The 72089-nt window shown below is 44.2% G+C and overlaps 3 protein-coding genes and 1 long non-coding RNA gene across 4 annotated transcripts; 2 read left to right on the plus strand and 2 right to left on the minus strand.

The window, feature by feature from the left end:
• Positions 1-8141: 8141 nt before the first annotated feature.
• LOC127298116 (wall-associated receptor kinase 5-like) lies at positions 8142-9032 on the plus strand. The gene has a single exon (XM_051328068.2). The coding sequence runs from the start codon at positions 8142-8144 to the stop codon at positions 9030-9032; it is 891 nt and encodes a 296-aa protein (XP_051184028.2).
• A 2230-nt stretch (positions 9033-11262) lies between these two features.
• On the plus strand, positions 11263-12257 carry LOC139831341 (putative wall-associated receptor kinase-like 16). Its single transcript, XM_071820629.1, has one exon. The coding sequence runs from the start codon at positions 11263-11265 to the stop codon at positions 12157-12159; it is 897 nt and encodes a 298-aa protein (XP_071676730.1). The 3' UTR covers positions 12160-12257.
• A 4781-nt stretch (positions 12258-17038) lies between these two features.
• Positions 17039-20387, minus strand: LOC127301279 (uncharacterized). Its single transcript, XR_011745348.1, has 5 exons — positions 19788-20387; positions 19046-19189; positions 18879-18966; positions 18634-18714; positions 17039-18185 (listed from the first exon to the last, which is right to left on the minus strand). It is a non-coding gene; the product is annotated as an uncharacterized lncRNA (long non-coding RNA).
• A 15000-nt stretch (positions 20388-35387) lies between these two features.
• Positions 35388-37784, minus strand: LOC127301280 (probable xyloglucan endotransglucosylase/hydrolase protein 28). The gene is made up of 4 exons (XM_051331497.2): positions 37469-37784; positions 37193-37293; positions 36821-37029; positions 35388-36237 (listed from the first exon to the last, which is right to left on the minus strand). Exons 1-4 carry the CDS (start codon positions 37704-37706, stop codon positions 35766-35768), a joined length of 1020 nt encoding a protein of 339 aa, XP_051187457.1. The 5' UTR covers positions 37707-37784; the 3' UTR covers positions 35388-35765.
• Between the last annotated feature and the right edge of the window lie 34305 nt (positions 37785-72089).

Raw genomic sequence — 72089 nt, forward strand, 5'->3', positions numbered from 1 at the left:
ATATGTGAAGCAACCCCCGGGGTTCGAGGACCCCCATTTCCCGGACCATGTCTTCAAGCTCAAAAAGGCCCTATATGGACTCAAACAAGCTCCTAGAGCTTGCTATGAGCATCTAAAGGAGTTGCTTGTAGACCGTGGTTTCGAAGTGGGGAAAATTGATCCCACTCTTTTTACTAAGAAAGTCAATGGGGAGCTCTTCGTATGCCAACTTTATGTAGATGACATCATATTTGGCTCGACTAACACAAAGTTCAATGATGAGTTTGCAAAGTTGATGACTAATAGGTTTGAGATGTCGATGATGGGTGAACTCCAGTACTTCCTTGGGTTCGAGATCAAGCAAATGCGACAAGGCACCTTCATCAATCAAGCAAAGTACCTCCAAGACATGCTCAAGCGCTTCGATATGAAGGACGCCAAGGGCATTGGAACTCCGATGCATCTCAAATGTCAACTCTCCCTTGAAGAGACCGGCAAGGCGGTGGATCCCAAGCTCTACCGTTCGATGATAGGTTCGCTTCTTTACCTTTGTGCCTCTCGCCCGGATATAATGTTAAGCGTCGGTATGTGTGCACGGTTTCAAGCAAGCCCGAAGGAAAGCCACATTGTGGCGGTCAAAAGGATCTTTCGATATTTAGTTGATACCCCACACTTCGGACTATGGTACCCAAGGGACACGGACTTTGCTTTGGTTGGCTTCACCGACTCCGATTGGGCGGGCGACAAGGTTGATAGGAAGTCTACATCCAGAGATTGTCACTTTCTTGGTAGATCCTTGGTGTGCTGGTCCTCGAAGAAGCAAAATTGTGTCTCCGTCTCCACCGCGGAAGCCGAGTATATTGCCGCGGCAAGTAGTTGTGCTCCAATCTTGTGGATGAGGCAAACCTTGCGGGATTATGAACTTGAGTATAGCAAGGTGCCTCTTTTGTGTGACAATGAGAGCGCAATCAAGATCGCCTACAATCCGGTTCTTCATGGCAAGACGAAGCACATTGAGATAAGGAACCACTTCATCCGGGATCACATTGCTCGCGGAGATATTGTTCTATCCTTCATTGGTACCAAGGAGCAATTGGCGGACATATTCACGAAGCCCTTGGATGAGAAGCGTTTCATTGAGTTGAGGCATGAGCTAAATATCATTGATCCATCGAACTTCGCTTGACCATCGTGCGCACATACCACTCTCAAACTATATATCTAGATGAAAGGCACGCATGAACATAGGGGGAGTGCGGTTTAAACTTATTGAGCTACCCCTCCCCCCCATAATGCATAAAGAAATCCAAAACATATGCTATTTGTCAAACAAGTGACTAATGAGCTCCATGTTGAGTTGTAGTCGTGAGTCCTAGATACATCTACGCGACCTCACACTACTATACTCTTACACGGTGGCTTCGGCCACCAACCTCCTCCTTGAGGAGTTTTCGGTTCTTCGTGTTTCTTTGTGACTTTCTTTTGTCCTTCTACTTTTTTTATCTTTTTCTCCATGTTTTTGGGGAGTCTCATCCAAGCTTTGTTTTCTGTTTTGGTTTTTGCAAGCTTGGTTGTGTGTTTTCTCTTACCATCCTTGTAGTTTCCTTACCCTCCTTTTTGGTGTTCCGATGCCAAAGGGGGAGAAGTTCCCCTTCGGATGTGGTTTTTGCATGGGGACTTTCGTTGTTGTAGCCTTTTGGTCATCGGTGTTTATCTCTTCTTGTGGCTACATCAACTCTATGGAGGCACCTTATTGTGAGTTTGGGTATTCTCAAGGCAAAGGTATGATAACTTCACCTAAAACTCCTTGCATGATCTTGTGTTGCCTCCATATTGTGCATATGCTTTTTGAACATGTCAAGTATCCATGTTGCATATGTGCTTGGGTTTGTAAAATCTAGGGGGAGTTATGTCTCTAGGATGTGTGCATTTGTATTCAAATACATATTGAAAATATGCACATGTCTAGGGGGAGCTCCGTCGAGCTTTTGCAAATCTAAATATCTCATCATAATATCATATGCCATTGCAAATTTTTGTGTTGTCATCAAACACCAAAAAGGGGGAGATTGAAAGAGCAAAGTCTAAACCCCGGGTTTTGTGTATTTGATGACAACACTTGAAAAATCTCACTGTGTGCTATGAGTATCCTTGTTAGATTTGCAAGTGCACGATGACCTCGCTGGATACGTCAAGATCGGAGGACTGAAACGTAGTTTATAGGTTTTCTGGTTTTGTGTGTGTATCGCGAGGCAACATGGTTGGAGAGGAAAAGAGGAGAAATCAGTTTTTGTCAGGCCGGTACTACCGGTACCAGTAGCGGTAGTACCGCTACCCCTACTGGTACCGCCCCACGGTAACGCTCTGGTGTTCTGCGCTGGAATTGACCCACAGAACAAGTTACGGTACCTTTACGGTACCTTGAGCGGTAGTACCGCTTGAGAGTGGTAGTACCGCCCAAGGTACCACTTAAGTACCGTAACGGAAGTTACAGCCGTACCGCTCTGGTACCGCTTCGGTACCGCTTGGGATCCAGTAAGCTCTGGAGACCATTGTCGTACCTCGAGCGGTAGTACCGCTATGTGTCCACGTGGATAAGTTCTGTGGGATTTCGAATCCAGAGCGGTAGTACCGCTTACCGCTTAGGCAAAAACTGGAGATGATGGTTGGATTCGGGAGGGCCTATTTAAAGGGCCCTTCTTCCCCAACACAATTTTATCTCTTCTCTCTCTCCTTCATTGTTGCTGAGCTTAAACCTTGAGGATCTCCCCAACCATCCAACCAATCTTGCCCAAATTTTGAGGAGTGGTGGAGGAGGCCCCGATCTATAGTTCTACCAAGAGAGATTTCACCAATTCGTTCTAGTCCTTAGTGGATCATGGAGTTAGGGTTCCTATGGTGGGATCTTGGAAGAAGTGCACCTATGGAGGCTAGCTTGGTGTTGTGCTAGCCCCATAGGTTGTTGGGAGCCTCCTAGTGTTGTGGAGCTCGCCCCAACCTTGTGAAGGAACCACCTCCTCGACCGGTGCCATAGTGGAGAAGGGGGAGCCCCTTCGTGGAGCTCTCTCGAGGAAGAAGGTGTGGCCTTCCTTTGTGGTGTGGCCGCCTAGCCTCTTGTGTGAGTCTAGCACCTCCTCAACGCAGACGTACTCTCTTTTTGTGAGGGGAACTGCGGAAAACAAACCTCGCCTCATCTCCGCGCTATCCGGTTTTCCCGCTCCTTACTCTTACTATTAAGCTTGTTCCTTTACTTGTTGCACTTGCCTAGGATCATACTAGGATCATCTCCACCACTAAAGCAATCACCTTTACCTTCCGCTTTGCTAAAAACTGAAAAAGACATAAAAATTGTGTAGCGTCCATTCACCCCCGCCCCCTCTTGTTCGCTACGATCCATTCAATATGGGTGCTAGGGGAGTTTGGTGGCATGCAAAGAGTTCGTGGTGGTCTGTGTATTAAAATAGAGTCGGGGCATGTCCATGGTGATTTGGGAGGGCGTCAGCCAGTTAACTTTTGGGCGGAGACGGTGTCGAGATGCGGGCAACTACCACGAAGAGCCATAGGAAGTGAGACCATGTGCGCTATATATATAGGAAAGGGACGCGTTCGATGGTACCAAGAAGAGGAGAAACGGTGGTGGACATCGACGGCAACCGGCACTCTTCTATGGCGGTGCTGAAGACGAATGCGAGCAATGGAGAGAGAACTAGCATCTCTCCATTAGCGTGGACATATGGGTTATAGGAGATTTTGGTGGCGCATGCAAAGAGCGTTAGGTGGTTTCTGTATTCAAATAGATCCGGGGCATGTCCATGGTGCTTCGCGAGGGCGTCGTCCAGCTAGCTTTTGGGTGGCTATGGTGCCGAGATGCGAGCGACTACCACGAAGCACCACAAGAAGCGAGATTAGAAGCGTTAGATAGATAGGAAATGGCCGCGTTTGACGGTACCAAGAAGGGGAGAAATGGTGGTGGACATCAACGGCAACCTCCACTCTTTAGTGACGGTGTCAGAGGCGAATAAGAGAAATGGAGAGAGGGCTAGGAGTGGCTGGCGTGGCTGGCCGGACGGGTGCCAATGCATCGATCATGCCTGATAAAACTCATTTTGCACTACCAACCCGAGCCCTAAAATATCATGCAGTATGTTGGCATTTGATCATGTTGCTCACTTAGCATTTCTAAAACATTGCTCCAAAGAGAAAAAAGTGAGTTCGCATTTGATCTCACTTTATTCAAACCAGAGAATAGAAATAAAAAGTAGTAAAGATATGATAGAGTTATCGATTCACTAGATGCATGTGAGAGATATTTGAATCTAGTGAATTAGAAGCCACTATACACTCTAATGATTTTATATATTAATGAGTGGGTTTATCGTGTCACGCACAAGATTGTTACAAGTATAGAATGTAGAGGTTTAGTATCTATATATCAAAGGAATTCATGACAAGACCCCTAGGCCCATACATATACGTAGCCTGGAGTCTTTCATTGAAACCAACAAGGTATAAGGATATCTTTATGTATCATGTATAATCCAAAATTATAAAACTCTTGCACACTTTCAAATTACCTTTATCTTATATGCAATTCTGATCTTATATATTCCACACTCAACTCGATCCCTTCGAGCAAAATACAAATGGGCATATTTTCACACCATCCTATATTTTTGTTGAGTAATTATGTATTCGAAACCTTCTTAATTACACTTAGGACATGTTAATGTTGTTCTATAAAATCTTGATCTTATATATTCCACAATCAACTTGATCCCTTCGAGCAAAATAAAAATCACTAGTAGAAAACGAGCATATTGTCCCGGTTGGGAAGGGCCTTTAGTCCCGGTAACCGGGACTACGGAATCGGGACTTACAAACCTGGACTAAAGACCCTCCACGTGGGCTGCGGGCGCGCGCCGGGGCGGAGAATCTTTAATTCCGATTTCTAACACCAACCGGGACTAAAGGCCACTATGTCTATTTTCTATCCAATTTTTTTCTAATTTTTTTCACTCCCTCTTTTTTCTATTTTTCAGAATTTCTAGTATTTGAATTATTTGACAAGTTAGTCTCTAACTACACTTAATATCTAGTCCAATTACTTACTCTTGATCAAACTTCTCGCTCGGTCACCAATCCTCACACTGCTCCAGCTCTGGCACGCTGAACTTCCTAGTTCCTCCTGTCCTGTCCCACTTCCAAGTGCTTTGCACGCATGTTATTGATATTACTATTATATCAATCCTATTAACATTTTGGTCATGATGTCACACTTCTTTTTTGTTTGAATTCCAAATAATTTTTTTAACAAACAAAGGTAATAATGTAATAATAATCTTGAATAAATAAATAATTTTTTGCAAAACCTAAAACCTGAAAATTTTCATACTTCTGTTTGACATTTTTTTGAGTTTGTATGCAAAAGATATTCCTGTTTTATCGATACATGACGCAATTGTGCAAAAAAATTCGAAATTCATGTTTGTTAATATATCTTGCAACTAGATGACATAATACATGGACATCTCGAAGGATTTTATTTTTTGAATTTTTTTATCAATATCTTTTGTATTTTACAAAGCTAAAAAGGCGATCCACATGGGGGAGGGGTGGAGCCAAAAAAAACTCCACAAAACCCTTAGTCCAGGTTGGTGTCTCCAATTGGTACTAAAGGATAGACCTTTAATCCCGGTTTGGGATACCAACCGGGACAAAGGTTCCGTTACGAGATGGGACTAAAACTTATCGACGTCCTAGCCATTTGAACCGGGACTAATGTGCACATTAGTTCCGAATTCAAACACAGCCAGGACTAGTGCTCCGGGAAGCTCCGAACAAAAGACCTATTTTCTACTAGTTAATGGGCATATTTTTGCACCATCCAATATTTCTGTTGAGTAATTGTGCATTCAAAATGAAACAAATTACACTTGGGACATGTTAAAGTTGTCCTATGAAATCTTTCCATACTCCACTCGATCCCTTCGAGAAAAATACAAATGGACATTATCCGCACCATCCAAAATAATTATTGAGTAATTCTACATTCAAAATCAAATTATTTAGGAGGTGGCCACGATCAGACGAGAGAGGGAGAGGGGGTGTCCCACTGACCACGATCTGGCCTGTTATTCATTATAATTTCTTTCAGGTACCTCAACTTCGCTAGGGCATAGATAGGGGTGCATCCCGCCCGTTAGATAACAAAGAATCAATAGTGGCTGGCCAAGATCAACGTGACAAACGGTCTCGACCAATGAGGGTGCAGCAGCCAAGAGCAGAAGTTTGTGGTTTGTGAGAGTTTGGGACAAGAGATAGGGTAAAACTAAGCGCAAGTTTACATCCGGGGGGAAACTAAGTACAACTAAGGTACCAAGGGAACGAATATAAAAAAATACTAGAGAATTCAAATTTTTGGGACTTTAAAAATGAAAAATGTGTGTTCTGTACAAACATGTGCTTCAAATATACACGAGTGTGCCAAATATGGCCTTATTAAGAAAAACTATGTTTTGGGATGCCGATTTTGGGAAGAGGTTGAGTCAAACGCCATGTACCTTCATAGCTAGTAGTCCCTCCGTGCACCAATATAAGCTATTTTACATATTTTTAAAGTAGACTAGATACAAATTAAAAGGAATTAATGAATACACACACTAAAAGTAGACTAGATACAAACAAAAGTGAGTGAACGTATAAGATTGCTAAAACGTCATACATTTCTGGACGGAGGGAGTAGCACATTTTGATAAGTAATTTTAGGAAAAACTTCATTAGTCTATGCTTATTATTTTTCCTAGGTGGTAGGTCACATAACAAGATTCCAAGCGAAAGGTGCCCGTTTTTTTATTTTTTTATTAGAATTATTTATGGCTAAATTGACCCCACACTAACACTAAACAGAGGGAAATCGGCAGCATTTCTGTAAACACCTGGAATACCTAGGAATATTTTCATATTCGCTTTCATGAAAGTGTTTGCAACTAAAATATACACAAGTGTGTCAAATTTTGGCTCATTTTAACAAGGTTTGCTATGTTTTATAAGCCATAGGTCCCATGTTGACCATCCCTTGAGGTTAAAACTGAGTATAGATACTGTCCACTTTAAGCAATCTTATGTTATGTTCCAAGTTGAGACATATACAGATCGCCATTGCATCAAGCGATGCACACAACCTCATTTATTGCATAGTTTCATAAGTTCAGATTTTACATCTTATAGATACATAGTATGTACATGAAAATCAACCAGCACAAAAATAACAGACAAAGTCGCCTATGAATCATGTGAACGATTAGAACGCCGCCGGCCACCCATTTTGTAAATAGCCCATGCAACCGTGTCCGAATGGGTACACCCTGAATCTATGGGCGCCCTTGTTGCATCTCCGGTAGTAAGAAAGACAACTCGTGAATCTAGTGGGTAGCCATACGAATAACCTATCGAAAATGAGTAGTTCCATTTTTATTAAAAATGACACCTTTTTGGCAGTTCCATATATAACATACTATAGCACAAAATTCCACTCTAATGCGTGCTTTCGTTTGTTTATCTACTCCATTTAACCAATTGCCATAATATTTGTTAGGAGAGCAATAACAAAAGTAAAGGAAACCACTCTCCAAACAAGACGAGCAAAGGAACAGTCAAAAAGTAATTGATTAATAGACTGCTCGGAGTAAAAAAAAAATGTTAGTTCTGTTGCGTTTACGCTTTACCACATGATAATTTTAATCTTTAATGAAACCTTTAATTTCCATATGCACTTCCGCAAAAACACTGTGTGTCCATTCATGAAATCAGGATACATTAATTTGACTATAAAACTTTCTAAAGTAGTTAGTTTGCAGATAAATTTATCAATGATCCTTGTTGAATAACACTACATACATAGTATAAGCCGCTGGACCAAATTCAATATTTTGAGGATTGTGTGCTAGAACACATGTGTTAGTGCGCTGTTGCTTGATAAGTGATGCAAGTACGAAAGTCGTTATATTAAAATGAACGGAAGTGTTGTCCATTCCAGCTAAAAGATCGAGCCGCTAACTCTATATAAACAAGCTTGCGCCATTCAGCAAACATATATAGTCAGCTGAGTTAGCTCGAGCGTCCAATAAACAAGCAGGTCGGGCAGTTATTGTGTTAGTGCTACGATGGTCAGGCGTCCATCAATATGGACGGCACTCTTCCTGCCTGTGCTGGTTCTCGCCGATAGCTTCCAGCCGCGAGCGACAGGCTGCAACAGGAACTGCGGCGGCGTGGACATCCCCTTCCCGTTCGGCGTCGAGGACGGCTGCTTCCTGCCGGGCTTCGGGATCAACTGCACCGACGGTGGCACGCCGATCCTCGCGGACAACCCGCGCAACCTGAAGGTGCTGAACCTGACCGTGATGCCGCGACCGGAGGCCTTGGTGATGCTGCCCATCGCGTACCAGTGCTACAACACCACCGACGGGGCCATCAAGCCCGACGAGTCATTCGATGGTATCATCGAATTGAGCCCCCTGTACCGCATGTCCAACACCAGGAACGAGCTGGTCGCCCTCGGCTGCAGCACCTTCGCCTTCACAAACTCCAAACCTTCGATAGGTTGCTTGGCCTACTGCCGCGAGGACTACGGCTTGCCGGAGGACGGCGTCTGCACGGGAATCGGCTGCTGCAGCGTCGACATCTCAACGACGCTCAACGACAACAACATAATATTTGAATCCGAGCCGACGAATTTCTGGACGCACAAGGGTGTAAACATTAGCCCTTGCGACTACGCGTTCATAGTGGAAAAGAACACCTACCGCTTCAAGGTGTCCGACCTCAACATGGACGGGAGCTCGATCACCAAGCCGATGGTGCTCGACTGGGCAATCCGCGACGACAACGTAGAACACAACATCACCTGTCCCCAGGCGAAAAACACGCCGGAGTACGCCTGCATCAGCACCAACAGCGAGTGCCTCAACTCCGCCCATGGCCCCGGATACATCTGCAATTGCACCAAGGGATACTGGGGCAACCCATACCTTACCGACGGATGCCAAGGTAACTAACCGTCCCTTCGTTTCTGCAAGTATATTAATAGTGCAGACTCGCTCATTGTTGATTATTTTCGTCCATGACACAGATATCGATGAATGCCAGGATCCGTTGCTTTTCCCTTGCAACGGAGTGTGCACAAACCACCCTGGTTATTACGGTTGCGCCTGCCCTTCCGGAAAACAGGCTCATAATAAGGATGCATATCTGAATGCTTGCGACTTAATAGTCTCAAAGAAAGCAATTGCTGCAATCGGTACACACACATGCTCAGTTTTACATTTCCATATTCCCGCAATGATATCCTAGTGTTCTGTTTGGAATGTGATATGTAGAGGCTATAGGTCAATAGGTGTATAGGGTCATGAAAATATAAATCAGCTGGCGCAATGCTTTTTCCCTGGTTCTAGCTAGCTTCTACGTGCGGGGGTTTCCTACATCAAGAAAATCCAGCTTTGCGAGTCAATCAAGATGAGTTAGCTTTGTACGTGCAGCTTGGTAGAGAAATCAATTTGCCATCAAACAGTTCACTACAGAAATCGGTGAAGGTGCCGACGGCCACGGGACGTCGGCGTATCCTACGCCGAGGGCTACCGTCGGCGTAGACCCTCGGCAAAGGTCGGCCTCGGCGGAGACCAAGCGTTCCTCGATGTAGTGACGGCCCTCGACGTAGGCACCTTGTGCCGACAGCCGGCTCTACCCCTTGGCGTACGGGCCCTCGGCATAGCCTGGCTAGCGGCGCCATCCATTTGACGGACGTTGGCGTCTACGCCGATGGCCTGCCCCTCGGTGTATCCATCCACGTGGCGTGCACGGCTGGATGCGGGCGAGCCCTATGCTGAAGAGCATGAGCACGGTAGGGCAACATGCTATGCGTGCACCTTCGCCGACTGCACCTCGATGACCTACCTGTGGATAAGGATGGCAATGGGTAGGGTATGGGCATGGTAGAGCAATACCATACCCATACCTGTGTAGTAAAATGGGTACAAACTTCTTCCCATACCCGTACCCATAGGTACACAACTTTACCCATACCCTCTATCAAAAAAAAAAAACTTTACCCATACCCATACCCGGTGGGTATCCGTACCCACTGGGTACCTGGTGGGTAGGTAAAATTGTACAAAAGTCACACACAATTCTAAATTTATTGATAGCAAATTCGAAAAAAAATGAATTATCTCAACTCAATAACAGGTAGTTGAGTACATAACAATTAACAAGATATAATAATCACATTCTCATATTCTAACTCACAATTCAACAAAAGTAGACATGTCACGTAGAAAATTTACAATAAACGGGCAGGGTATGGGTATACCCGCGAGTACAAGGCTATACTCGTGCCCTACCCATGGTTTAACGGGTTACTACCCATGGGTATAAAAATGTACCCATACCCTGCCCATGCAGGGACTGTACCCACGGATACCCATACCCGTGGGTAAATTGTCATCCTTACCCGTGGACGTGCATCGACATGGATGCCACTGCCCGCGGGCACATGTAACTTTAGCATCTAGCTCGAGACGACCTTGGCGGCTTGGCCGGGACGAGCGCCGGCGTGGGCCGGTAGTGGTCGTGATGCTAGTCGCGGTTCGAACTAATGGTCATAGTTCTTGCGTGTTCCTGAACATAATTACTTTTACATTATTTATATGCACACATGATCAAAAATAAAAAAATCTAACATGGTCATTTACATGTCAATTGATGTGTAGATCGGTGTACGGCATAAACAGTCGCTCGATTCTTAGAGAAATAATACATATTTTTTGTTAAAATCTACATTTTCACATTAGTTTTAGCCAAATAACTTTCAACTTTCTTGCAGTGCTCACCTCACACAGTAGCTTTCTCACAACTCACAGCTCACAACAGCTTTTTTGGAATCCACATCTGAACCAAACAGAACCCTTAGTTAGCATGTATTTAATAAATTAAATGAACCAAAACAAGGTGCATTAGTTATTAGTAACTAACTTACCTAATTTGTTAATTGCAGGTGTGGCTGTAGGGGTATCCATACTTATTATCGCTCTTCTTATAGCATTCATTATGCTCCAAAAGAAAAAATTGGATAAACTTTTTGAAAAGAACGGAGGGGAGATGCTTAAAAATGTGAAAGGCCTAACAATATTCACAAAAGATGGACTAAAGAAAATCACAAGAGATAATGCAGAGTTTCTAGGAAATGGAAGCTTTGGTAATGTGTACAAGGGAACTCTTCCTGACCAAACCATGGTGGCAGTTAAGGCATCTATCAAGGTAGATGAAGCGACAAAGGAGGAATTTGTTGACGAAATTGAGATTCAGACACAAATGATCCACAAAAACATCCTCAAACTCGTTGGTTGCTGCCTGGAGGTGGAAGTTCCAGTATTAGTCTATGAGTTCGCTTCAAATGGGAGCCTCCAAGACGTCCTTCACGGTCAAAAAGATCAAGTCCTTCCCTTGGACTCACGTTTGGACATTGCAATTGGCTCTGCAGAAGGGTTAAAATATATGCATAGTTATGCAACGCATGCCATGAGACATGGTGATGTCAAGCCAGACAACATACTTCTGGATGACAAGTTGACACCAAAAATAGCAGATTTTGGGTTGTCGAAACTACTCAAACAAGAATATTTTGCAAAGGTTGTGGTTGGATGCATGGGTTACATAGACCCAATATTCATGAAAACTGGCCTTTTGACACAAAAGAGTGATGTGTACAGCTTTGGAGCAGTTTTATTGGAGCTCATTACAGGGAAGAGAAATGTATATGATGAGAAACTTAGTCTCATTATTGAGTACCGAAAAGTTTATGAAAATGAAAAGAGTGGGAGGGAAATGTTTGACAAAGACATTGCTACTGAAGAAGATATCGTCGTCCTTGAAGAAATGGGCAAGCTAGCAATGGACTGTCTAAAGGAAGATATAGAAAATCGACCAGATATGACAGAGGTAGCCGAACAACTTGTGATAATTAGGAGAAACAAGAAGCTTGGCAAATTAAGCAGTGGAAATCCTAACAACATTGGGGATATTACCATATATAATTCTCCTACAAACACAGAGGTCAGTGGATCTAGTAGCGCCGAAATTTCAACAAATTCAACTCCCAGCAACATGGACATCCTTCCTACTCCATAGGCCAGTAAATGCAAAAACCAGCATGCCAACACAAGTATTTGTATCTTATTATATTTCCATGATTTTCCCTAAGTTGGGAATATGCACAACATTATTGGGGTGTGTTTTTTTGAGTGATTGATGTAGTGTGTGGTTGATACCTCTTGTGAGTTGTTTTTTGAGTGATTGGTGTATTGGGTTGTTGATAGTACCTCTTGTGGGTAATCAACTGAAATATTTAATGTTCATTAATATTATAAGCCTATTTTTAATTCATTAAATTTGTGTTGATGGCGTTGTAACTAGAACATCAAAGCACGCTTGTACGCGCCCTCTACAACCGGTTGTAGAATAACTATTCTACAACCACTTCTGAACTTCCCGATTCCTTCCACAACCCATCGCACCATTTCCGGCATGCTCCCGCAGGCCACCCCCACGGGCCGCCCCTGCCCCAGCCAACCACGCCGGTCGCCGCCCTGCCGGCGAGCTCTCTGCTCTGGTAGATCACCCCGTGCGCTGCCCCTACCGGCGAGCTTCGTGCCCCTGCAGGCCACACCACGCACATCCCATGGAAGCGAGCCCCCTGGCCCGGCCGGTCATGGTGCGATACACCCTGCCGGCGGGATCCCATGACTTTCCCTCGTCGGCGCGGTTCTTGTGCATGCGTCAATCGAACTACCAGGTGCGTCGATGTAAACTTCCCGGCGAGCCACTCCGGAATCCGGCGCGCGGCCCACTCATCCTCGCGGCCCTGCCTCCAACCTCACGTGCCCGACCATAGGACCCCTGCCGCGCCTCTGTTCATCGGCAGCAGCGCCTCCTGCAGCGACGCACCACAGATGAGGTTGTGTTCATGCAGTGCGAACAGAATCTATTCTTACTGTTGCAATCTCACTAGTTGAAGATGAAGGGTTTCTCAAGGATCTCGTTGTAATTTCCGTTTTGCTTGAGCTGCTTTGTACCGTTCGGTGTTTCTTTTAATGCCAGTGTCCTATTCGCAAAAAAAAAAAAAATCTCACTAGGGCGCTGGTAGTACCTGGTGTACTATTAATTTTTGACTCCGCGATTTACCTGCAGGTTTTGGTGAACAACATTATTTAGCAAAATGAACTTTTGCTTGTTCGGTGCTGAGATGGTTGTGAACTGCTGCCCGTAGTGTACTAATCAATCCCTGCAGTGCCGCTTCTGAAACTTCATGTTTATGTCAAGGGACTGAAACTTCCATGCCCCTCATCTGAACTGCTCACCGGCGAGCCCATCCCCGCGCTTGTCCCTGCTTTCCGCCGTCTGTAGGTGCGCCGCTGCCCCGTCTATGGTTCAGACATCAGGAAGTGGTAGTAACTGCAAGGCGCCGCTGATCTGAACCTCACCAAGAGCACCTGTGCAACTCTCGGAGCAGTGCTCCTAACTTCCCCAACCGCCGCACACTTCTCTGAAACTCGCCCAGGCACGCTGTTCTAAACTACTCTGGGCCCATATGTGGACTCCCATGGGTGGATTTTTTTTATTACACACTTGCATCAAATCTTGGATGTTTGTTGAGTGTTTTTGATGATTTTTGCTGATTCCTGGAAGTGTGCACTTCGAATTGTTATGGTTCGGATATTTTGAAAATAGAAAGTACGGATTTATCGGGTACTTTCTTTGTAAAAAAAAAAGTGTTCACTTTGTATTTACGGAAAGATTCACTTCTTTTTGCCACGAAGTTGATGTTTTCTTCTGATGTTTACTTCCTACTTGTGTAGGATGTTGTTCATTTAGGGTACTTCACAACTTCAATTCTAGGCGGCCCACAATATTTTTTCTACTGAAACTGCAACTTAGTTCATTTTTGGCGTTAACTCTGTGACTCCACGTTGTGAACTTCTCGACAAAATATCACGAAACAACAATAAAATGGACTTCTTATTGTTTAACATTTTTTATAAGTAAATAAGTGTATTGAACTTCTGAATGAGAATAACAAGCGGTTCACGTGTGTTGCTGCTATGAAAGTGCGTGTCCCTCGATCAGGCAATGTTGGCATGCATTGCAGTCCAAGTAGAAATGCAAGTACGTATAAGCTAGCCAGTAGCCAGTTTGTAACACACCTCATATTGTCACACGCCTGATCGTTCAAGCCAGCCAGCTCAGCTCCTCTCCTTGACAGCAACATTCACATGCACTAGATGACCGGTTGCGCTATCGCGCAAATGGCGGAGGCTAACCATAAGGTTTGGCTTATTTTAGTACCGGAGGTTCTAGCGGAGCTCTTCCGCCGAGTAAAGGGGGTATTAGGGTTAAATGGGCATCCAGTTTGAGCTATAGTAGTATCCGACGGGGTGTGTTGGAGCTCTTCTCTGGTTACTGCGTTTACTCACCATAAGTCTTGGTTTATTTCAATACCGGAGGCTCGGGAGCGCGAAGTGTAGCTCTTTCGACCGCCATCATCATCGCAGTAGCAAAGGGGGAGTATTAGGTGAAATGGCCATCCATGGTGAGCTATAGTAATATTCGGCGTGTTTCGTTGGAGGAAATGCCCTCAACGGCCCTTTTACTCTTGTTTGGCTACTCCGTTTGCTTCGGTTGAGTTATAATCGATGGGGTAGGCTGGAGAAAATGCCCTCGATCTCCCTTCCACTCTCCTTTGGATACTCCACTTGCTACCACTCGAGCGGTAACTGGGGAATATTATGGTTAATTGGCTGCGATTTCTTCTTCGGTCACTTGTACATTTGCCTCTTCCTCTTTCAACATGTTAGACACACTCGGGAAGCAGAGCATTGGAGCTACTCGTAGTTGAATTTGGTGTATTGCATAACAACTTCATTTTTTGGTCAATTGATTGCATAACAACTGAAGACTTTTATCAACTGATGGCAATGGAATATTAGAATCTCGTAGCTCTGTCTAAGTTTACCTATGCAGGGCGTTTTAATAACTTTCAAATAAATTTTTGTTGGGAGTGGGCTTACCAGGACTAATACCTGAAGGGTCGCGCAAATAGCAGAATTAAATCGGAAATTAAAGCATAAGTTGTAGCTTATTATAGTATTAAAAATTAGCACGTAATTTAACTGCTTAAGTATCGGACGCTTGGAGCGGAGCTCTAACCCTCCCTCCGCCTAGTTGTGGATCCAGAACAAAAACATACCGGTGTCACTCCCTCAATCACTCATATTTTTTTGGAAAAATTTGCCACATGACACCATTATTTTTGGCGTTTTCTAAAACACACCGCTCGATTGTGTATTTGTCAGGTACCATTACAATTCGGTGGCATATTTGCGTAACACACCACCTAACTAAAAGGGAAAGCTTTGCACTTTGTCTTTAAAACCAGTCATCACAAGCTAAAGTGCAAAACTTTCCGTTTTCAGGCTGGTGGTGTGTTCTGGCAAATGTGACACAAAATTGTAATGATACCTGACAAAAACATAATCGGACGGTGTGTTTTAGCAAATGCCAGAAAATAACGTTGTTCTGTACCTATATTTAAAGGTGTCACACACTATAAATGGTTAAAATTTACCAAGGAATGGAAGTTCTACCCGGTGTCCTGTGGTAGCATAACGTAGGTCAAAGGGAGGGCAGCCGAGTTGGCTGGCTATCCAGGCTAAGCTCCATCGGCATCCAACAACGTGCATTGGAGAAAATGTCGGACAGCTCCTCCGCCCTCCTTTGGCTACTCCCTCTGCCTCCCATTCGACGTCTCCTTCCACCTCTTCTACGTCCTCCTCTTCTTCTTCCGACCCCTTAGACTCGCTTAGCATCATTGCCGCTACAGGGATCCTCAATCATATTTTGGTTAGTAGTTCAATTCGGATAACAATTGCAGTTAACCCGAGCCAGACAACAAACAAATGCAGAACAAATTGAAGCCCCCATGTTTCGGTAGGTCCCGTTGTGCCCCAGCACAAGGATAAAAGTGAGACAGTATATGATTGAGATTTATTGGCTTTAAACTGTGAGGCTCATCCAGGTCTCACTGAGGTCCGAATAGCATAGATTCCAATATCTATAGATAGAAACACGTATTTTTTCATCTAAGTCTAATATTATCACAAGTATAGTAGGAAACATAGCTGGCAGAATTCATGCGTACATTACACATAATATATATTCCAACATCGATAGATAGAAACAAGTATTGTTTCATCTAAGTCTAATATTGAAATAGTTATATTACAGAACATAGCCGGTGGAATTCATGTGTACATTCTACAAAAATTTAACTATGTCCAATAACACCTGAAGCCAACAACACTGCATAAGACAGCATGGAATGGTTGAAGATCTCAGATAATTTCACAAATTTGCTAATCATGTGCTTCCAGATCACCACCTGTGCTATAGCATTTCATCAATGTAATAGCACAATTTCTCCTTGCTCTGGATCCATTTTGGTTTCACAAAACAATGGTGCTGCATACACGATAATAACTGCTACATCAGCGGTGTGTTCCCGAACAGCGATATATGTGAGCTGACTCCTAATATGTCCGTTCTCTTCTTGTATTTGCATTAACCAGCGGTAGTTCAAATCCTTGACCACCAAATTAGCTGCATTCTCCATGTATCTGCTATAGCAACGGTGTGTCCCGCAACGGTGATATCCATAGACTTGACTCCAGAAATAGTCATAGGAACAAGGGAACCTTGGCCGGTTGTTTCACGCAGCAGATAGTACACACTTACAATGCAAACGGATGTAAAATTAGTAGCCTGTATAAGACACACTGCAAGCTCTGTTTGAATAAAATGTAACCACTATATAGTATTGATGGAAATGGTACACTTAGAAGTATGGTCTACCGATTCGAAACTTTTGCAATAATGAGTCAGTATTTTATTCATCAGTTTCAGCAGCGTACCCAGGTAGGCAGCTAAAAATCCGGAACTGAGTTACTTTCATGCGGGAACACATGCACGCGATAACACAATCTTGAAATACTATTTTTTAAACAATTTGTGAAAGCCTCCACTTCTCATAATCACTGTATTTTATTTTGGAAACGAAAGCAACAAACATTTTAGCTTCAAAATGAACTGTAAAAACCAAAGAAGGAACTGAAAACATAATAAGGTATCCACACTTTTGAAGGCAAAGCACATAAAAGAGAAACAATTCTGAATCTCAAACCAGCAGCCTGAACTGATAATAGCGAGTTCACAAGCCCTGCTATTTTTCCAAACCTGTAGATGCTTTCAAAATACCTACATTTGAAATGGGGTAAGCCATGCTCTGCTACATGGCCCATGAACTAACAGTAACACTGTTGTTTTGTAAAGCTTGCTCCCTTCATGAATGCTTTTTATTTGTATTCCGGAAAAAAGAGGAGTAATATTTGTCTGACCAAGATAAGCATAACCAAACTATCTGAATTTTTGAAGGAAAAATCCAAAGATGGGAAACAATTATGAATTTATTCACTAAAGTAAAATATAATAATGAGTTCACCATCTTCGCAATTTGTTGGAAACAGGTAACAGAGCGCAATAAGTGACTTAAAATATTTATCTTCAGAGCAGAATTAGGTATACTACATTTCAGGTCCCACCAACTACTGTTAATAATGTATTGGTTTACAAATCCTGGTCAATTTTATAAAGAACAAAGTTTTTAACTTGTTGTTGCAAAAGAAACGATTAAAATAGCTTCCTGCCAAAACAGAAGAAACAGAAAGCATAAACAAACATCTGAACTTTTGAAGATAGAGCATAGTTTTGAAATAATAGCTTTCGAGCATCAAGAGTGTGAGCCGATATGGCGAAGCAAAGCAATATTGAGGACATCTGAGAACTAAAATAGAAACCAAGGAAGAAAGTATGCCACTTAATAACTGGTCTACCACAGTCTATGAAAACATGTCACGGACTTCCAGGCTGACCATTAGCATATTAAAAAAAAATCCCAGGCCCCGACATCAAAGATGCGACTTCTAACAAGAGAATACTAACCATCAACCAGATCAAGAAAAGTGATACAACCTGCCTTATGCATTGATTCACGATGTCCGTGCTTCTGTCATAATTGCCCATTCTCTTTTCTCTTTCATTTTTTCCTGTTTAACATAACCAGAGACATATCATGTGAAACATGTTACTATACCTTGATTGGCTTTTCAAGATACTGCAGCATAAGAAGATCAGAAATTATAGTAATATTCAGTTTCCCTTGGCAATTGTACGAGGTTATTTTATACACACGCAAAGCTGGCCATGTGTGACAAACATCTATATCCCGCAAACCAAAAATGAACTGGACCTTGGCTCCTGAGAACCAGTTTCATGATAAAACAATTAGTAAATGCTATCATTCAAATGGAGGAGATTGTAATTAACCACATGTACCATCCTCATTTTCAATCAATAAGCGAAGAAATTTTTTAGAGGTCAAATGCGTCGCCACGCAAAGCTGGACATGTGTAAACAATTGAGTTTTTCATTTCTACCAGAATTAATTGTAGAGTGTTTGTGGTAAAAAAAAAGCTGAGTGTTCCAGAAACTAACCACTCGTCTTCTTCCAGTGTCTACATAAACCTTGTTCCCGGCTAAAATGAAGGGGAGTTGCTTGGGATCTGATGAGCCAGCCTGAAAACAAAAATTAAAATTAGAACCAACCCGACTTTCTTGCCTCTAAATATGAAATATTGTATATCGCTGAGCACCAAACATGCGAAATATCAAATGCATAATATTTAATAACTAAGAGGGTTTGTCGCCCACTATAGAACTAAATTAGTCCTGTGACCAACCAGGTATTGTAAAATTGGCTGAGTTGCTGTTAGAACAATGTTAAGCACTTCTTTTTCCTGGATTATTTTTCTCGCGCATGTTCTGCAGCTGGAAAACCAAATGTACCATCAGTCTAGTCACAAAGCTATATCTATGGTACTAATTTGTTCAGCCTTGCAATGCGTACATTGAACCTGGAAGGGTCAAACACGGTTGGATGTTGTAGATGGTCAGATCATAGTGTATTGAGCTCGCGTCGACATTCACGTTCCAATCCTTATTCACATGTGGAATCCTGTTGTTACTTGTGTCCCTGTTAAATAGTAGCTTCCTACAAGGAGGAAGAATGAATCAGTAAAGTTTAGCTACCTGCAACCTGGCAGTCCATGAGCGCCACTCCTGGAAACAAATAATAATTTCTGGGGTGTTACGCTTCCTCCATGTGTGATAAAATAAAAACAGAGCGACAATGCTCGGAATTGATTCATATAATTAAAGCTGGCTGATCTTATCATATTTATTTTCTTTCTAAATAAAAACAGCAACTCAAGCTCTATAGTCCCCTTTTGTTCGCAGAAAAGCTAGTCAGGCAAAAGAAAAGTTAGTGATATATTCCCAAAACAAGAACCCAAGTAGTGCACAAAGTATATAATTGGGTATATAAATTGGTATGGTTAAATCTGGAAATGAACAAAGAATATAGTTGAGTTTCAGAGGGGTGCACGTGCTCTCACTTCACATGCCACAATAGATAAACATTTTTTTCTAGAAGGTATTAGAAGCCAAATATTCTATGAATAAAAAAATAAAGGTTAATCCAAATTTATGAGTATCCCGAAGGAGACAAGATGAACATTGTTAATATTTGGCTTAATTACTTGCAAATGCTTCCAAAACGAAAGTTGGAGAAGGGACCATAGCACACGCACCAGCAACGAATGCATTCCCTGGCCGAGTCCTCCTCAACCCAGGGGTCCTTGAATTCTCAAGATAGAGCTCTTCTATTCAGCAGCCGAAACGACACAGGGGTCAAGGCAATCTCAAGATCAATCACAGTCTGCCTTCTGTCACCGCCGTTGCAGGCCTACACCGACGCCTTGCTGCTAGACATAACATGAGCAATGGATATTATCACTATGAAATTTAAGAAGGGGGAGAAGAAAGATGCAAAACCACAAGAAAATGGCACTGGCCTAAATGATTAAGCACAAAGCTACAGATGTAGTAACCACCTTTTCTATAACAGGAGGATCACATGTAGGCCTTCTACTTAACAGTAGTTATTAAGAGTAGCCGTATAGTCTAAGCATACTAAGTACTTAAGGTGATCTGGGATCTGTTAATATTTTCTTTTATGCATTTGTAAGCAATTCATCAAGCACATGACGAGAAAAAAATTCAAATTTCTCACTCTGTCAAGAAAGTGAACAAATAGGTTACTCTTAACCATAAAAAGGACAAAAATTGTTGTCACTGCGAAATTTTAAAATAACCATACCTATTCAATGGAGCTGAAGAAATACTGCCAAAATATCCTTTTTTTTTCTGTAACAATTGGATCTACCAAAATACCTATTCAAAGTGAGAGAGCTCATAACTCAGAATTGGAAATCATAAGCTTCCTGATGTTCTGAATAGCAGCTCTGTACTGTGTGAAAAAACTTACTACGCATGTCTCATATAGATAATCACAAGAGGTGAACCCACAAAAAGAATTGCCTCCAAAGTAGCAAAGACATCCATGGTATTCTGTTCGTCCACTAACATAATATACTTCACCAAGCTTAATGGAAAATCCAAGCTGCAAAATGACAAGATAAAGTTCAGTCATTAGTTGAGACAATCTTGACATGGCCAAAATTACATATTGCAGGGTCACTTACAACTCCTTTAGTTTAGACATACCCAACCGAACAAGCCACTTCCTATCCTCACTTCTTGTACCTGCAGAAACAAGAATACACAGTGAAAAATACACAAAAAATGATCTAATGTAAAGAAAGAAAATCCAAAAGTAAATAATTGATATATTCTATCGTGTTCAGAGTCAACCAGCTGGACTAAGCACTGAATATAAGTAACGTCCAATAATCCTGATGGCGAAAAGAGACTGAAAAAAAGCTTCTACCATGTACTATTTAAAAGCTTCTACCATGTACTATTTTAGCTCATGGCTGGAAGTTTGTACACAAAATAATCTACAAGATTGACAAGCACCCAATCGCTAACAATATCAACATCTCCCTAATGAGTCCAACATCATAATGCATTTACAGCTCGGACACTTGCACAAATCGACAGCCGAACCTACTGCTCCCTTCCCACCCTTCAGTAGGATCTTACCGTTAGATGTGAGAACTTGGATTAGAAAAGAAATACCATTTGTATGGCTAACTAATAATACATAGAAGACCATTGGATTTGTTTCCATGTGAAGAGCATGGTAATCCATACCTGAGGTCACCCTCCCCCTCACGCTGCTAGTTTTGAGTCAGAATGTTGTACGTATTCTTTGGAAAATTAAAAACCGAGAATTCAAAGGGAGATGTGATAAAACACATGCATACATAGCGGGTGCACAACAAAACACTAAAAACCCTACACCGTAGCCAATTAGATAACTGAAGCATCATGCAACTTTCATACATTAGAAAAAAAGGCTTTCAATTAGAAACATACATGAAAGCAGACAATCCTAATCAAGAAAGTGATTCCACCTATACCTACAATGTGAACTCAGCGACCAAACCAATTTGCGCTAATTCACCACTGTACAGCTGATCCAAACCACCGGTACCAAAATTTTAATCCCCTTAATAATGCAGGCCCAGAAAACTTTGTCCGTTGAAAGAAAAATTGATTCAACTATGCCACTTGTATTAATGAAGCACCATTATTATGACTAAAATGAGGAGGCAATTAGGAGACCTCTAGTCCAATTACACCAAAAGAACAAGGGCTACTGAGAACATATAATTTTCTGCGGTCCTACTTTAATGCAATTTCAAAATCAACAGGAACAAAAATAAGGTACACAAAGGCATATCAGCCATGGTACTACGGTAAAAGAAATGAGGGAATGAACCCAAAACAAAGATATGGTAGCTTGTATGCGCACGGGAACCTTTAGTGGCACGCATCGTCGATAAAGTACCTGTGCAAGAAGATCATGCAGGCCAAAAGTCCTACATGAGTCAGCACAGCGGAAGGAGGTTATCGGGGAATTTTTCCAGCCTAGTTGGACACCAAACATAATAAAAATGAAGACCAAATGAGTGTAAAAAAGGGATATGAGATTGTACCAATTACAAAAATTACAACGCGAAGGGATATCTACAAAGTTATAATTTTTCCTAGAATAAATGGAGCTAGTTTCCTAGGACATTTCTGCAGAGCATTCAACATAACTGTAATCATAAACTCATTCATGAAGGACCCAACTCGAGAAAATGAATCTCAATTTATTAATGAGATGGTAACACTAAAAATCCACGAGGTGGCTAACTACCTTAATTTCATCAGCAAGCTCCTTTGGAGCAACCTATTTGTTAAAGTAATCGGTCTGTTGTAGGGTCTTCTTTTGGTCCTGTGAGTGGCACATATAGGTAGTTCGTCAGAAAAAACATCTTGAAGGAGGAAAAGGTTGCCATTCATATCTCTAAAGCCCACTGAGAAGAGAAGAAGGAAATAAGCACCTCGGCATAAAAGAGCTTGTTTACCACCAGCTGGACAATGGCGAAGTATCCTAATTTTTGGCTTAACCAAATCTTAGTTTCAGGTGTAAATCTCAGAGATGCATAATTTAGCCGGTACCACAGTTTCTAAATCTTCTTAGGTAAACTATTGTTTGCTAGCCTACCATCAATGCATCAATTCAATAGATAACTGAACCAAAATACTTTAACCCCGACAAAATACACTGGTAGAACATAATCATGGTAGTCTGCTCAACGGAATGGAATATAAGTTGTCAACCTTTTTTTCAGCATGAGCAAAGCTGTCAATGTAGCAATAAGATGTATACAGTTATTTCAAAATGTACAGATGCGAAAAAAGCAAAACTGAGTAAAGTTTATACGGAGTACATTGCAATAACAAAATATTATTGTAAAAGCAATTGGAATGATGCATGAGTGCGGTCACATAAGGTATCTAAAAATAGCTTTCCTATATATGGATAGGAAGAAAGCCATAATATACTCTACATATTGGGATTGGGATTTGGGAGCAGCTCACCTCTACATGAGGAAGTGCCAAAAAAATCTACAGATCGAACGGTCAGGGTGAAAAGCGGGAGACAGATTTTACTGTACGTGGTGAAATGGACGAATCAGATTAAAGTGCCCCTTCAGACCATCTGGTTGGCCGGGTTGGCTTGCAGCCTTTATAAGAAGAAATATTTGGCTATAGACCAATTGGGTATTACATATCACCGGTAATCAAACTTGATAGCTAGAACAGATTGGACAACACACAAAGCAAACCGATCACCGCACATGTCAAGGAACAGAAGAAGAAATGAAGCAGCCACTATGTGGTCAACAGAGCACACACAATAAGCAGAAACAGAGGCCGATGCGGTTCCCACGGCAACCCCTCGGCGTAAAAGAGCAAAAGTTTAACATGGGCAATGCACAACAATGATAACAGTAACACATGAAGTATCTCACCAAACCTGTGAAGCAACACCAACACCGCAATTTGGCCCTGGAAATAGCGCCCCGTGATGAACTGTTCCCCTCAAGAATCCTACATGGACAAGACGATTAGAATCCAAAAGAAACAGGGGGAATGAAGAGGCCAGTGATTGATGCACCTAGTACTATCAAATGAGATAAAATTCATCACCAAACTTGTAGAATTTTTAAACAGATGACACTAAGTTGGGGATGTAGACAAAAGTTTCAGACTTAATTTGACGGTTATTTCTTGAAGCCTCATATCCTCACATTTATCCTGTCATAATCATATAGAGCTTTTCTTTTTAGTAGGGAACAACACCAAGCAGAAAAATTAACAGCTACTATATATCATTGTCGAATCCGCACCTTTCCACATCTTCATTTGTTTCTATATCCAACCAAGCAACAATCCTAAAAAGATAAAAATCACAATGCACACCGAATCAAGCATAAACCAAAGCGATGTCACTGAAAATCAAAGAGACAAGAAAGAGTTTGTATACCTGCACAGATGCTGTAGATCGCAAGTCATCGACAAGGAAGCCTAGCTCTGGCTGAGGACATCCGTAACCATGCATTGCTGGGATCTAGGTACCACCATGAGCATGCTCGTAGGCGTGGTTCCCTACCGCCGCTCTTCACCTTTTATTATATGGCCTGGGGATAAGAAATTTTACAATCAACACTATTATCTATGACTTTAAATATATTGCTCTGGCTAAAATTGCTGCAAAAATCTGTAGATATAAATAGAGGAGATGATGTGGAGGGAGGCATAGATGTGGTCGATACTTTGCAGGAGGGAGCAACCCTATTGTTGTGGTAATCAAGCAGAACAACAACGATCAGACCCTCCAAAAAAATCACCCTTTTGCTCCATTCCTGTTCCACCAAACAGAGAGATGCATTATTAGATCGATCTAAGATGGGAAAGCATTAAGGCAGTATAAAAATTGTAACAAACACCTCCACCGGAGAAAAAGTGACAAGCAACAAAGCGAGAAAGATTGAATGATGCCGTGGAAGAGAGAGAGAGAGAAATATATCTTAGTAGGATAAGCATACCTACAACAGCCATGGAGTCCATAAAAAACAATGATGGCTGGTGCTGCTGTCGGTGAATCTCCTGGACACCCAAACCCTAGATACAAAATAAAAATTAAATTAGAGGAATCAGATGAGGAAGCTCGCGTGGGGAGGGCCAGAAATATGATAAAGGGAGAAGAATGCAGAAATGCTCAGGTGGAGCACGAACAACAACCATACCAATCTGAACAAATTCTCCAACTGCACACTCTCGAAACAGACTATTTTCTGAATCAAATCTTGGCATGGAATTAGGAACGGAGGCACGGACTTAAGGAATGGAGGCTAAACTAATACACATGGATAAGGAAGGAGATGACATTGTGCTTACCTAATCTTTCTTGGCCTGGTGAAGACGGACGTGCCGGCCCGGTTCCCTGCGCGAGCGCCGTGGCGGCTGCCGGGTGGAGACCAGGCTTGGGGAAGATGTCCTTGATGGCACGCCCACGCAACGAGGAGGCGCTGGCGGCGGCTACACGGAGCCTGTGCAAGCTTCGATAGGGATCTCCGATGGAGGTGTCGCCCAACCCTAGCTGCGAAATCCAAATTAAATTAGAGGCGGAAATCCAGAGAGGGGTGGAAGAAGGGAGAAGAGGAGGTGTTGGTCACCGGCGTCGCTGTAGATGTTGGCCGTCGGCGTTGCTGGGCGGCGGGGTCGAGCGCCCTCACCCCTTCTCGTCCTCCTCCCGCGTCCTCTCCTCCCAACCCAGGGCCTCTCGCTGGAACGCCGCCACCCTCCTCCAGGACGCGCTCCTCCAGCGAAAGCCCGCCGCCAATGTTGCGTCCCCCACAGCTTCGACCCCTCTACACGTCGAGGCGGGCGATTGGGGAGGAACGGTAGGACCCAAGACGAAGGCTGATGCGGCCCCACCTGCTCTTCGCACGGCGACGCCCGCGACCGGCGGTGACCATCGCCTCCCGCCCGATGCGGTTGCATCCTGCTTGGCATGGAGGAGAGGCGGCGGCACGGGTTGGGGGACGGGAGAGGAGGTGAGGATTGGGGGAGGAGAGACTGGCCCCGTCTAGGTTTTCACTGCCCCAGACGAGAAGGGTGACATGAACGAGCCTGTGTGGCTGCCTATGACCGATGGCCCCCGCACGTATAAGGTCCCGTCTGTCATGGACTCGATAGGACAAGCAAAAGGTGATAAAAAACTTACCACATCCGACGGCTGAGGTGAAAAGCGGGATTGGAATTTACTGTAGCTAGCGAAACGGACTGTTCAGATTGTTTTGCCCCTCTCAGGTGGCCTGGATGGCTGGGTAGTCTAGCATCATTTATAGGAGAAATTCGAATATATATTGGTTACGCTTTTACAAGACTAGATTTCAGGCTCAAGATATTTCGTCCATAGCTACATATAATACTAGCAAGACAAACCACATATTCTCAAACCAACACTTTGCAACAGCAAACTATATTTCAAAATATTGCCATGACATTTGACCTTTTTCGGACATTCAGGTCAGATCAAATATCATCAATAAAAGTGCTTAAAACATCGAAACCAACACCATCTAACTCTGATCACAAGTCTAGTTAGGTAAAAATACAAAATCAAATTAACAGCAAAGACAAGCGTGGCACTATTACAACTTCAGGTATGTATGGATCATTACAAAATGGATGTCACAAGGACCGAAATGGTAACATAACACATAGGCCGCGGACGGCTTTCCGGGTCACGCTTCAGGACCCCAAAGCATAGCAAGCCAGCGAGGGAGTTTGGTGGACCAGCATGCGGAGCCGCGCAAGCTTCACCCCTCCCTTGCAACAGACCGAGATGTTTACATACATGGTGAAAGTGAGCATCGAGCTCATGCTTCTGGGTATTCTTTCTTTACCTGCTGAAATGCAGACACGAAGAAAAAAAAAGTTTTGTTAAGTGTTTGATTTCTTTACATGATTCTGCCTTTTCTTTCAAGTGATGTTGAGGAGTCCGCTCTTATGAGAACCTGAAAGATTTTCGTGCAAAAAGGTGCTAAGTAATAGTGTAAAATCATTTATAATCATCAATAGGGCCAAAATGAAATGAACTTGTCCAGTTTCCATGCTATGGTTTCCGAGCTTTACTGTTCACCGTTTGCGAACTGCATGGCATGACTATGTGAACTGTTGCTTCAAGCCAACTTCTTAAGATGAACAAGTGAACTTTAAGAATTTATGAAGTGCACCGTTGATGGTCTACTTTACAATTATTTTTACAAGAAACATCTCACCCGGAAGGTTTTTAAATAAAATTGCCTGAATGAAACGAACTCCCAAAAAAATACAAACAAACTTGTCATATGAACAGACTGAACTTCTATTTTTTTGAACAAGACGAACTGATTGTGCTGACAAAGTAAACTTCGCTCGCTTTTTAAGTGGACTCTCATAAAGAGATATGTTCAAAACTCACCCTTTAATTTGGCTTCATACTGTAGAGATGATCAAAATTATATGTTGCCCATTTTCACATGAACGTAGAAACCATAGCAAGATATTCATCCACCCCTCTCTCTCTCCATGAACTTTCACTGTTCATCAAATGAACTTCAGATGTTCATCATCTAAACTTCACAATGCATCGATGCTTACACAGTATTGTCTAAAACTATGTAATATTACTTTTTCCATATTGAACATATGCTAGATTTTTTTCGATAAAGGATGCTTTATTACTTTTGGGAAAGCAATTACATCCAGCCTCTGCATAACCAGGATGCACACAGCCGTTCAAAATGTCTGGATTCAAAAATATATAAAACTAGGCGGAATACATATCGGAACGATGAATCATATAACGCCTAGGGTGTGGGTGGTGCTGCAATCCGTAGACTATGCTGCCACCCATGTAGGGAAAAAGTATCCCTCGCCGTAGCCTCCAACCGTGTACAGACCTCCGTAAATAGGTCTCGGTTCTCCATCCGCTGAAGAGGTAACCACAAACGGAGAATACCTGTACATCTGTAGATGACCTGCAACAAAGAACAATTTTTATCGTTAAAAATCTTGTCATTTCTACTTAGCCAGAGTGCCCAGATAACTGCTAGCGCCCCCACCCTAAGAAGCAACTTAAACCGTGAATCGATACCGTGAAGCCAGTTGCCAAAGACATTGGCTACACTAGTCGGGGGATACAGGGTAGATGCGACTTGGATGACTGACCAAATAGATCTCGCAAAATGGCACTGGAAAAAAAGGTGTTTAATAGTTTCATCATGGTGAACATATGCTAGATAATGTCAGATAAATATGCAAACAGAACTTTGATTCAATTACAAACAGAAATACTCGTGTCAAGCAGCCACATCAAGAGCAAATGAGCATTCAACCAGTGATAATACAAATACTGGTGATCAATAAACCTTCAACTAATTTGTGGATAAACTGAACTTCATGACAATATAACTTTAACAGAGAGAGAAAGTGAACTTCAGCGCGAGGGCGGTGTGAACTTGCCAAACTAAAAAATGGACAATGCAAACTCCCAGGAAAAAGTAGGCGAACGTACCGCATAGATGAAGTGAACTTCAGGTCAATGCGTGAAGAAGAAGAGTGTGAAAACCTGAAGTCTTGGTTGGCCACCGGTGAAGTCTTGGTTGGCAGTTTGGAAAATATAAAGTAATTGCCCCTGTGAAGAGTGTGCAAACCTGAAGTCTTGGTTGGCCACCGGTGAAGTCTTGGTTGGCAGTTTGGAAAATATAAAGTAATTGCCCCTGTGAATAATCTGAATTACAATTTCATGGGAAACACTTTTTCATATATCTACCAGCACAACCGCATTAATGTGAAAGCTTCCAGGCACAAGTGCCACTCTCCACCAGCTAGCCTTAGCTTGCAATTTATGTATACATATATCTACCAGCACAACCGCATTAATTTAATAAGCGGCAGATTCATCATCTACAAGAAATGACATGTGTAAACAGAGAAAGGGAAACTACCAACTGGGACAGCAGGGGTAATGTAGCACACTGGTATGCACCCGAAGTTTCATCTGATGCGGCCAGGACGAATCGATCAGTGGATGAAGCAGACTTCCAAACAAAAGTAAGTGGTCTGCCATAAGCCATGGTGACGGGATCCCAAGCTCCCTCCCTGACCATAAAAAGGTACACTGATCATCATTCTATTTTTATACAAAAGGAAAAAAATGGAAGTACATTTGTACATTCCACATAAGTAATGCAGTACATGTACTGAATTTTGAAACAAAAATAAGTAAACTTCATATGTAGATGAGGTCAACTTGAATTGGATTAATTAGAGAGACAAAGAACCAACTAGAGAGAGAGAGATAAGTGGCTTGCTCGAATGCGGGACTTACACCACATGGACTTCCATTATAAGCATGTGGTCTTCTCGAGCGAGAGTGTAGTGCTGCAATTTTCCGACTACACATGCCTGAACTACTAGTTCAAGCACAAACGATATCGCCACAGAATGACAAAAAAATGACAAGCTTCTAGTTGGTAATTCCTTAAACAGATTAAATGCTATGACACGTGCGCATTCTATTTCACCATACTACATTAGTACTTATTTCTTCATTCTTAATAAGTGGACTTCATACTGTTTACCTTTTTCTAAGTAAGTAGGCGTAATGAACTTTCACACAAAATAAAGCCGAATTTTCACATTGAGAGATAGTGAACTTCACAATTTTCTCGAATCAATCAATGCAAAAGGATGAGTGACTGATGTATAAATCAATTAGTGTGAGAGGGTTAATCAGACATGGAGGCAGCATGTTTCCTGAACTTACATGACATGATCTTGTTTCCAGCAAAAAAAAAATGCCAGTACTATTTCTCTGTTTGACTGTCTGAGGCAATCCAACATGTTTGAGTTGGTAAATGAGGCTAGTTGTGGGCTCATGTACAAGAGGAACTGAGAATTAACTTTCAGACAAGAAAATGTGAGCTCCCCGAGAGGGAAAAGTGAACCTTTCTGCATGTGAGTATTGTTTGACATATAAGAAACGAGCTTCCTATTAAAAAGAACTTCCGAAGAGAGAAAAACAAACTTCGGTATGAATTGGGAGCGGAGTTCCTAATTCCTCAAATGGAAAATGACAAGCTATATTTGAATCAAACACTGATAGAGAAACACTGACAGACAAACAAGCAAACTTTCTTAAAAAAATAAACGTGAACTTCACAATTTTCTCGCGTGATGAGAGTGGACGGACACTAACTACATGGAGAAAACAGAACTTCGCCTAGGAAACATTTTTGAAATTCACAGATGTAGGAAGTGAACTTTCCCAACACAAGAAGTGAATGATACAGAACGTTGGAAAATACGTTTGTTTCGCTTTTTGAACTGAAGTGTCAGTCAGAAAATGAACTCCGAGAAAATACGTTTGTTTCGCTTTTTGAACTGAAGTGTCAGCCTTCTTCGTTTCCGCTTCCTGCACTTTGGCTGCCATCCTTGCTTGGCCCTTGATTTCTTCTTGGATCTCTTTGAGGGTGGGGATCCAGCCTAGTGCGTTGCTGGAAGATGCGGAGAAAGGTTGAGCTAAGCGTGTGTCGGAAACATGCGGTGGTAGGAACGCTAATGGTTCCGGAAAACTTGGTTCTTTAGAGCATGAGTCCGGACTATTTGGTGAGCTATCAGTATATCTAGGAGGACTAGTAGACATGTTTCCGGCTGCATGCATATGATGAAACTGTCCGAGTAGCCGGAAGCTAAACTAATCTACGTTACTTCATCTTCTACAGGTCCGGCGAACATACCTTCAATGGCGTGGCGGTTTCCCATCGTGCCGGCGAAGATGGGCTCGTCGGACTTGAGGCGTTGTACTCCAGACGACCACGGATCGGCGGCGGAGACGATTTCGCGATCAAACACGCGCAGCTCGGGTCGGCGATGACACTGGAGCGGCGGCGGGTGAAGTTTCTCGAGGTCGAACTCGCCGGAGATCAGATCTGAGGGGCGGCGCAGGGAGGAGGAAGAAGACGAAGTGAAACTGCGGTGAAACGAATGAGAAGTTATCGACGCGGTGGGTATTTATAGGCCACGCGCGGAGATTCGTGAGCCGGATCCAACGGCGGAAACGGAACGGTCACACCGTTGGATGATCGCCACGTGTCTTAGGTTAAAGCGGTGAAATTGAGGTAGCGGTAACTAGAGCTGGGCAAACTCCGAAGATTCCGGCTGAAGATTTGCTTCTCCGAAAATTTAGCGTGCGAAAGGAGGAAGTTCAGTTCGAAGCGCGCAAAAAATCCGCTGAAGATATCGTTATCGAAGGACAATAATTTCTGGTTGAATGAAGTCGGAAACAAGAAAGTTTTGGAAGCTCTTCAAGATTCTCTTCGGATCCGAGCTGAATGACGTCGGAGGAATGATGAATCTCGGAGAACTTCGGGGGATACTGTTGTGGGTATACTTTATGGGTATAACAACGGCATAGCTTAGATCCGGCAAGCTCGGGTGGCCCATAGATGGTGATGTGGCATGTGGCCCATCGGGCGGCCCAGTTGATGTAGAACATGAAGGATGAAGTCCAGCCCAGGAGCAGGGAGCCGGATCCCAACCGACCTACGAAGGAGGCCGGATCCGTGGAGGCCCATAAGGTATCCGGACCCAATACGATATAGATGGAAGGCGGATCCTTGACGTACACGGCAAGATATTGTACCGTAGTTAGGCAACTTGTATTCCGGCTAGGACTCTCCATGTGAACCCTAGATCCGTGTGCCTTTATAAGCCAGATCCGGGAAGCCCTAGAGGCACAACCACAACTCATTGTAACAACGCGAAAGCGCCCATATAATTCCAGACAAGCAGCAGTAGGCCTGTCTTCGAGCAGGTGTTCCGAAGCTGGGTAAATCGCGTACCACCGTTCCGAGGACTCTCCGTCCTATGGCCCCCACTTCTTCTCCCCCTCGTAAGGATACCTCCTTCAAGGTACCGTCGAATAGGAAACGACAGACGCGGTTGCCACTCCGGCGGTTGCCCTCCCCGGCAATTGTTGTGCATTCGCGGGTCACTGCTAGGCGGGCCCGTGGAAGAAGTGAGCGGACGCTCGGCGTGCCCGCTCAACTTCCGCGGACACGTAAACCTACCGCATATTTGGGCAGCATTTGCGTCTCGTGGTTGGCCCGAACACTATACATCGCCTTGCTAGAATGGTTGCAGACGCAATTTTCGTCCGCCGGACGTGAAGGGTCGCACGGCGTCCCGTTGGAGATGCCTAAGCGATCAAACTCGCCTTACATGAAGCCTACAGATGTGTTCGTTTTTGGGAAGAGTCCATCCCATCCCATCCCATTTCATCCATCCTCATGTTCGGTTGATTTGAGAAAGCATAGAATGGAATCAAATGTAATTAATCTAAACATGCGAATAATTAGCCTAATTTAAAGGGATTAGCAATAATTGGCCTAATTTAGTGGAATGGCTTCGTCTCCACCATGGCCTGGATGAGGGGGACCTCGCCGGCCGCCGCGCCGTTGGCCCCCGCCGGCCTGGCCGCGAGCACGGAGGGCCGCCCCTCTCCTCCCCGTCCGCACTTGCCTCGGTCCGTCGGCGTTGCTCGCCTGGCGCGGTCGCGCTGCTCCGTCCGCCGGTGTTGCTCGCCTGGCGCGGCCGCGCTGCTCGGGCCGGTCGAGGGGAGAGAGGGGAGGCCGCCTCCGTGCCATGCTCGTCCGCCGTCCGCCTCCGTGCCATGCTCGTCTGCCGTCTGCCTCGTTCCGGTCGAGGGGAGAGAGGGGAGGTCGAGGGGAGAGAGATAAGCGGGGAAGAAGGGATTAGCCCGATGACAGAGCGCGTTCCACTTCATTTGACCGATTTGGCTGGACGGGCTCGTTCCGGATCTACAGCTTATATTCGCTTTGAGAAACGTATTGGTTTCGTTCCATCCCAGAAACGAACGCAGGAATCATCCTAAGGAACGACTTGATTCCATTCTATTCCATTCGGTTCTGAAAACCGACAGACCCTACATGAATTACATGAATGGGATACGCAAGACTTTCACAACGGATGATACTGGAACATTTCGTGGAGTTCTGATCCTCGACATAACTGCGACCCCTGGGGCTAGGTCTGCATCTCAAGGAACCAACTTATTATATGCTGCTTCAGACAGACCTGCATATCGCACGGCGTACGTGCGTATGCAGTCTGTTGGATTGACTGCTGCCTGTCCGTGTGCTGCCATGTCGTCAGTATATATATACTCATTCACCACTGAATAATTGATAAACAAATTAGCCAATTGACACACAGATACCCTTGGTGTGCTTGAGCAGCAGCAAAAACAAGCCATCTGCTCACGTGGGCGTCATATGGCTGGACTTGGAGATGAGGCTGCTGACGGGGACAGCTTGCCGCAACTGGTTATTCGAGGATTAGGGTCCCCAAATACCAAACCTTGGATGTATTTGCAGGATGACCCGTGACTCAAGCACGTTTTCGCAGTTGTGTCAGAATGTATCCACAGTAATTATTGGACAGCCAGGCCGTTTCATCTCACACCGCTTTGCAAAAGAAATAACCTGATTGCACAAGCTTGGTTGTACCGATACCTCGACATTTCTAGGGCCAGGCCTAATTTTTTTTTTTTGAGTCGAGGGCCAGGCCAAACTTTTTTTTTTTAGTCGAGGGCCAGGCCTAACAAAGCTCCGTGCATAAAACTTAGGCTCAGGCCTGACCTGGCTGTTGGGACAAGAAGTTAGGCCCAGGCCCAGCCCATCCCGTAAAGTTTTGACGGACTGCTAGGCCGGCCATAGTGTTATTCCTTGTATTTGCTAGGCCTAGGCCGGGCCTGACCTGGTTGCATGCTTCGGGCCGGGTCGGGCTTCCCAGGGCCATACCGGTACGTAAGGGTTAAAGAAACATTTGTAATATTTTATGCGTTTTCACTAAGGTAAGGTATTTTCAATAGGAAGCGATGTTGTGTTAATACTTAATACCGAGACTTCTAACATGTACAAACAAGATTAGGAAATGCAAGTTGGCACGCATGTATGTGTGCAAGTTTCTCAATAGAACAAGGAATAGGCTTAGTTGTGTCGCATGGACGAGACATTTTATTCAAATTTTCAACAATCTGAAGCACCGAACTAGAAAAGGGGTAGCACGAACAAGGGCGTCAATTATCCCAAACTATGGATAACTTGAGGAGAGAAAGCATGAGACAAATCCTAGCCACAAGAGAAGAATAGAAGTTTCAATCTTCATCAATCCAAATCATCGTTGATAGCCTGTTTCGGCCAAGAGAAACTATCAAACAACAAAAGAATGATTTGGCGCTAACTCCCTTCTGTGTTAGATGTATCTGTGATTGGTGATGAGTTGGAGGCAGTACTAGGACCGGGCTGAGCCCCCCCCCCCAACCATGATATGATGCACAAAGCTATGATGGTTCTTCTAGAGACGAAGACTTGGTGCACATGAAAATCAGTGCTCCCGGTATTTGAAATATTTGAAAACTATATTTTTATGTTTCAAAAATCATAAAATTGTTTCATGAATACATAGATATGTCATGAATACTCATGCGAAGTTTCAGTAAAAATTATGTTGTATTTTCAGCTACAAAAAAAAAATTCAAGATTGTGTATAGAGAGAATTTTGTCAGAAATTTGTCTTTTTATATAGTTCATAATACAACATATTATCTTCGAAAAAATGTACATTACATTCAAAAGATTTCTATGTATGTGCAGATTTAAGCCCAAATTTTTTGGAATCTCAGAAATCTGTTTTTTAAAAATTGGAAGCACCGGTGCTCATGTGCCAAAGTCACTTTTCGTTATTCTAGCAAATATTTTATGGTCATAGTCTGCATCCTAATGAGAAAATCACCTTCATTGGGCCTCCTTGAGCTATGATCCAGTATCCACCCTTGCCCACTAGAATTCGTAGTTCACATTGTTCATAATTATTGATTTTGGTTTTCTTCATTGGTTGTTTGGCTAAAGTACTCCATGCTTTCAGAAAGAAAAAAGAAGGCCAACAAATTTTACAAGCCAACACGTTGTAGGTTTGACCAATTTTTATAAACATTTACAAAGCATATAATTATTTATATTTTCTCTATACTTGCTAGTAGAATCTAGTAACGGATTATTTTTTACTGAAATTACGTGACATACTTTTTGGAAGTGTTTAGTAGCTTTTTGTGGACCTGTCTTGTCAGGATGAGTGTCTCGTGCAACCGCTAAGAACAATCGCTGACTGGTAGGTCCATCAACCGATCCAATTCGGCTCGTGCAATCCTGCAGAGCAACGTTCTGTCCACGGACGAAATCGCCCAGATGAAAAGAACTCATCGGCAGCGGCCAGCTTCCTCTACCGGCTACGAGCACATGACCATCGTCTTCCACACGAACGACTCACCGCAGGGCGCAGCGGCTGACACGAGCGAGAGGCACGCACAGGCACAGCAACGTACAGCGTCGTGTAGCTAGCGCTAGAATCTTTCCTAGCCGGTGAAGGTTGCTCCGGAATCCCTGACAGAACAGCGCCCTCCCGTGCCCACCGGCGCACACCCACACGGTACCGCCCGCCTCCCCGTGCATGTGCCGCCACCGGCGATGGAGCCCATCGTCGTCCTACCTCCCTACGCCGCCACCAACAGTGCGATCCACCGGTGACATGAAAGATGAAAACCTTGCGTGCGGTCGTCGCAAATGGCGATGAGGCCGGTCACGAGCGCCTCGGCGTTTTCCTCCGTGAAAGCGGGCCTAGGACGACGATGCGATGGTGACTGCACTGCTATCGCCCACACCACATGCAAATATGCAATGCATGAGAGTTGAATCGGAGCAAATGCTTCTTCCTAACCAGCTCGGAATTAACGTTGTTGAGTCGATCATCAATGGCACGGATCAATGCATGGTCCAGAGGAGGCAATAAACGCTAAGCTACTCGCCCGCCCCGGATCCATGGCGGATGGGGCAGGGCAGGGCGGGAGTACAACGCGCGCGTGAGCCGCGGGAAACCTTCGTGACGAACAACGGGGGGCATAAATTCCGACCGGTCTCGCTCCACCGCGCGCGGCACAGTCAGTCACCCTAGCAAGCAAGGACGCCGCCCCACCAAGCCTTCTCTATACAGCCTGGAACTCCCACTGCCGGAACGCCCGTGCCAATGCCATGCTGTGGCGCGACGGATGGGCGGGGCGCGCCGGCCGCGCGGGATCACATGGCAACGTCGGAGCGGCGGCCGCGCGCTCCACGGCGGCCGAACCTCATCCCGTCCGGGCCGAAGAGGCGACGGAGCCGCGCGGCGTCGCACTCGGACAGGGCGACCGGGTACCGGCGCCGGTCGTGGCAGTAGGAGTAGGACATGTGGCCGCGCCGGAACGCCGCCATCGCCCTGCGCTGCTCGCCGGACAGGGACGCGGCGGCCTCGTACCATGGCGTGCCGCACGACGCCGGCGCCGCCGCCGCGGGGTTGTTGTTGCTGACGGGGCAGCCCTGCATGACGAGGTCGCCGAACTGGGCGACGAAGGGCGCGTACTTGTAGTCGACCCGGTAGCGGCCGCCGAGGGTGGCCCAGGCGGAGCCGTCCCAGATGGTGGCGTAGAGGGACATGGGCTTGGAGGGGAACGCCGCGCCCATGGCCTCCGTCCGCGCCACCTCCCTGATCGGCGTCTCGTCCACGTAGAATCTGCAAGATGCACACGAATGTCAGGTAGTGCAGCTCCTCAAAAGGATTCATTTTTTTTTGACCTTAAAAAAAGGATTCATTTTCACAGAAAAGGAAATCGTGAATTATATTCCTCAACTCATTTATTTATTACTGCGCGAGCGAAAACGTCACGGATTCTTCGGGTAAAGGAATCCAGGCAATGCGCATCGAAACAGGCGCAAGGATCTCAGAAAGGGCCCAAATTTGCCGAGGTCAGAGGGTGGTGGTGACACAAGCAGCAGCAGGCGGAGCAAAAGAGGCAAAGGAAAGCGCCAAAGGCAGCAAGAAAGGAACACGGAAAGAAATGTTTCCCGTTTCCGCTTGCCAACACCACTGACGAGCGCTCACTCAGGAACCAAAATTCCCGAAAAATCAAACTGCAAAATCGATACAGCCCCGCACACCTTCTTCCTCCCAGAAGGCCAGAAGTGGAGGAACCAGAACTAGATGGGGACGCGAGCGAGAAGCAGAATAATGGAAATGCAATGCAAGAACAGAGAGAGAAAGGAACAGAGGAATGCAGAGGTGGATTTGGGGATGGCGGGTTGCTTTGCTTGCTCACATGATGCGGTGCTTGGTCCAGAGGATGGAGTAGTGGTGGAAGTCGTCGGTGGGGTCGAATGGGAGGTCGTAGCGCTCCTCCCTGCCGGCGCCGGTGCTGCCGTTGCCGTAGACGTTGGTCTGCACCCGCCACTCGCGGCCGCGCACGTTGCCCAGGAACTCGAAGTCCAGCTCGTCGTGGGTCTTCTCGTACCTGTCGCCGTTCGTCAGCTGCATCATGCCAACACAAAAGCAAAGAAAGTAAGATTTTTTTTTTTAGTTCAGAGTGGTCGATTTCTTCACGGATTAGATGGTTCTTGATTGGTGGCCGGAGTGGTACATGCACAAAGAGAGAGAGAGAGAGAGGAAGTAGTGCGGGAAACGGCGGACATACGTAGAAGGCGACGACAACGCCGGCGGCGTAGTCGGCGGGGAGCTTGACGGCGGCGCTGAAGAAGCCGTGGAGGAAGAGGTCCTGGGAGGCGAAGCCGGCGCCTGCACAAAGACGAAGAGCCGGTTTAGCCAAGAACACCCTAGAGTCCGCAAAACCGCACAAACACCCTCCCACTGCCCACCGAGCTGAACGGGAGGGACCGATTCGTGACATCGAAAAGCGCAATGCGCACCCCAGCCTACAATGAAATAGCACAGACGGGGCTGCTGGACTCACCGGTGGCCTCGTCGAGGGAGAGGTGGACGCGCCGGCCCTCGCCGCGGAGGGCGAGGTTGGCGCTGCCGAAGATCTGGGTGTAGCCCTCCTCGAAGGCCATGGGCCGCACGCCGTGGAGCGGCGGCGGCTGCCTGGCCTCAACGCCTCCGCCGGGGCCTAGCAGCAGCAGGATGGCCGCCACGGCGAGGAGGGGGAGGAGGCGCGGCGAAGGACGAGGAGACGGTGAGCTGGAAGCCATCTCCCTCCTTGGCTCCTCACTGTGCCCTCTGAAGCTCTCTGTGCAGGACGCGGCCGTGATAGGGAGAGGCCGGGGCGGTTTTATTGCGATGGGGCTCCTCCGTCAGGTCACTCTCTCTCTTGTTGCGATTTGCGAGCGCCTTTCCCTCGGGCAGCGAGCTGCTACAGAAACGTTTTGGCAATTTGAATTAGCCCTTGTGCCCGGGCCCCAGCGCCCCGTGTCTTGGATTCCTGGGGTGTGGGCCCGGATATGTGCACATCGTACGTAACCATTTCTTTTCCATGTAGGTATAGGTACATTGACAATGTTGCACGCGGGAGTGCAGACAATGCTGCACGTACAGCTGGGCATGGGCAGCCCGGCCCGGCCTGACCCGGCCCAAAAATTCCGGGCCAGGCTTGGTTGGGCTTGCATGTCAGGCCGGGTTTGGGCCTAATTTTAGATCCCGAACATCGGGCCAAGCTGGATTACATTTGACCACTTTGTTAATGTCTTCAGCAAAATCAGGTTGAAATTACCAAAATAGGATTAAAATATTAATATGTATATATACATTTACATATCCACATTTGGTTCAAATCCAATACTATTTTTTTTGGGTAATTGTAGAATGAAACCAGATATTGTCTGCATCCATTTTGATGTTCGTGTGGATTCGAATATTGCCACCACAATTGCAATTTCTTAAAGATGGATGTTGGATGATTCGAATTGTCCACCTCCAGTTGTCACCCCTACATCTTAGCATGCGTCGTTATTTAGGATCTTTAAGCGTGTAGCGATATCTCCAACGGGAAGGTCTGGATTGAACAATGTCCTTTTTTGTCCCTTTGAGTCAATCCCACGGATAGAAAGGGACGGAAAGATGTGTCCTCCTGTACACCCCAACAGGGGCACCCATTTGGACACATACATGTCCATTTTATTATTTTTTATCTCTATTCCTTCACCGCCATGTGCTCGTTAGGCGGTAGCTAGCACAAGACGAGTCGTGGCTCACCCGAGCAAGCTGGCAGCCCACCTATTAGCAGCAGAGCAAGGCCCACTAAAATGGAGACAGGGTCGGCCGGGCAAGGCGACGGCTACATGTAGAGACGGCTTGGCAAGGCGGCAGGCGCTAGGATCGAGTGGGATCTGCTTGGGGTGGCGGGATCTGCACGACAGCGGATAGTTGGTGGCCTGCTCCGCAGCCACCAACCGTGTAGGCGTGGCGACCTCACCGAAGACGTATCGGTGGAGGCAAGTGCCCTTCCGGTCGGTTCAGCAAGGAGGAAAATGGTAGGTCGCTGCGGAGAAAGCAAAGAAAGAAGTGAGATGGATGCGGTAGGTGAGAAGAGGCTGCAATGTGAGGCTTTGGGAGGACATGACACACATGAATGAACGCGGAGACATGTCCAGGTTGGGTTGCTTTGGGACAAAACGAGCAGAAAAATGGTCATGCCACGAAATGGGTCACAAATTGGGGCTTGTGGTTCGTCTGGGAAGACCTAAACGGACCTCTTCGGACCAAATGGGTCTTTGTGTCGGAGATGGCCCCATGTTGCTCAAATTTTCTTTAGGGTCTCTCGCACAACCATTAGAGCAATTTTAGCATATCATTTATAACAGAAATGAAAACAAAAACACGTATAAGGGTTGTTGTAAAAGTACTTTAAGTTGCGCAAATGTCTAATCGTTTGCAAATCACCAAAAATTAACCGAGTTTCATCGGAATTTGGGTTGGTGCGGCTGAATTTGACTGCATTTCCGGTTAGTTCCACGTCAAAGGGCAAAGGTGAGCTGAAATTTGCCAACCTTGAACCGGTATACAGGGCACTAGGGCGGTGCGAGTTTTTCCTATGAAGCAATACAAGGGCCTCTGGCGTGAAATTCGGTGTCCTCTAAATATTATGGGTCAAACCATTTAAAAGTTGTACTTCCTCCTTCTATAAATAGATGTCTAAGGTTTATCAAGATCTAGATGTATTTAGACACTAAATAGCGTCTAGATTCATCTAAATAGCGTCTAGATTCATCTAAATTTTAATGGGTCTTCTAGAGTTGTTCCTGCAAAATGAGTCGAGTACTGGTTCACATCTTTATTCCCAACCTAAATTCAATCCAAGGGTTTAAAACGGGTACTAGCAACCTAGACCCCGTTCCCGTTTCTCTGTATCGTTCTTTGCCTCTGGAAAAGTGAGCGCCTTTTCCTTAACTGCGGACACAGACGGGACATGGCCTCGGGTTGGCTGCTTGCCCTTGGACGTACGCCGTGCCAGCATGCCACTTGCGGTGGCTAGGTCCTTCGAGTTACGTGTGAACGGAACCTCGAGGTAAAAATTCCCAACGTTTTGTACAGAGTACAGTACTGTAACTCATTTTATTTCGTCCGGGAAAGGAGGTGTCGACGAGGAGTACCGTGGTAGTAGTAGTAGTACACGAGAGAGTATCGAGGAGATGTTTGTGCCCCCAAGGAGTAAAATAATACCACTAGCACTTGTTTGACACCAGCTTCAACGCACGCACGCACACGGGAAATGGTACGAATGTATCTGCTGTGGTATTTTCGCACCCACGATACCCCTCCTCAATGCGATCGTTTCTAGTAGTAGTATTCGCCTCGACTCCTCGTCAAGTATCTGTGGTTTATAATACGTAAAAGAAAGTCTGAGAATCAAATTGTGTTTTCATGGATATCACTATGATAGGAAATAGTAATAAGGCTTGGCCACCACAGATGTTATATTCAATAAAATATCACATATTAGGATCTTTATCGAAAAAAAAAATCACATATTAGGATAATATATAATCATGATTTTATTTTTTGGGCCAAGGATTGCATTATGTCATTTGTATAAATAATCATATGTGTTGTTTGTGTTGAAGACTCCATTTGTTCACTTTTAGTCTACATAATTATGTCCTTTTATATGGATGTTAGATTGGTATGTGAGGTTAATGCTGATTTTATATTTAGAGTTTGTACAAAAAATCTTTTTATTGTGGTTGGAACAACAGTGCGGGCACGCGGAGCATCGTCTAGCTCATGTTTACGCGATCCTCGAACAAATTAGAATATACTTATAGCTCATTTGATTCATAGGATAGAAAAAGCATAGGATTGGAATGTCATGTCTATTTGAATCCTATATGAAGATAAAGTGTGTTTGATTGGAGCAAAGAAATTTTCATGAGGTATGAGCTAAAAAAAATTCCTATAGGAATTACACTACACAAGATTTCTATAGGAATTTTTCTATAGGATATGTTCCATAAGATCCAAATCCTACACAATTTCTATGCAAATTTGGTTGTACATAGACACCATCTCATGATATAAAAAATGAACTTACAAACATAATTAAGAATTTATGAATTTTATAACTCTTAGAGTTGTGAAGAATTATATATGGTTGGTTCACCATGAGAATCCAAGATCGTGGATTTCCCAAGGAATTTGACTCAAGATATTTGTGGAACACACCTCATACGTCAATGGATGAGCTCATGACGAAGGTTAGGTCTCTTGTGACCATCGAGGACTTGGTTTCCACTGGTGGAAAAAGGGCCTTTGGTCGCGGTTCGCAACTGCCATTAGTCGCGGTTGCGCAACCGCGACCAAAGTAGCGCGACTAAAGGTCCCCCCCCCTTTAGTCGCGGTTCCTTACGAACCGCGACTAAAGGCCCGTCCACGTGGGCGCCAGGCGACCGTCGGGGCGGATGACCTTTAGTCGCGGTTCTTCTGGCCAACCGCGACTAAAGACCGCCGCAGGTTTAGGGTTTTAGGCCCCCCCTAAACCTGCCCCCCCCCCCCCTAAACATATTTTCTGTTTAATTTGTATATTGTTTTATTTCTTTTGTGCTTTATTGTAATTTTGAAGGAGTTTCACATATTCTACGGTACTACATATATACATGCATATGAATGTACAATTTCAAACAAATTTGAAATTAGAACCAAAAAGAATTCAAGAGGAATATACAATATATATTCAATATCATCGGATGACCATATACAAGTTTGAACAAGTTTCCATACATAATTTAATGCATGTATAGTTCTACGTCCTCGCAATGGTGTTCTCCTTTAGGATCGAGGACTTCCCTCCTGAACCATCCAGCTAGTTCCTCTTGAAGTGGTCGGAAGCGAGCTTCTGGACTAAGCATCATCCGGAGGTTATTCCTACGAGCATTGAGATCACTCGAACGCGCTCGGAGGTGTATCTCGGATCATCTCACAGACATAGTATCCACACAGATTGGTTCCCGGTGGCTGCATATCGCTACCATTCTTAGCCTTTGACCGCATGAAATTTAGCTCTTTCTTGAATTCACCGACCTTTGTATCTGCGAACCGTCTCCAAACCCTACGAGGCAAAGAAAATTAAATGAACAAGAGAGTTATTAGTTAATTACTTGAAGCTTAATTAGGAAATGAACGAAATAGGCCGATCGATATAGAGCGCAAATGAATGAAAACAATTACTTTTGAATCATTTGTCTCATGTCGGCCCACTCCGCCTTATCCATATTCGAGAGTCGTGGACGATACATTACGATTTGTCAACTTTAATTACTAGCGAGAATCCGGTGGAACTGCGGACACGATACATGCACAGTACGTCATGCATAACTCATCGATTAGCCGGCCACATACCATGCATGGAGTAAACAAAAGAGAATGTGCTCAAGACATAAACACTCACCCAAAATGGTAAGGAAATAGAATATCACTTTTGAGTTCCTGCTTATCAAGAAACCGCCACAGGTCTTTCTCCACGTCGGCGGGGTGATGCTTTAACGTATATCCATTAACGATGTGTGGGTCAATGAACCCAACATCATGGATGCTCCTTACTCTGCATTCCTTAATCTTCATTCTGCATGTATAATAGCGGACACAACAATATAGTTAGGACATATATATATATAGTGCAGGCAATATGAACGAGATGGGGTAGAAATAAATCACTTACAGAACGTAGCAACTGATGATAGATTTGTCGAGCTCGCGCAGATTGAAAAGCTGGAACAATTCACTCAGATGAATTTGTACAGAGTATTGTTTGAAGTGATGCTCATATCCAACTTCCGCATAAATATAATCTTTGCGTTTTTATGTTTTATGTAACCCTTGTACCAGTTCAGCAGACCTTTCATTTGTGGAGGTAGATCCTCTTCCTGCGCAGGCTCGACGAGAGGCCCATTCTTCACATATGTAAGTACTACCTCCTTCACTGGCGCCTCATCAAGGCCTAACGAGTTCACGAAGAGTAATACCTAAGTTGGCCGCTTGTTCTGCGGCACTCGTTACAGTCAATCCCTGTGCTGCCGCAGCTTCTATGATTTCGGGGGCATCCGGACCGGCGGCTGTCACTATAAGCGGGGCAATCGATTGTTTACTTTGTTCCCCGAGCTGGGCAACAACTCGTTTTCCGCTTTGTGCACTTTGTAATTCCGCTTTATCGGCCTCCTCTTTCTTCTCCTTCAATATGCGTGCCTGATTCTTTAGTTCACGTGCATAGTCGTCAGGCAGATTCTTTGCGGCTTGGGACGGTGTGTTCAAAAATGACTTAGCCCACTTCTTTTGCTCATCAGAAAATACTGGCTTGGGCTCGGGCTCTCTTTTCTTCTTGCAGCACGCCTTCCATTTCTCTAAATCAGCAGTCGCGGCCGCCTCGACTTCCTCGGCACTACGTTCCCAAGGCCTCGTGGGGAGAGGCTTCAGTGATGGCTCCGGTACCTTTGTTTTCTTAGGTACGTAAGGGTCCGGGTTAATAATCCAGGACTGCTGCTTCTGCTTCTTCGCCGGAGGTGGATTGGGGGGCGGCGCCTGCTTACCCGCCCGGGGCGGACTAGGGGGCGGCGGCTGCTTACCCGCCGGAGGTGAATTGGGGGGCGGCGTCGGCTGACGTGAAGGAGGTGTAGGTGAAGCACCACCACCACCGCCACCGCCGCCACCACCACCACCGTAGGGGGGTGGACTTGTTGGCGCCTCGCCTGGAAACTTGATAAACTTCTTCTGCCATAGAATGAACTGGCGCTTGACATCTCCAAGTCTTGTCGCCCCTTCAGGTGTAGCAATGTCAATGTCCAGGTCCTCAAACCCTTGGACTATGTCCTCCACCGTGACACGAGCATAGCCATCTTGAATGGGGTTGTTGTGGTGGAGTGCTCCAGGTGGTAAAGCACTGCCGATGGCTACCTTCATGGACATGTTCCCGATAGGATAATACAGATGACATGCTTTCATCTCCTTTATATCGTCCACGGGGTAGCGAGGAGGCTCCGGTGCAGTAATTTCGACCACCAGAGGCTCCGGTGCAGTAATTTCGATCGTCGGTGCACCAGCCGGTGGGGCCTCCGTGGAAGCCACTGATACGTCTCCGACGTATCGATAATTTCTTATGTTCCATGCCACATTATTGATGTTATCTACATGTTTTATGCACACTTTATGTTATATTCGTGCATTTTCTGGAACTAACCTATTAACAAGATGCCGAAGTGCCAGTTCCTGTTTTCTGCTGTTTTTGGTTTCAGAAATCCTAGTAACGAAATATTCTCGGAATCGGACGAAATCAAGGCCCAAGTTCCTATTTTCACCGGAAGCATCCAGAACACCCGGGAAGGACCAGAGGGGGCACGGCCCCCGGCACCATAGGCCGGCGCGGCCCAGGCCCTGGCCGCGCCGCCCTATGGTGTCGTCGCCCCTTCGACCCTCCTGCGCCGCCTCTTCGCCTATTTAAAGCCTCCGTCGCGAAAACCCTGATACGTTCGACGAAACCCACAGATACCTTCCAGAGCCGCCGCCATCGCGAAGCCAAGATCTGGGGGACAGGAGTCTCTGTTCCGGCACGCCGCCGGAACGGGGAAGTGCCCCCGGAAGGCTTCTCCATCGACACCGCTGCCATCTCCACCGACATCTTCATCACCGCCGCTTACTCCCATGAGGAGGGAGTAGTTCTCCATCGAGGCTCGGGGCTGTACCGGTAGCTATGTGGTTCATCTCTCTCCTATGTACTTCAATACAATAGTCTCATGAGCTGCCTTACATGATTGAGATTCATATGATGATGCTTGTAATCTAGATGTCGTTATGCTAGTCAAGTGAATTTTACTTATGTGATCTCCGGAGACTCCTTGTCCCACGTGTGTAAAGGTGACAGTGTGTGCACCGTGTGGGTCTCTTAGGCTATATTTCACAGAATACTTATTCACTGTTGAATGGCATAGTGAGGTGCTTATTTATATCTCTTTATGATTGCAATGAATTTGTATCACAATTTATCTATGTGCTACTCTAGCAATGTTATTAAAGTAGTTTTATTCCTCCTGCACGATGTAATGGTGACAGTGTGTGCATCCGTGTTAGTACTTGGTTTATGCTATGATCATGATCTCTTGTAGATTGCGAAGTTAATTATTGCTATGATAGTATTGATGTGATCTATTCCTCCTACATATGCATGAAGGTGACAGTGTGCATGCTATGTTAGTACTTGGTTTAGTCGAATTGATCTATCTTACACTCTAAGGTTACTTAAATATGAACATTGAATTGTGGAGCTTGTTAACTCCGGCATTGAGGGTTCGTGTAATCCTACGCAATGTGTTCATCATCCAACAAGAGTGTAGAGTATGCATTTATCTATTCTGTTATGTGATCAATGTTGAGAGTGTCCACTAGTGAAAGTGTAATCCCTAGGCCTTGTTCCTAAATACTGCTATCGCTGCTTGTTTACTATTTTACTGCGTTACTACTGCTGCAATACTACCACCATCAACTACACGCCAGCAAGCTATTTTCTGGCACCGTTGCTACTGCTCATATATATTCATACCACCTGTATTTCACTATCTCTTCGCCGAACTAGTGCACCTATTTGGTGTGTTGGGGACACAAGAGACTTCTTGCTTTGTGGTTGCAGGGTTGCATGAGAGGGATATCTTTGACCTCTTCCTCCCTGAGTTCGATAAACCTTGGGTGATCCACTTAAGGGAAAACTTGCTGCTGTTCTACAAACCTCTGCTCTTGGAGGCCCAACACTGTCTACAGGAAAAGGAGGGGGAAGTAGACATCAAGCTATTTTCTGGCGCCGTTGCCGGGGAGGAAAGGTAAAAGGTACTCACACTCCGGACCTCGGCTACCAAGCTATTTTCCGCTGTTGTAAGTACTCGAAGCTATTTCCTTTAGATCCTGCAATTGCATCTTTTTGTTTCTTGTTTACACTAGTTTGGCATAATGGACAACAATGAGCTTTTTATTCTATTTCCTGAGTTAAGACATGGATGGTTTGATCCGAAAATTAAAAAACCCATGGAACATGTTAGCATGAATACTTTGAACACCATTGTTGCTAATAATATGGAAAATTCTAAGCTTGGGGAAGCTGGTTTTCATGATCTTTTTAGTCCCCCAAGCATTGAGGAGAAAATTTTCTTTGATGATACTTTGCCTCCCATATATGATGATTATAATGATAGTAGTCTTTTGGTACCACCTGTTATGGAGGATAAATTTGATTATGATTACAATATGCCTCCTATATTTGATGATGAGAATAATAATGATAGCTACTTTGTTGAATTTGCTCCCACTACAACTACTAATAAAATTGATTATGCTTATGTGGAGAGTAATAATTTTATGCATGAGACTCATGATAAGAATGCTTTATGTGATAGTTATATTGTTGAGTTTGCTCATGTTGCTACTGAAAGTTATTATGAGAGAGGAAAATATGGTTGTAGAAATTTTCATGTTACTAAAATACCTCTCTATGTGCTGAAATTTTTGAAGCTATACTTGTTTTATCTTCCTATGCTTGTTACTTTGCTCTTCATGAACTTGTTTATTTACAAGATTCCTATGCATAGGAAGCATGTTAGACTTAAATGTGTTTTTAATTTGCCTCTTGATGCTCTCTTTTGCTTCAAATACTATTTCTTGTGAGCGCATCACTAAAACTGCTGAGCCCATCTTAATGGCTATAAAGAAAGAACTTCTTGGGAGATAACCCATGTGTTATTTTGCTACAGTACTTTGTTTTATATTTGTGTCTTGGAAGTTGTTTACTACTGTAGCAACCTCTTCTTATCTTAGTTTTGTGTTTTGTTGTGCCAAGTGAAGCCTCTAATCGAAGGTTGATACTAGATTTGGATTTCTGCGCAGAAACAGATTTCTATCTGTCACGAATCTGGGCTGTTTTCTCTGTAGGAAAATCAGAAAAATATGCCAATTTACGTGCGTGTTCCTCAGATATGTACGCAACTTTCATTAGTTTGAGTTTTCTGATCGGAGCAATGGAAGTATTTATTAGAAATTCGTCTTTACGGACTGTTCTGTTTTGACAGATTCTGCCTTTTATTTCGCATTGCTTCTTTCGCTGTGTTGGGTGGATTTCTTTGTTCCATTACCTTCCAGTAGCTTTGAGCAATGTCCAGAAGTGTTAAGAATGATTGTGTCACCTCTGAACATGTGAGTTTTTGATTATGTACTAACCCCTCTAACGAAGTTTATGAGAAGTTTGGTGTGAAGGAAGTTTTCAAGGATCAAGAGAGGAGGATGATATACTATGATCAAGAAGAGTGAAAGCTCTAAGCTTGGGGATGCCCCGGTGGTTCACCCCTGCATATTTCAAGAAGACTCAAGCATCTAAGCTTGGGGATGCCCAAGGCATCCCCTTCTTCATCGACAAATTATCAGGTTCCTTCTCTTGAAACTATATTTTTATTCGGTCACATCTTATGTGCTTTACTTGGAGCGTCAGTATGTTTCTTGTTTTTGTTTTTGTTTGAATAAATGCTTTTGTGGGAGAGAGACATGCTCCGCTGGTTCATATGAACACATGTGTTCTTAGCTTTTAATTTTCATGGCGAAGTTTCTTCTTCGATAAATTGTTATATGGTTGGAATTGGAAAATGATACATGTAGTAATTGCTATTAATGTCTTGGGTAATGTGATACTTGGCAATTGTTGTGCTCATGTTTAAGCTCTTGCATCATATGCTTTGCACCCATTAATGAAGAAATACATAGAGCATGCTAAAATTTGGTTTGCATATTTGGTTTCTCTAAGGTCTAGATAATTTCTAGTATTGAGTTTGAACAACAAGGAAGACGGTGTAGAGTCTTATAATGTTTTCAATATGTCTTTTATGTGAGTTTTGCTGCACCGGTTCATCCTTGTGTTTGTTTCAAATAACCTTGCTAGCCTAAGCCTTGTATCGAGAGGGAATACTTCTCATGCATCCAAAATACTTGAGCCAACCACTATGCCATTTGTGTCCACCATACCTACCTACTACATGGTATTTCTCCGCCATTCCAAAGTAAATTGCTTGAGTGCTACCTTTAAACAATTCAAAATTTATCACTTCTGATTTGTGTCAATGTTTTATAGCTCATGAGGAAGTATGTGGTGTTTATCTTTCAATCTTGTTGGGCAACTTTCACCAATGGACTAGTGGCTTCATCCGCTTATCCAATAATTTGCAAAAAGAGCTGGCAATGGGATTCCCAGTCCCAAAGTAATTAACTTAAATAGACACTCCTCCATGGTATGTGATTGTTGGACGGCACCCGAAGGATTCGGTTAGCCATGGCTTGAGAAAGCAAAGGTTGGAAGGAGTGTCATCATAATAAAACTAAAATAAAAAGGCACTCCTTCATGGTATGAGATTGTTGGCAGGCACCCGAGGATTCGGTTAGCCATGGTTTGTGAAAGAAAGGTTGGAAGGAGTGCCACCCAAAATAAAATAAAATGGGAGCCGCTCTTTGAAGGTTTGTCTGGCAAGGGGGTTAGAGTACCCGCTACCATTCGTTGACAACAACATACACCTCTCAAAACTTTATTTTTATGCTCTCTTTATGTTTTCAACATAGAAGCTCTAGCACAAATATAGCAATCGATGCTTTTCCTCTATGGAGGACCATTCTTTTACTTTCAATGTTGAGTCAGTTCACCTATTTCTCTCCACCTCAAGAAGCAAACACTTGTGTGAACTGTGCATTGATTCCTACATACTTGCTTATTGCACTTATTATATTACTTTATGTTGACAATATCCATGAGATATACATGTTACAAGTTGAAAGCAACCGCTGAAACTTAATCTTCCTTTGTGTTGCTTCAATGCTTTTACTATGAATTATTGCTTTATGAGTTAACTCTTATGCGAGACTTATTGATGCTTGTCTTGAAGTGCTATTCATGAAAAGTCTTTGCTATATGATTCACTTGTTTACTCATGTCATATACATTGTTTTGATCGCTGCATTCACTACATATGCTTTACAAATAGTATGATCAAGGTTATGATGTCATGTCACTCCAGAAATTATCTGTGTTATCGTTTTACCTCGCTGGACGAGCAGAACTAAGCTTGGGGATGCTGATACGTCTCCGACGTATCGATAATTTCTTATGTTCCATGCCACATTATTGATGTTATCTACATGTTTTATGCACACTTTATGTCATATTCGTGCATTTTCTGGAACTAACCTATTAACAAGATGCCGAAGTGCCGGTTCTGTTTTCTGCTTTTTGGTTTCGAAATCCTAGTAACGAAATATTCTCGGAATCGGACGAAATCAACGCCCAAGTTCCTATTTTCACCGGAAGCATCCAGAACACCGGGAAGGACCGGAGGGGGGCTTGGGCCCCCAGGACCATAGGCGGCGCGGCCCAGGCCTGGCCGCGCCGCCCTATGGTGTCGTCGCCCTTCGACCCTCTGCGCCGCCTCTTCGCCTATTTAAAGCCTCCGTCGTGAAAACCACGATACGTTCGACGAAACCCACGAAACCTTCCAGAGCCGCCGCCATCGCGAAGCCAAGATCTCGGGGGATAGGAGTCTCTGTTCGCACGCCGCCGGAACGGGAAGTGCCCCGGAAGGCTTCTCCATCGACACCGCTGCCATCTCCACCGCCATCTTCATCACCGCCGCTGCTCCCATGAGGAGGAGTAGTTCTCCATCGAGGCTCGGGGCTGTACCGGTAGCTATGTGGTTCATCTCTCTCCTATGTACTTCAATACAATAATCTCATGAGCTGCCTTACATGATTGAGATTCATATGATGATGCTTGTAATCTAGATGTCGTTATGCTAGTCAAGTGAATTTTACTTATGTGATCTCCGGAGACTCCTTGTCCCACATGTGTAAAGGTGACAGTGTGTGCACCGTGTGGGTCTCTTAGGCTATATTTCACAGAATACTTATTCACTATTGAATGGCATAGTGAGGTGCTTATTTATATCTCTTTATGATTGCAATGAATTTGTATCACAATTTATCTATGTGCTACTCTAGCAATGTTATTAAAGTAGTTTTATTCCTCCTGCACGATGTAATGGTGACAGTGTGTGCATCCGTGTTAGTACTTGGTTTATGCTATGATCATGATCTCTTGTAGATTGCGAAGTTAATTATTGCTATGATAGTATTGATGTGATCTATTCCTCCTACATATGCATGAAGGTGACAGTGTGCATGCTATGTTAGTACTTGGTTTAGTCGAATTGATCTATCTTACACTCTAAGGTTACTTAAATATGAACATTGAATTGTGGAGCTTGTTAACTCCGGCATTGAGGGTTCGTGTAATCCTACGCAATGTGTTCATCATCCAACAAGAGTGTAGAGTATGCATTTATCTATTCTGTTATGTGATCAATGTTGAGAGTGTCCACTAGTGAAAGTGTAATCCCTAGGCCTTGTTCCTAAATACTGCTATCGCTGCTTGTTTCTTTGTTTTCTTTGCGTTACTCGCTGCAATACTACCACCATCAACTACACGCCAGCAAGCTATTTTCTGGCACCGTTGCTACTGCTCATATATATTCATACCACCTGTATTTCACTATCTCTTCGCCGAACTAGTGCACCTATTTGGTGTGTTGGGGACACAAGAGACTTCTTGCTTTGTGGTTGCAGGGTTGCATGAGAGGGATATCTTTGACCTCTTCCTCCCTGAGTTCGATAAACCTTGGGTGATCCACTTAAGGGAAAACTTGCTGCTGTTCTACAAACCTCTGCTCTTGGAGGCCCAACACTGTCTACAGGAAAAGGAGGGGGAAGTAGACATCAGCCACGCTGCTTCTCCGCTGCTGGCTTCCGAGATCCAATGGATGATCTTCATGCTACGCCCGAGCTGCATCTCTTTCGGCTACTAGTACACTCACGGTTTTCTTCATGACATCCATTTTCGATGCCAACCGCGCCACAACATCTGCTTCCCGATCCATCTTTCTCTTACGGCTTCTGTAACCGTACGGGTCATCGTTCTGGGGGAACCCTACTTTCCACGGAATGTGCCCCATGCCTCGTACACGTCCTCCGTGTTCAGGATTCCCGAGGGCTTTTGTTAGGGCGTCGTTCTCTCTGTTGAACTTGATCCTCCCCTCTTGAGCATCCCTCATTGCCTCAATAAGCTTTTAGGTGGGTTTAATTATTTTTCCCTGGTAAACACACTCCCCTGTCTCCGGGTTCAGCGATCCCCCGTGCTCGTACCACCAGCTTTTGGCCCTTGGGTCCCATCCCTCCGTACCTGGACGGATTCCTCGCGCTCTCAGCTCGTTCTCCATCTTCTCCCACCTAGGCTGCCAAAAGCGATACCCTCCTGGCCCCATAATATGATTGTACTCCTTCTTGGCCGCATTATCCTTATTTTTTTCGATATTTCAAGGAACTGCTCCGATTTCTTTTGCTTCACAAATTCTGGCCAATCATGTTGCAGTTTCTCATATTGTCCTTTGAAATCCGGAGTCTTGCCCTGCTTGACAAAGTCATGGGCTAGATTTTGCTTGTATTTCCGGAATGCGTTGGACATCTTAGAAAGAGCGAACTGTTTGACTAGCTTGCACCTCTCCTTGTTTTCCTCAATCTTGTTACCCTCCTCATCGTATTTGCGGTATTCCGGAGGTAGAACGAAATGTTCCATAAGCTTGTTGAAGCAATCTTTTTTTTTCTCTTATCGACAAAAGTGAAACCAAGACGTGCCTTCTTTGGCTCATTCCACTCCTGGACGGTGATCGAGACGTTGTCTCTAACAACGGCTCCGCATTGGCTGATAAACTTGGTGGCGTTCTTGCTGGGCTCCAGCGGCCTGCCGGTTGCTTCCTCGACAACCTCGATGGTGCATGTTTCTCCTGGTTTCATCGTCTTGGTTGCGCCACGCTTTGACGACGTACTCGATTTTTTCGACGATCCGGCCGAGGGCTAAAATAAGAAAGAGAGTCGCGCGCGTTAGTACACACATATTTATTCAAATCAGTTAGTTTGTATCACCAGAGGCTCAATGTATATATATACCTCGGCGCCGGAGGTGTTTGCTACTTCCAATTGAAGATCGTCGTTTATCGACGTTTCTTCGGCATCATCTTGCTGACGGCGCCCTTCATCTTCACCCTCAAGGTTCAGATAAGAAGAGATATCATCTTCTTCTTGTCCGGTCGGCACATATACAATATCGCCATTTATGATGCCGAACATATGGTCTTCAAGGTCCGGATCATAGTTGTCCATAATCGGGTCAGCTCTATCGTCCGCCATATGTCAGTCCTGAAAACATGTAGTCAAAACAAATTAATTGTGTATATGCATTATCACATCTCTTCTACATATAAACAGAGAGGGCGACGAGGGAGGCGAGAGGGGCGACGCAGTGACCGCGTGACCGAGAGACCGGTGGCGGTGGCGAAAGGGCGGTGGCGAAAGGGCGGTGGCGGTGCCGAGGACACATAACCCTCGCGGTGGCGGTGCCCCCTCCGTATACGTGCGGTGGTTAAGTTATTTTTGTTATTTTAAAAGTGACAAACTTTTGTTAAGTTATTTTAAAAGTGACTGAGAGACCGGTGGCGGTGGTGAAATAGTTGTGGCAAAAGGAGGGGGCGAGGAAGGGGTGGGAGAGGGTGTCGCGGAAGAGGGAGGCGAGGACGAGCGCGTTGGCGTTGGCGCGTTGACGGCGTTGGCGTTGGCGCGTTGAATAGAGGCGGTAGCGTTGACGGCGTTACATTTTTATGAATAGAGGTAGCGTTGGCGCGTTGACGGCGTTGGCGACGGTACGGCGGCGTTACAATTTTAGTTCATTTTTTATTAAGTCAAAATTTTAGTTCATTTTTTATTAAGTCAATTTTTATTAAGTCAAAATTTTAGTTCATTTTTATTAAGTCAAAATTTTAGTTCTTTTTTTAAACAAAGTTTTTAATTAAGTCAAAGTTTTTAATTAAGACAAAGTTTTTAATTAAGTCAAAATTTTAGTTCTTTTTTTAGTACCCATTTTAGTTCAATTTTTATTAAGTCAAAGTTGTAGTTGCATTTTTACTAGTTTTTAATTAAAAAAACTTATAGTTAAACAAAGTAAAAAACTAAAAAAAAAGAAAAAAAAAGGCAGGCCGGGGCTCGTCTGCGCGCTCCTCCGGCCCCCTCTCTCTCTCAGCATATGCGCGCGCGCACACGCGGCGGCCGCCGGCGAGCGTAGCGCCGCCGGGCGAGCATGGCGGCGGCGGCCCCGGCGCGCCTCTCCTCTCTCTTCTGCGCCGTGATGACGAGGGCGGCGGTGCGACACGGTGTACACACACGGATCCGGCCGGGCGGCGGCGACGTACGTACGGTGCGGTACACGCGGAGGGCGGCGGCGACGGCGCTCGCGGCGACGGTGCGGCGACGGCGACGGTGCGGTACACGCGGAGGGCGGCGGCGAAGCTCTCGATCGATCGGCGCCAGAGACGGAGCGGCGAAGAAGACGAAGTGCGGGGCGACGGTTCGGGAAGGCGATATTTATAGCCCCCCCCTTTAGTCGCGGTTGGGGAGGAGAGCCGCGACTAAAGGGTACCCTTTAGTCGCGGTTGGACAGCCCAACCGCGACTAAAGGCTTTTTTCGCCGGTTTTTCGTTCCCCCGCGCGCAGCCCAACCGCGACTAAAGGTGTTTTTCGAATTACTTTTTGTTTTTCAAAATGTTAAAAATACAGAAAAATTCAGAAAAATAAAACTAATTCAATTCAAAATTTTAAAAATACAAATAATATATCAAAAAATTCAGAAAAATAATACTAATTCAATTCAAAATTTTAAAAATAGAAATAATATATCAAAAAATTCAGAAAAATAAAACTAATTCAATTCAAAATTTTAAAAATACAAATAATATATCAAAAAATTCAGAAAAATAAAACTAATTCAATTCAAAATTTTAAAAATAGAAATAATATATCAAAAAATTCAGAAAAATAATACTAATTCAATTCAAAATTTTAAAAATAGAAATAATATATCAAAAAATTCAGAAAAATAAAACTAATTCAATTCAAAATTTTAAAAATACAAATAATATATCAAAAAATTCAGAAAAATAAAACTAATTCAATTCAAAATGTTGAAAATACAAATAATATATCAAAAAAATCAGAAAAATAAAACTAATTCAATTCAATTCAGTTCTTCCCGGCCGCCTCTGTCTTCTCGTTGGCCCCCTCTTCCCGCCTCTGTCTCCGCCGACCCCCTCTTCCCGCCTTTTTCTTCCCGCCACTTTCTTCCCGACTCTTTCTTCCCGCCACTTTCTTCCCGCCACTTTCTTCCCGCCTCTTTCTTCCCGCCACTTTCTTCCCGCCTCCTGTCTTCCCGCTCCCATTTTTCCCGCCATTTGTCACTACATATATGTAGCCCGGCTTGGCCAGCATTATCACATCTCTACAATCTCTCATCACTCTCTCATGGCTTCCACCGCACCCACTCTAACCTACCAGCAGGTGGAGGAGCTTTGCGCCTCGAACTACCCTTGCCCACCGACTACGCGTCCCCGTGGGCTGGAGCCTAAGCGCCGGCGGCGTGCCGGTCCCTCCGATCCCTCGAGTACTGCGCCGGGCGGCCATCACGAACCATTACTACCTCGACCTCACGCCGGAGCAGCGGATGAATCCCCGCTGGCATCCCGATAACCAGCATACTTGGGACGCCTTCTTCATCAATCGGCGTGAGAGGGTGCTCGCCAGGTATGAGGAGGGCGGTCTGCCTCCTGGAAACTTCCACGAGGCCGACCGTCGGCTATGGTGGTACGGCCGGACTCTGCAGAGCGTCATGGACTACATCACGGCCGGCGATATCCCCCGCCTGCGCTACCCTCAGTTCGAGCCACGAGCGCCGCCCGACGACAGCGACGACAGCAGCGACGACTTAGAAGGCGACGACTACCAGTACAACGATGGCGACTATGAAGACTACGAGTATGCATATTACACGCCTAGGCAGGAGTATGACTAAATCACTCCAAATTTCATGTATGCAGGAGTATGACTTAGTCACTCCAAATTTCATGTATCATCAGTGCTATCTCGAGTCAATTGAATCATTCGAAAATGCACACCAAACACATCACGGGTAATATAATTCACATGATCCATTCAACAAAGTTTGGTACAATAAATTATTACACATCATTTCTTTCCTTGTGTCCCTGCTTGCTTACGATTGTGCCGTATCCATGGAGCATCCTCATCATTTAACTTAATGCTTGGGTCGGTGTTCACTTTGAAGGGCGGAATTTCAGCAAACATATTATAATCTTCTGACATGTCTGTCTTGTCCTCCACTCCCACGATGTTTCTTTTCCCTGAAAGAACAATGTGGCGCTTTGGATCATCGCATGATGTACTGATCGTTTTCTTATCTTTCCGTTTCCTCGGTTTGCTACTCATGTCCTTCACATAGAAAACCTGAGCGACATCTTTCGCTAGGACGAATGGTTCGTCAAGGTAACCAAGATTGTTGAAATCCACCATTGTCATTCCGTATTGCTGGGTCCACTTTACCCCACCTCCTGTTAGCTTGAACCATTTGCACCGGAACAAAGGGACCCTAAAGGAGGTCCATAGTCAAGTTCCCATATCTCCTCTATGTAACCATAATATGTGACCTTTTGCCCATTCTCGGTTCTTTGCATCAAAGCGGACACCACTGTTTTGGTTGGTGCTCTTTTTATCTTGGGCGATCGTGTAAAATGTATTCCCATTTATCTCGTACCCTTGGAAAGTCGTTATAGTCGAAGATGGTGTCTTGGCCAACATATACAGCTGATCTACAACATGATCATCATTCATTAAATGTTTTCTCAACCAACTGCCGAAAGTCTCCATGTGGGCCTTCCTAATCCAGGATTCGGGCTTCCCAGGGTTGTCCGAGCGTAAAATATTCTTGTGTTTCTCAAAGTACGGAGCCACCAAGCTGGAATTGGTCGAAGCGTGTGGTGTGCTTCGATCGGAGAATGGCCGTCCATACATATCGTTGATTTCCTTCCGATCGTGCCTTTTCCACTTAGTCTCCCCTCGTGCCGCGATCGAGGAAGACCAATCGGCTTAAGGTCAGGAACAAAGTCAACACAAAACTCAATTACCTCCTCATTTCCATAGCCCTTGGCGATGCTTCCTTCTGGCCTAGCACGGTTACGAACATATTTCTTTAATATTCCCATGAACCTCTCGAAGGGGAACATATTGTGTAGAAATACAGGACCGAGAATGGAAATCTCATCGACTAGGTGAACCAGGAGGTGTGTCATAATATTGAAGAAGGATGGCGGGAACACCAACTCGAAGCGACAAGACATTGGATCACATCGTTACGTAACCGTGGTAGAACTTACGGATTGATTACCTTCGAGAGATAGCATTGAGGAATGCACATAGCTTCACAATGGCTACTCGAACATTTTCGGCAGAGCCCCTCAAAGCAATCGGAAGCAATTGCGTCATAATCACGTGGCAGTTGTGAGACTTCAGGTTTTGGAACTTTTTCTCCGCCATGTTTATTATTCCCTTTATATTGGACGAGAATCCAGATGGGACCTTCATACTGCTCAGGCATTCAAAAAAGATGACCTTCTCTTCTTTGGTCGAGCGTAGGCGGCACGACCTTGAAACCGTTCCGGATGCCGGTCATCAGGGTCTTTCAAACTTTGCTGGTCCTGCCGTGCTTCCTTTGTATCATTTGACTTCCCATACACGCCCAAGAAGCTTAGGAGGTTCACGCAAATATTCTTCGTAACGTGCATCACATCGATTGCAGAGCGGACTTCTAGGACTTTCCAATATTCTAGCTCCCAGAATATAGATTTCTTCTTCCACATGGCTGCGTGCCGTCGGCTCCCTTCGGAACCGATTGTGCACAGACCCTTTCCAAAGATGACTTTCAAATCCTTGACCATATCAAATACCTCGGCACTAGTGTGTTCCGCAGTGCTTCGGCCGGTGATCTGCCTTGCCGTTGTAATGCTTGCCTTTCTTTCTTCTTGGATGACCTTTCGGAAGAAATCGACGATGCCCAAGGTACACGTTCTTCTTACAATTTGGCAAATGTACACTTTCGGTCTCATGTAAGCGGTGCGTGCATGCATTGTATCCCTTATTTGACGGTCCGAAAGGTTACTAAGAGCAGGCCAATCGTTGATGGTTACGAAAAGCAACGCTCGTAGGTCAAATTCCTCTTCTTTGTGCTCATCCCACACACGGACACCAGGTCTGCCCCACAATTTGTAAAAGTTCATCAACTAATGGCCTTAGGTACACATCGATGTCGTTGCCGGGTTGCTTCGGACCTTGGATGAGCACGGCATCATAATGAACTTCCGCTTCATGCACAACCAAGGAGGAAGGTTGTAGATGCATAGAGTCACGGGCCAGGTGCTATGGCTGGAGCTCTGCTCGCCAAAAGGATTCATGCCATCCGTACTTAGACCAAATCTTATGTTCCTTGCGTCAGCTGCAAAATCTTTGAACTCTCTGTCGATCTTTCTCCATTGCGTTCCATCTGCGGGGTGTCTCAACTCCCCGTCCGACTTACGGTCCTCTTTGTGCCATCGCAACAACTTGGCATGCTCTTTGTTCCTGAACAGACGTTTCAACCGTGGTATTATAGGAGCATACCACATCACCTTGGCGGGAACCCTCTTCACGGGTTTCTCGGCCCTCAACATCGTCACCAGGGTCATCGCCTCGATCTTATAACGCAATGCAGTGCATACCGGGCATTCATTCAAATTCTCGTATTCACCGCGGTAGAGGATGCGATCGTTGATGCATGCATGTATCTTCAGAACCTCTAAACCTAGAGGGCGGAGACAACCTTCTTTGCTTCGTACGTGCGGCGGGCAACTCGTTATTCTTTGGAAACATATTCTTCAACATTTTCAGCAAGTTTTCAAATGCCGAGTCAGCTACACCTGCTGTGCCTTCCATTTCAGCAAATCCAGTGTGCAGCCCAGCTTTTTCAGACCATCATCGCATCCGGGGTCCCGCGCCTTCCGGTGGTCCTCTAACATGCGATCCAAATTCTCCCTCTCCTTTTCGGTTTAGCGTCTCCGTGCATCAGCAATGGTCCGACCAAGATCATCAACGGGATCATCACGTGCCTCTTCTTCACCTTCCCCTTCACCTTCCCCTTCACCTTCAGCATCCTCCATGAAAGTATCACCGAAATGAGCAAGATAGCTTTCATCGATGAAATCATCCCCTTCTTCATCTTCTTCCATTATAACCCCTCTTTCTCCATGCTTGGTCCAACAATTATAGCTTGGCATGAAACCGTGCGAAGCAGGTGCATGTGAACATCTCTTGAGGAAGAGTAACCCTTCCGATTCTTACAGTTAACACATGGACAGATAACAAAACCCCCACTGCTTGTTCGCATTAGCCACTACGAGGAAATCTTTCAAACCCGTCTTGAACTCGCCGGAGAGTCGGTTACCGTACATCCATTGCCGATTCATCTGCATTATTATAATATAAAATATATAATTAACCATCATGCATTTGTTAAACTAACTAGCTACAAACAATATAAATTAAACAATGAACTACACACATGCATATTTTATCAATGACACATCAAAGGTTCAAGTTGCTAACCGCGATCGAGGAGGAAAAAATAAATGAGAAAGCTCAAGTGTGGCTCCAACACTTCATATCATGTTTGTTTCATGCTCTTGGGGCATTTCATCAAACACCTTATGTGCATAAGAGGAACCAAAAGCAAACCTAACACCCACTTGTGAAGTTTGTGAAGAGAATGGCTCCAAATGGCTAAGTGTTGGCTGCTGGATGGGTATATATAGGGGAGGGGCTTTAGTCCCGGTTGGCCTGGCCAACCGCGACTAAAGGCCTTCGGGCACCTTTAGTCGCGGTTGGCCTGGCCAACCGCGACTAAAGCCCCCCACGTGCACCAGCTGGCCACCGAGCGCCCTGGGCCCAGGCCTTTGGTCGCGGTTCGCCTCCCGAACCGTGACTAAAGGTCCCATTAGTCGCGGTTCCTATAGCTTCGCGACTTATGGGGCTGGACGGAAGCCTGTTTTTCTACCAGTGTTCTCACGTCCTCATGCATGAAGATTAGAGTCCACCAAGTACATAACCTTAAAAATACATTGTCCTGTTTTTGTACGTGCTTCTCCACTTTGTTTTTCTACCATAATTGTGATTTAGTTTGTTTCTAGCGTTGTTTGTTTTTTCTTGCTAGAATAAGCTTACCATATATGATTGTTCATATAGTTGCATTTTAGAGAAACCCCTGAAATAAACTATTTGGTTAAAATGTGTACTCAACTATTCATCCACCCTCTAGTCTGCATCCTAGATCCTTCAAGATGCCAATAATGTTTGGCGTTAGGAGCTTGTCCATAGAAGGTGATACCTACGTGAAAATACTGAGTTGTGCATTAGAATAATAGGTTGGGCCACCTTGAGCTCGGCACTGTACATGTGTCTTAAGAAACGCATGGCTATATTCTGCTTGAAAAATGTTGGAGTGTCAAAAAAAAAAAAAAGTGGGGCTGGATAGCATCTCCATCTTCTTGAGGAAGAAATACCGTCTCTAGAGCTTAAGGTCATGACATACAAAAGATACGCTTCACGCATATTGGGAAAAATGAGGAAGATAACGTTGGGATTAAGATTGAAGATTCCAATAGCATATAACCAAATCATGGGGCATGTAGTCATTCACTCTCACTTGATTAGAGCTTAAGGGAAGCGTCTTCCAAGGACCCAATAAGGGTTTAGAGCAAAGGGCCCGATTTAGAAGAGCCTTGAAAGGCTTGAATGACAAGCCAAGGGGAATTTCAACGCGGCATTACCTTGATCGGTTATAGCCACTAGTCATAGCCTCCAATTGAGATGTGTATATTTTTGTCTCCTCTACCATAGGAGTATGTCACGCTAACTTGGTGAATAAACTTGCAAGACATGTAAACTTTGGCCGTGTATGGAAATAAACCCACTAACATTTATATCTCAAGAACTAACTAATAGACACTCTACTTATGTCTTGTCATCGTGATGAAAATATTTACATTCCATGTTATTTTCGCTCATGATTATTGTCCATGTGGACATGTTGTGAGCAAAACAAAAGAATGTATGTGTCGGCTGAATTAAAGTGCTGACCAGTTCTCGAGATGATGCCATCCATGAAAAATGTAGCAGTTGAATACACGGAGATAAGAAACATGAGTAGGACCAAATGTTTGGTTCCCTCCAAAATTTCATATGAAAGGAACTCTTCGATTCAAAGGATCCCTAAGATTTTTGGAGGATTGGAATCCTTAGTAATTAAGTTTACAATGATGGTTATTTATTCATAGGAATGAATCCAATAGGTTTTTTCTAAGGAATTCTTAGCGCAACATTTCATAGGGAATTTGGCATCCACTCTTGATTTCTCATGTGGCCCAACTACACAAGCACAAACCACGAAGTATTCAAATGAAAACGACATTGCAATCATGCTTTTTTATATTCTCATGTCTATAAAATCCTATGAATAAAAGAGAAACCAAGAGGCCATGAGTGGATGTTATATTCTGTGAGCTTGCTTTGAATCAAAGAGGCCATGAGTGGATGTTATATTCAATCCGAATTACTCCCTCTGTTCCTAAATATAAGCCATACAATCTCTGGCACGGAACTTAAGGACCACTCATTTATGAAAAATTACACCATGTTTAGCTGAGATTAACCCTAGAAAATTGACGTGAGCTAATAGAGCACTCTGCATAAGCTAAGTAAACCTAATCAAATCTCTAAAAATATTATTCATACAAGTAGGACAACACAGTAAATTTTATATTCTGAATTTTTTCTCAAAAAGTTTTATAGCTTATATCTAAGAAGGGAGGGAGTATTTACCGCGGACGAAGTCCAATTTCGAACCCATGTGCGTTGGTTGTTGTAGCATTTCGTACCATCTTCTTTATTTATTTAATTTGATCGATGGAGCTTGACAATGGATTTAGCTCATCGATCCTGTCCTGTCTCTTGACAGAGATGCGATGTTCTGTCTTGACCCTCGGATTTGCATGACTAGTTTATTATGGTCGATGCATGATACAGCTCGTGATGCGTGGCCTGGCCAGCAGCAGTAGGTCGGTAACTGTTATGCTACTGTACCGTATATGTTATTCTATACCATGTTCAGTGTAGCACTACAAACAGTAAAACAAGCATGTGAAATCCACGGACACACCCCCTTGCACAACCAGATGATGATAAAGAGATAATTAGGGTATGTCTTTGTTCGAGTTCTTGATATTTAGCATTCAAAAAGTGCCGGCAAAATGTGGTTTAAGAGAGTGTTTGGTTCTCAACTACAATTTGTCTAGCCACACATTTTAGATTATCATATTTTCTTATTCATATGGCCCATCTGTTATGGAATGAAATATTTGTGATCTTTTAAATGATAATTTCTAAGCCAACAAAAATACGAATGTTAGGAAGTCCTATAAAGTACAAGAGCCGCCCTATCTCTTAAAATCCCCTTGATTCGTCGAGGATTCTGGGCTCTGAAACTCAACTTCGACTGAATGAACTTTCAATCAAGTTTCCCCTTTTTCGTAAAGTATGTCTCAAGTATGAAGCACGTGGTCTAGAATTCAATATTTATTCTAGCGAATGTTATATTTGCTAAATTTAGGCTTGGCAGGATGTGGCTAGAAACCAAAAATAGCCTTAGGAGCAAGTATACACAAGCCAAAAGATGTTCGTCGAAATACTCGTCGTCTAAACTATACATCTATCGTTTGTGTCGCACAGTCACACAAAGTCAGCAAGAATATATTTGATTATTACTGTATTATTATTATTATATTAGTTCAATCTAGCTAGTGGATAGATTCATGTGCTTGGATTCTGTAATTAACAACGGGATGCGCACCTGTGTGAGCAACTGTGGGCGCATAAAAGGCGACGATAGCTTTCCGTTTTCCGGGACCGTGCTCTCGGATGTGCTACCACTTTATTAAGACATGATGCTGAGAGTCCACGTGATCAGCTTATCATTCAGACAGTTTCATCACGAGAGGCGCTAGGCTCACGGTCACGGAACAAAAGCGTCGAACTAATCTCCCAGCAAAGGCCATAAACAATGGAGGCAGCTGTCCAATCAGGGTTGGATAATTTTTTTGATATATGCATACCATGGTATGATTCCATTAATATATATTTCTCTCAAAAGCTGATTTGGTTTTTCTCCTTTTCTCTTATATTTTCACTCAGTTTTCACTTTATGCCTCCTGATGAAGAGGCTACCTCCTCATCTGAACCTACTTTGGACCACCCAAACCTAACTAAAGTTGTGAGGTAGTACCTCTAGGACAGTGCATTGGGCATGCCCTAGCCTTACTCCAGGAAACACATATCGCTCGATGCAGAGCCCTGGGCTCAATTCCCATTTTTCCAAAAAACACCACAGAGCGAATTTGGATGTGGCTAATTCTCAGTCTTGCAGGTGATTCATCTTGTAAATTTTTACAATATATAATAAAAAAAATTACAGTGTGAGTTCATGAACAATTTTTTTAGTTACAACTCACATGTAATTAAAAAATCTTATTTTTTTGGCCAAAGAAACCTCATTTGTAGCTTAAATTGCAGCTGAGCATTCTTTTTTTTTGTTACGGGGAAGTGAGCATTTGGACTTGCAAGTTTTTTTTGTTGCGAAACACGGTACACTTATAAAGACATAGATACATCTACCCATATGAATGCACGCACACACATCCTGCTCATATGAGCACCTTCGAAAGCTTGTCCAAGAAATTGATATGGCGGGTCTTAAGATTGATGAGACACCACAGATGCCTTGCTACTCGACGGTAACATCGCCTCCCGCTGAATAATATTCCGTCTTTTATAAAACACCAAAGTGATAAACATAAGACTTAATGCTTGGTGGGCCGTGGGTGTCATTGCACTCCTAAACAACTAACCACAGGTTAGTTCTCGCCCTACTTGCAAGTACAAAATATCAGTTCCAATTTTAGTTGCAGCTCATAGGATACACAAATCACGATGCAGATTCGTTGGTTTTAGATTTGACCAAACACTAAGTTAATTTTCAGCTAGCCCAGAATTAGCAATTAATTTCGGACAAATTTAGATACTCTGATTTGTACAATTTCCGATTTCTTCGACCAACGGAGATGACTTCAAACCTACACCTAAACCGCCGCGAGAATTTGTTGTCGCAGGAGCAGAAGACACCCCTGATCGGATGCGAGTTCTGAAAATATCCTCAACTGATCATTCCCACGAGTGGTTGCTGCTGCAAAACAATGTGTCGATCGATTGGTTGTGAGTGACGCCCTGATTGACTGTACTCGGGGAGGCGGTTTTGCCATCCTGTTTATCCGCATGGCGATGGATATTGGGGTATGTATGTATGTATCGATAGGGGCGATGTCTATGTTATCGCTCCAACAGCAAAGATAGGTTGAGAGCTTGAGATGGCCATCGAGTGCATATGCCTCCGCAGTATGATTTCGTCTAAACTGCGAGCCATACGCCTTCTTATTGCAGTTGTGATCGTGCATTCGTGCCTAGCTGCAAACTGCGCATTTTAGCTCAGGAAACGAGGCACTTGGCGTCGATATATACATGTTCGAATCACGACTTTTAAGTCGTGGAGCAACAGCCATCTCATTTCATCTGCACCTGGCCAGAAAAGGTTACCCTTCAGCATGGGCACCAATGGCATCCGTTCCATCGAGTGATGATCATCACGAATGTACACAAAAGGATCCCAATGGTTGATGGTTCAAAGCTTTCGATCATGATCATGATAAATGTACTCCGAGCTCCGGCGCTATGATAACGATCGATCGATGGCCTCCCATGACCTTCTTTTGCTTTGGATAAGTTGCCATGCGGCTTCGGTCTAGTCTAAAATCGGCCCCTTTACCTTTTTTTTTCCGGTTGATTAGCTTAACCAAACCAAAAAAAAATAGCCCAATGAGCCAAAAAAAAAGCGATAAATGGAATATATTAATATCAAAAGATACACCCAGCCTCTGCAACAATGCCCCACTCTAATGGCAGTACGGATGCACACAGCCAAAAAAAGTAAAGAAAACTAAGAAATAAAAGTCCGTCCCCCTCTCTCGTCTACAGTAAGGAGAGGGCGATTTTCTTGAACCCGACCACTTCTTCCACCTCGCCGCCGGGAGGTCGTGGGATCCCTCTTCCTCCGCCGGCCGCTCCGACGGCGGGAGGATGGGGGATCCCCGATCTACGGTGTGTACATAGTGTAGGATCCAGTTGGTCACCGGGCGACGGCGGCGAGGAGGTGGTGCCGCGGTCGATCTGGAGTTTGGTGGAGCAGCTCGTCCCCTCCTGCGGCGGCGATCCTCGGAGCGCCTCTACATCGAGCCCTCCTTCCCGGTGCTCGCAGATCTTCGGATCTGCCCTGCACCTCAAGCAGCCCCTGCCGGATCCGGATAGGCGACAGATCCCGGCGTTGTTGAAGATCCAGAAGAGGATGGCGTGGAGCTTCGCGGTGGAGCCGTTGATCCAGGGTGTTACCCCTCCGGGGGCGGTGAATGGTGACTTCCCAGCTGCCATGGGGCTGGCTTCGTCGAGCCAAGGCAAGATGACGAGCAGCGGTAGCGGCGCGCCACCTTCTCATTCTGGTCGCCGGCGAGATCGGGGCCCAGAAGGTCTTCGTTGTATTTTTCCTTTGTTTCTGGGCCTTTCTGTATGTTCGAAGCTTCAATGAATCCGTTCTTTTCTTCGCAAAAAAAAAAAACTAAGAAATAAAAGTCCAGCTACAACCTTCTAGACCTAACCTGAAGTACAGACTCTTCAAAACCAACGCCTTCAAGAAGGAAACAGTGCACCAGTGCCGTCGTCGCCCGACCAAAGGTCTTAGGATTTCACCCTGAAGATAGTTTCCACTCTCAAAACAATGCCTCCAACAAGAATATTGTCAGGCACAACCAGTTAAGGACAGACCTTAGGTTTTCACCCTGAAAGACTCTGAACTTCCCCTGTGCTGCCGCCCCCACATGCATACCACTGCTGCAAGTCCGGAACGCCAAGCAGATCCCTCAATATCACGTTAACTCGAACCTCCTTTAACCAGTCCACCAATCCGGCCTTCATGATATTCTTTCTTCTGACTTCACCATGGACCAAAAAGTCACTTGATGTCAACATAGAATATAGCTTCGCAGCGCTCCCTCCGGAACAAAACGATCAGAATAAAAACATGGATGCGCACGACCGAATACCATCCGATCCAGCAAATTGCAGCCAAATGGTTAACCCAAAAACCACCTAGGTCCAAACAGGTTGTCCCCTTTTTAACATATCCATTGCTTATTAGCGATAGGTTATACGCATCGCACCCAAGCCACAATGGTGGGCTGCGGCCCATTAGCTAGCGGAAGGCAGTATAGGGTCTGTGCGTTTGTGGTTTTTTTTTAGGTTTTTCTGGTTCTTCGTGGTTTTCTTTTTCTGATTGATTTTTTAAAGATTTTTTTAAATATGAACATTTTATATTTATGAATATTTTTTAAAAGATTTTGTTTTTTGAAAACAATTTGAGCATCAGAATTCTTTTTCAGCAAAAAAAAAATTTGATCGAATTTTTTCTTGAACAAAAAAATGTGAGCAATTTTCTAAAACATTTTTTGTTTTGTTCAATTTTAGCTTATGTTCAATTTCGAGAAGAAAAATCGACTTGGGAACATGGGGGTTCGAACTCAAATCTGGTCATGTTCGTAATACGGAGGAAGCCAGAGGCGTATGAAGCTGGCCGGCCCAACAAACCCCACTTGCTAGCGGAGCGAGGTTCGCTCCCGCACCGAAGCGATGTGTAGGGCTCCCCCCCCTTTTCCCCAAAGGTTAACCCATACCTAGCTAACGGGCCGACATAGCCAATACTGACCCGACCTCAAGATCACTTGCCTGGCACGACCCAGCACACAGGCGGCCCGTGAACTGGCGGCCCATGCCATGCCGGCCCACGTGCCCCGGCCCCCGGCCCCATCACGGCACAGAAACTAGGCGGGCCGACACGGAAGCCCGTTTGGCACGTGTGTCCGAAAATCACTAATAGGACCCATGAAAAATCCCTTCAGGAAACGTTGAGTTCCTTGTACATCAACAAGGTTCCGCTGGTCTTATACCGCATGTGCACTCCACTGCTATGGCAGAGGCAATGGCGATGCTGCATGGCCTATCTCTGGTAAATCAAATTGGATGTAACTCGGTGGAAGCGGAGTCAGACTCAATTGAGGTAATCCAAATTTGTACCGGTGAAAACTGCATGTGGAATGAGGCAACTGCTATATATTCCAATATATTATCTCAAGCTGCAAACAAACATAGGGACAGTGGAGTTTTCGCATTGTAGGAGAGATACAAACACAGTAGCTCATGATCTAGCTAGGGATTGTTTTATTAGTAGATCTTGTTGTAATTGGGTCGATGAAAACCCTATCTTCATTCTTCCAGCTCTCCCGAACGATGTAACTGTACTATGATGTGGAAGCATCAAGTTTCTGATGCACTCTTTTACTTACCAGAGTACCTAAGGGGACTGGAAGGTTTTTAGTGAGACGACTTGCTTGCTCGTTCATATATTTTGTTACCTAAAAAAAAGGTTCGGCTGGTCTGGTGGTTCAGTGGGGGCGTGGGAGGGTAGAGGTTGCAAGTTCCTTGTTTTGTTGAATATTATGTGGTTTGTTGGCGTCCTACACGGGCCATCTTCCTAACGGGCCTTGCCGGGCTGGCCCGTGTGCCCTACTCCCCGGCCAAGGCACAGCACCTGAGTTTCATGGGTCGGGCTGGGCCCGTAGCGAGTTTTTTCGCGTGCTACCGGGCGGCACGCCAAAGCCCGGGCCCGTTAACCCTGCACGAGTCACCATGCCGCCCGAGGCCCCTCCGAGCACCGCCTCCTGCCGCCCGCCCCCCGTCCCCCCACCAGCGAGCCATCTACCCGCTCCTCCGACAAGCCTCCTGCCCACCCCTCCGCCGGCGGCCTCTGTAACAGCGACTTCACCGGCAGCGGCGCTAGCATCCTTCACCTCGGAAGCCTTCTGCTCCTCGATACCTTCTGTGACATGAAATTTCTAAATCACCAGATGGATATAGCGTTGCTTTTTTTTTTTTTGTTCTTCTTCTTGCAATCCTAGTATCTCTACCGAAGGACTAGTGTTGCCTAGTCGTATGATCATGTTGCTGCTTTATCAGGAGTTCATGACTTGCGCTGCAATTTCTGAATAGGAGAGACGACGCTGATCGGCACTTGCTTTGGATTTCTTTGTTTTATTACTGGATAATGAATGACGCTGAAATTCCATCCATTTGATAAAATTATATCCTGGTAAATCAGTACATGTAGAGCAAATGAACCTGCCCAAAACGGTAATTGTATTGTTTGTACGATTATGTATCTTTTTTTTTTTTGAGAAACACAGTACAAACGCAGGCGCTCACGTACACGCGCATACACTCAACCCTATGAACGCACACACGCACACCCTACCCCTATGAACACCTCCGGAAGACCGAGCCGACAGATTGGATCTTGAAATTGACAAAGTCACCATAGGCGCCTCGCTATCGACGGGAACGTCGCCTCCCACTGAAAGAATATTCCGCCTTTATGAGACACACAGATGTCAAACCTGAGGTTTGAACTCTGATGGGCTGGGGGTACAACCACCCTCCTAACCACCCAACCTTAGATTGGTTCTTGATATTTTAGACTATTTTAGTAATGAAAACATGGCTAAAATGGTGAAAATTTATGTCCCCGACAATCAAATGGATCTTGCAGTTGGGTGCACAGATGAACCGAAAAGGACAAGCGGTAGACCATCAAAGCGAACCCGAAAATAAGTATCTTAACTTCTGTGTGTATCTATAACAAAAGTGGGCCATTTTTGTTGGTGCAGGGATTTGCCGTTGGTTTATAATTTAATTTAATATCTTTAAGTGGATTCTCTTTCCGTAATTTAGTTTAAGCTAAATTTGGGATAAATCATATTGAAGTTTCAGGTTTGCAACTATACTCCGTAGTTTGTACTTTTGTTAAGAGATGGGCCAGATTCTTTCCCAGATACATCTAAAAGTTGTCATGTATGGTTTACTGTTTCAACTGGTTTATGAATTTACCTTCTTGAGTTTCGGTATTCCCAGGTGTTTGGAAATAGTGCTTCAAGTAAGCCGGCTGAGCTTTCTCATATGCTATAATATATTATCATTCTCCAACTAGTTATGCTAGCTTACAATTGCACAATATTAAAAGTGGTTCGAACCTTAATAATCAACGGTTAACCATTTCTAACCTAATAACCTAACGGTTAATCCAATTTTCCATTTTACATAAAATGGTTAAATAGGTTCGAGTCCGGAAGAAAAACGGTTAACCAATTCCCATCATTAGGTCCAGTGCAACAACACATTTCTTTACTATTACTAGTTGAATGCCCGTGCGTTGCTACGGCTTCTCGAATTTCATCATTGTGCATATAAACATAAAATTTTGCATGTATAAGAAGAGTCAAATATTACTAAAAAACAACCAGGTTCTTTTTTTTTTTGCTAAAAATATTCATTGGTCAATAATGCATATAAATCAACAACTCGGTATTTTTTCTCATAGCTATAGACCCAACACAACCATGGAAAATTTGCACATATAGGTATCAGTTGAAAGAATTATTTTATTCTGCGGCTACACTCTAGCTCCAAGGACATTACGACAAGCTTGTATTTTCTTCCTTTCACAATGGGGTCGTTGCTCCAAACCATGATGTCTCCCTTTGACCATAGAAGAAAAAGAAATTTAAAACTTCACTTTGGTTACATGTTTTGACCGAGTGTCTTAGGTTTCTTGAGTTTTTGTCTCAAGCACCACATATAATGTACGATTGACAATATAAGCACAACAAGCTTGAGGAAAATCGTATGCTGCAACATCAACAACATCGTCTATCATGTTTAAAAATAGAATCAAAACAACCGTTGAGGGGTTTCTGTTGCAGTTTTCATAACAGAGGGAGGTAAATTTAAAGGTATTGAAGTTGATAGTGCATGTTCAACAAGGGATCACTTCGACATTAATGAACTTTAGCTTATGGGCACTACCATTATGTTGCCCTCCCGATAAAAGACAAAATTAGGTATCATTTGAGTACTTTTATCGGAGAAAAAATCACTATTTTATTTCTCATATTCTTGTTTATCTATTTTACCAATGGCTCCTCCATGGAGTCTCTCAGATCACAGTGAAGCTTCGTAATTAAACAGCCAAAACCAGATCACAGTGAAGCTTCGAAATTAAACAATGGATGTTTCATGTCTATGTTTCACTGACATTATTGCTTGACTTCACAAAATAATTATATAGAAAAATTCAAAAAAAAAGTTTGGTCATCCTTAGTAACATTATAAAATATGGAATGAGTATAAAATATTTATCTATAATTAGTAAAGTATAGAAATAGTGTAATTAAATAAAATAGATTCTTGCGAACTTATGCTTCCAACCGGGATGCAACAATATTAACATGATTATGAATACAAATGGTCTCTCTCTAGCACGAAATTGATTTTTTTTCTATGGAAATGGAACATACTTGTTTCCACAAGATAAATTTTAAGTTTTAGTGAATCCAATGTCTAATTTCATCAAATATTAGTAATTTTCATTCTAAGTATGGGCACAGGATAGTGAAACAGATGAGGCTGAAATTAAACACATGAAAGGACAGAAGGTAATATAAAATTAAGGTTAAAATTATATAATTCATTTTCCTGACCATGGCTGTCTCATGCTCATGCTAATAACACAAACAAATTTTATAAGTTGAGAATCATAAGAAAACATAGCATTGAATTGGAACATATACCTTGTATTCATCGGACATGGTATATGTGCTACTGGATTGAACTGAAAAATGTACCATCCATACGATGAGCCACTGTATTGATCCAACAAAAGCACCCGAAATTTGTGAAAGACCCCAAGAAAGAACATTGTATAGTAGGTCTGAAAGAACATGACATGACTAATAAATAATTGAAATCGCAACTGTGGCTTTCATTCTTCCAAAATAAGGCAAAGGTTAAAGTATCATAGAAGAGAAGGGACATTTTTGCATGGAAATTTCAAAATAGGCATGGTACAAGATAGAGTTTTTTTTCACCTTGTGGTCATTCTGGTTATCTTTGTCAATCTACCCATTACCCAATTTTGCATCCCCTCTGATTGCAGGATCAAGTATATTCATGGTTCAGTTCCTCCATAGAGGGCTTCATTAGAATATATGCGCACTCCATCTAGGAATAAAACATGTGTATACACATACATGCCAGATGCATACACAAGCTGCGCATGCACAACACAACTATACCTAATCAATACATCATGTATCATATCACCATTAGAATGTCTTCTAATGTATTCCTGCATTTTACTATTATATAAGTGATTGGTGTCCAAACTTAAAAATATATATAAAAGCAAAGGTCAGTAGTATCTACATAATCAGGTCATGGTCAAGTACATACATAATAAGGTAGAATTGTTTCAGTCAACCTGTCCTAGAAGTTCTCCATCTATTTCGTCAGGCATAACCCATTTCCTAGAAAATCTAAGAGACACAATGCATGAGTCTATCGATAATATTAACTTGACTTAGTTGTCGTCAATCTTACACACATTACCATGGAAAAGAGCAAGATTTCAAACATCTTGTCACACCACATTGGAAACTGATGAGGTTACAAATTTCTTATGATCAAACTTTGTGCTAATTTATAGCTTGTGAGAAATGTCATATATTTTATTGTGAGGGCCTGAAAGTGTATGCATTAGCAGATTGGAATTAATCAATAACTTGTGACAAATTGCTAGAATAATTATTCAGCTAAAAAATGGCTAGAATAAGTATGGAAGTTTAAAAGCCTTTACTACCCACATCTACTTCACTAAATCAACCAACACTAAGCATCTCTTTCTTATGCGAATGTTCCTTACAGTGAAGATGCATGAACTCCCTAGCTAGACCATAGTGGCCCGTTCTATTTGCTCCGCATAGTGATGCATTAAGCTGTAAACAAATTCAGAGGAATATGCGATGGTAGCGTTTTCTTCCGATGTGCACGTCTCACTGTTTTGGCATCTCGATGCAGGGAGGAATTTCAAAACTAACCACAATAGGTAGCTCACTGCCGTTGAAATCAAAAATCAGCAGTATCCTTCATACATGAACAATAGCGAAAGCAAGATAAATTTGATCTTCGAGGCATACAACTGCACGTGATGCTTAGCAGGACAACATAATCCAAATCATGCATCAAGATACCATCGAGACATACCACAGAGAGATCTAGTTCCGTATGTCATCGAGCTTTCCGAGCAGTTCCTCGGGTCCCTTGATGCGCCCTAGTACACCGCGCCCCTTCGGTCGCCCCATTGCCCATAGTGCCCCTGCTTGGAAATCTTGCTCTCCTACTGTAATTCATCTCTTTCTCCTCGCTCCCCATGGCACCTGACTGAACTGTAAAATTGCAAACAGGTGAATGAATCTGCAGAATCTAGAGCCGTAAAACGGAAGAGATCGAGGTGGATCAGTGCAGAGCAGACTGTCACCTCGACGGGAGGCTTTCTGATAGGAGCTTGGTTGTCACCTCGACGGGAGGAAATCGCGGCAGAAACATAGAAGCGACAACGCGGGAAAATAATGGTGATGGAGGACAAGGCTGAGGCGGTAGGTTGTGGGAGGAAGACGATGACGCCAGAGGAGAACGACGACTCTATATCTGATGTCCCGGAGTCCACGTCGAAATCGTCAACCTCCTCTGGCGGCGGAGGCAGGGAGTGGGCTTGGCGACAGCAGCAAGAGTGGCGTTTCTGAGATCCGGATGCCTAGGAAAGAAGTGGACGCGGTGGTGGAAGACAGGCCGTGGTGCGAGCTCTCCCGTCGAGGTCCGGATGATGGGGACGTGGGGTCTATGGCAAGGTGCAGGTGCAGCGGCCATGAAGGGCGGCGATGTGGGGATTGATTGACTTGATTTGCGGGAGGGAACGTGTTCGCGGAAGGAACAGAGGGATCCCTAGGACT

The sequence above is a fragment of the Lolium perenne genome, chromosome 5 (genome assembly GCF_019359855.2).
Source record: "Lolium perenne isolate Kyuss_39 chromosome 5, Kyuss_2.0, whole genome shotgun sequence".
Taxonomy (NCBI): Eukaryota; Viridiplantae; Streptophyta; class Magnoliopsida; order Poales; family Poaceae; genus Lolium; species Lolium perenne.

Coding starts and splice junctions, on each gene's coding strand:
- LOC127298116 (XM_051328068.2), top strand. CDS start 8,142: ATGGTCAGGCGTCCATCAATATGGACGGCACTCTTCCTGCCTGTGCTG.
- LOC139831341 (XM_071820629.1), top strand. CDS start 11,263: ATGGTGGCAGTTAAGGCATCTATCAAGGTAGATGAAGCGACAAAGGAG.
- LOC127301280 (XM_051331497.2), bottom strand. CDS start 37,706: ATGGCTTCCAGCTCACCGTCTCCTCGTCCTTCGCCGCGCCTCCTCCCC. Junction 37,030..37,192: donor GCGTTGTCGTCGCCTTCTAC/GTATGTCCGCCG, acceptor GGCATGATGCAG/CTGACGAACGGCGACAGGTA. Junction 36,238..36,820: donor TGGACCAAGCACCGCATCAT/GTGAGCAAGCAA, acceptor TGCATCTTGCAG/ATTCTACGTGGACGAGACGC.